The sequence below is a fragment of the Salvelinus alpinus genome, chromosome 8, assembly GCF_045679555.1.
Source record: "Salvelinus alpinus chromosome 8, SLU_Salpinus.1, whole genome shotgun sequence".
Taxonomy (NCBI): Eukaryota; Metazoa; Chordata; class Actinopteri; order Salmoniformes; family Salmonidae; genus Salvelinus; species Salvelinus alpinus.
In genome coordinates, this window is record NC_092093.1 from 38017706 (window position 1) to 38078653 (window position 60948).

The 60948-nt window shown below is 42.7% G+C and overlaps 1 protein-coding gene across 1 annotated transcript; it reads right to left on the minus strand.

Annotated features, from left to right (window-relative positions):
- Positions 1–6896: 6896 nt before the first annotated feature.
- Positions 6897–59994, minus strand: LOC139583076 (meiosis-specific protein MEI4-like). The gene is made up of 5 exons (XM_071413810.1): positions 59767–59994; positions 59189–59440; positions 56463–57022; positions 36485–36616; positions 6897–7843 (listed from the first exon to the last, which is right to left on the minus strand). Exons 1-5 carry the CDS (start codon positions 59792–59794, stop codon positions 7565–7567), a joined length of 1251 nt encoding a protein of 416 aa, XP_071269911.1. The 5' UTR covers positions 59795–59994; the 3' UTR covers positions 6897–7564.
- Between the last annotated feature and the right edge of the window lie 954 nt (positions 59995–60948).

Below are 60948 nucleotides of genomic sequence, written 5' to 3' on the forward strand. Positions count from 1 at the left end.
TTAATATAGTTGGTTCAGAGTTCGTTTTGATATTTCAACCAGCGTGTCCTGATCATGTCTGGTGTGGATGGACAAAATCAACGTGCGCGCGATGACGCACGTCAGCATGTAAGGCTGAGTTTAGACAGGCAGCTCGATTCAGATTTTCTTTCCACTAATTGGTCTTCTTCACATGAGATATATTTCAGAGCTGATCTTATTGGTTAAAAGACCAATTAGTGAGAATAAGATCTGAATTGGGCTGCCTGTCTAAACGCAGCTTTATAGACCCTATTCAGTCTGTCCACAGAGCCATCGCTGCTATGCACTGAAGCGTGGGAATTCCTCTCCCTCCCTACCTAAGCAAATTATGTCAGACTCTAACATCTTTACTAAGAACAATTTGATAAGTGATGCTTTTAATCAGCAATTCATCTCGGCAGACTTTTTATTTGAAAGAAATTGTGCTTTAATTGACCCTGGTCAGTCAATCGACCGCTCTTCCCCCTCACAGCCACTAGTTAGCATGATGGAAAATCTGTCAATTTGTAGTGAATCTTTGTTTTCCTTTCAACAACTTTATACTTGTGATGTGCTACACACTCTGCTTAATAACCCCTTAAACTCGTGGAAATTGGCCTATAAGAATATGGCAAATGTAAATGTTTCTAACAGAAGAACTAGAAAAAGCATATGCATGACCATGGTAGCAATTGAAAGAGAACACTTTGGAAATTATGGGGAAATTATTAGACCAAAGTGAGGACACAACATTTAAACTAACAAAAGAAAACGGTACATTTCAAAGCATTTGCCCAAAACACAATTTTAAAATACTCTGGATACATTCAATAACATAAGAATATTCGTGGACATTTTGGAGTAGGTGCAAGATAAGAAAAAAATATCACAAGGGTTTGAGTGAGAGGTCTAAGTGGGGTCTCCAAGTGGCCACAAACCTCTCCTATTGTGCACAATTCCTAAGTAATTTCAATGCGCTTTTATGACTCAAGCAAAGAGCCTTCAACTATAAGGTGCTATTTTTTTTTTTTTAGCTCTCCTAGCTTTTCCATTGAGGAATTGAAGCAAGCACACTTGTAGTTTTTTGTTTGTAACATCCCTGCATCCCCACCATTAAACAATTACTGTTGTTAACGCAATACTTCCATTATAAATCACAATATGGGTCAGTTGGGCATCATTTGAACGTTTATTATTTTGCCAACATGGCTAGCTAAGTTATAAGCGATCTTATAAGTGTTCAACTTTCAAAAGGACCAGAGATTCTGCGTTCGAGCACAGGCTCTGTCGCAGCCGGCCGCGACTGGGAGGCCCATGGGGCGGCGCACAATTGGCCCAGCGTCGTCCGGTTTAGGGAGGGTTTGGCCGGCAGGGATATCCTTGTCTCATCGCACACTAGCGACTACTGTGGCGGGCCGGGCGCAGTGCACGCTGACCAGGTCGCCAGGTGTACGGTGTTTCCTCCGACACATTGGTGCGGCTGGCTTCCGAGTTGGATGGGCATTGTGTCAAGAAGCAGTGCGGCTTGGTTGGGTTGTGTTTCGGAGGACGCATGGCTATCGACCTTCGCCTTTCCTGAGTCTGTACGGGAGTTGCAGCGATGAGACAAGACTGTAACTACTACCAATTGGATACCACGAAATTGGGGAGAAAAAAAGGGGTAAATAATATTTTTTTTAAATTAAAATAAACTTTCAAAAGGCACTTTAGACAAACATTGTAATTTTGATGCGCATAGAATGGAGTCGTGCGTTTTCTGCAGGTCATTTTAATTCACAATACAACAAACATAGGCTCATTCTGTTCAGGACAACCCAGGGTATAACGCATGTCATCCTTGTAACTGCGAATCATAAAAGTTGATCCTGTAAATTACATGAGTTTCATGATATGGAAATGTGAAGTGCACATTTGAACTCATGGGTGTGCGGTTTGCTTGATGACATCAAAGCGGTATTTATTATAATCCTCAACATCTCCTCTTTCAGAACACATCGACTCCTCTCGATTTCTAGCATTTCCCACACTCAGACAACCAAATATGTGCAAAGGTAGCCCAATTAGCGGGAGGTATGGGGACATCTTCTTGTAACAAAGTTTATAACATCTGTCAGTCAAAGCCAATAGAGTGCTTTATTCAACACTCAGCTTAAATCTTTCTTAACCACAGAATCTATTTGAAATGTGCATCAGTCGGGCTTCAGACCATAGCACCATCTCAGCAGCAACACTGGTTTTAAATGATGTGGTAAATTGTTTGGATAGAAAGAAACAGTGTGCTGCTCTATTCATTGACTTGTCTAAAGCGTTCAACACTGTCGACCACTCTTTACTAATTCAAAGGTTGCCTGAAATTGGCCTGGATCAGGCGTCTTGTAATTGTTTTTAAAACTACCTGACAGATAGGACGCAATGTGTACTTTCTGATGGCGTTAAGTCAAGTTTCCTTTATATTACAAAAGGTGTCCCACAGGGGTTGATTTTAGGTTCTGTACTGTATACTGTCTATATACTGTATATAATATTGGTCTATATGTAACAAAAAAAATCACATACTCCTGTATGTAGATGAAAATGTTGTGTATGCTATTGCACCCAATCAATCAATCAAGATTTATTTTATAAAGACCTTTTTACATACAGCAGTTGTCGCAAAGTGCTTATACAGATATCCTGCCTAAAATCCCAAAGAGCAAGCAATGCAGATGTAGAAACTCAGTGGCTAGGGAAAACTCCCTAGAAAGCTAGGAACCTAGGAAGAAATCTAGAGAGCAACAAGGCTCTGAGGGGTGGATAATAAGAGTACACGGTTGACCAGGCTTTTTTTCGGAGCTGCAATTTGCTTTTTCTGCTTTGCAGAAAGCTTTTGTTGAACTGAGGTTGGTACTTAATACAGATAAAACCAAGTACATGATGTTTTCCAACTTACTTAAAAATGTATCCGATGATTTATGTATATGTATAATGGATAGTGCCCACATTGATCACAGATAATTCAGTCAACTTTCCTGCAAGTGCTAGACTAAGGTAAAACCATTTATATGAATGCAGCTGCCACTACACCGAAACCATCAGATCCAGTTTACCACAGAACACCTTTCTTTATTACGGGCGACAGGTTTAGTACACATTATTACATCCTATATCAGAATGTAGGCTGGCCATCTCAAGTCTCATAGATTGATACACTGCTCTCTTTTTGTTTATAAAGCCCTTTTGCACCAACTTCCGCTATACCTTACTTCCTTGTTAAACTAAAGACTTACCAGACCCCATCACAGGGATGGCTAACTCTAGAGGTCCTGTTGATCTCTACAGAATTAGGTACATCTGTATTCAGTGTTTTTGCGCCCATGTATGGAATTATCTGCAGAGCTCGCTGCACCCTGATCCTCTGTTACCTCTAGGGCAGTTCAAGTTGTTGATGGAGGACCTCCGTGTTGAGGAATGTGATTGCTTTTCTTAAATTGCTTGTAAATAAATATTGTATTTGTGAATGTGTATGAATTGTCTACATGCAGGGATCCCTTGAAAAAGAGGCCCTGCTAAAATAAAGGTTAAATAAATAACTAAATAAAACACTATAGTATGTCAGACTTACGGTACCACTGCTATAGAACAGTACAGTAAGCCAGACTTATTGTATCACTGCTGTAGAACAGGGGTCTTCAACCTTATCTTGCCCAGGGACCACTTCCCAGGCAAACTGGAGACCAAGGGACCCCATCATACGTTTTCACATCTTTTCTTATCATCAGGTGACTGATAATGGAGAGAAGTAATCAACATTTTCAAATTAATAGGTTTGGTAGATCATTTTTTATCCTTTTGACCTCCCCACATTATAATTGGAAGAGGAAGTGTAAACTCTAACATAGGCTATTAGCTAGAAAGGTAGCGCCGAATACATTTTTGCTCAGAGCAGCTGTTTAGATGGTAAAATGCCCAGTGCAGTTTCCTGTGTTTTATATATATATTTCCACACTATGAGGTTGGAATAATACTGTGAAATTGTGAAAATGAGGATAATGCCCTTTTAGTGTAAGAGCTGTTTTTTCAGCCTGTTTTGGTAGGATGGAGTTCTGGCCGTCCATGGTGACCATGCGGTAAATTAGTTAATAAGACAAACAAGAAATGGAGTTCCAAACCTCTCTGCCAATGACAGCCAATTTCCAGTTTTTCCCTCCTCACTCAGACCACTCCCATACAGTCACAGCAGAATTCTTGCTTGAGAAATTGCTCTTTGCTAAGAAGCAATTTTTGTTTATTTTTGACCATTTTCATTGAAAACAACCTCAGTAAGGTACACAGAAATGATTTCACCCAGAAAGTATTTGATATTGAGATAAAAAAAAAACTGCTGCATTGGACCTTTAAACAAAGGTTAGCCACGTGTTGGCAAAAATGTATGTGCAAGTCAAGAAAGCTTACCAGCAGCAACTGGTAGCCTATTCACGGGTGCTTTTTCAAAGCCTATGTCAGATACTCCAGTGACTGTAATTGGCTCCAGGGAGTGGAATTTGCTCAATATTCGGAGTTGAGAAGTTTACATAAGTAGAAAGATATTCTCATCGTTTCTACTATAGGTATGTAATTCAAAATTATTTTATTCTGTTGTTGCTAGCGATATTCATCAAAACATTGAGAAAAAAATCCACTTGCAGTAGGGGCAGCGGAACCCTGGTCGAATACCCCTGCTATCGACTTACAATAGTAAAAACAGTAAGTCAGACTTACTCTAGTGTTACTGATAATTAATGTCACTGACAATCTATACAATCATGTCTTAAAACTCCCTAGAGTTGATGTCTGTGCTCCTGTGGAAATCTAATTAGCATAATAAATAGCAAAATCGGTCTGTTATCAGATTTTTTTGGGCCGCAACTCAACCCACCGCATCCTCCGTTGTCGTCCTTCCGCATCTGCGTTGGAAGGTGGCAGAGCTACAGCGGTGTTTGTCAAACCAGGAGACATCCCAAAAATCGTCTTCTCACAAAAATGTCTGTAGCGTCGTAATGGTTTGGTGTATAAATTAATAACAACCCCTCTACGGAAAGATGACTCTCACGAACATGTGTTTTGCTCTAGGATGCCCAGAAGCCTCACAAGACTTGTCTGAAGGTAGCCCTGTACCAGTTTTTTATTTTTTATTATGGAAGTACAGTGCCTTCAGAATGTATTCACAACCCTTTACTTTTCCAAATGTTGTTGTGTTACAGCCTGACTTTAAAATTGATTAAATTTAGATTTTGTGTCACTGATACCCCATAATCTCAAAGTGAAATTTTGGTTGCTGAAAATTTGGGAAACTTAAAGGTGAAATGTCTTGAGTCAATAAGTATTCAACCCCTTTGTTAAGGCAAGCCTGAAGTTCAGGAGTAAAAATGGACTTAACAAATTGCATTATAAGTTGCATGGACTCATTCAGTGTTAAATAATAGTTGTTAACAAGGTTATGATAATTATGTTTTTTGTTGTCGTTGTACTTTAACTCCTTTTTCTCCCCAATTTTGTGATATCCAAATTAGTAGTTTGTCTTGTCCCATCGCTGCAGCTCCCCTACGGTCTCGGAAGAGTTGTAGGTCGAGAGCCATGCGTCCTCTGAAACACGACCCTACCAAATCGCACTGCTTCTTGACACACACCTCGCTTAACCCGGAAGCCAGCCACACCAATGTGTCGGAGGAAACACCAACCAGTTGGCAACCGGGGTCAGCTTGCAGGCGCCCGGCCTGCCACAAGGAGTCTCTAGAGCGCAATGGGACAAGGAAATCCGGGTTGGCCAAGCCCTCCCATAACTCGGTCGACGCTGGGCCAATTGTGCACCGCCTCATGGGTCTCCCAGTCACAGCCGGCTGTGACACAGCCTGGGATGCAGTGCCTTAGACCGCTGTGTCACTCGGGAGGCCCCTGGTTAACAAACATTTAACGCTTACCCCATCTCTGTACCCCACACATACAATTATCTGTAAGGTCGCTCATTCGAGTAGTACATTTCAAGCACAGATTCAACCACAAAGACCACGGAGGTTTTTCAATGCCTCGCAAAGGACACCAATTGGTAGATGTGTCAAAAAATGTAATAAATAAACAGACGCTTAATATCCCTGAGCATGGTGCATTTCAATTGGCTTGAAAATCTATGGCAAGACTTGAAAATGGCTGTCTAGCAATGATCAACAATCAACTTGGCAGAGCTTGAAGAATTTTTAAAAAGAATAATCGGCAAATATTGTACAATCCTCTTAGAGATTGTAATTGCCACCAAAGTATTGACTCAGGGGTGTCAATAATTATGTAAATTAGGTATTTATGTTTTTAATTTTCAATACATTTGCAAAATATGTCAAACATGTTTTCAATTTGTCATTATGGGGTATTGTGTGTAGATGGGTGAGAGTGAATCTATTTAATATTTTTTATATTCAGGCTGTAACACAACAAAATGTGGAATAAGTCAAGGGGTAAATACTTTTTGAAGGCATATGGAAGTACTTAAGTGGCAAAAAAGGGGTTAAAAATGTGTAAGAAATAGATATACTAATTTCCTGAGCTTTCTTATATATCTCCAATTTAGGACAGACACTTCAAAACAAACTTCTTTTATACATTTTTGGACTATCTGTTTTGCCATGTATGAATGTTATTCAATGCGTTTCTATGGGCTAATAGCAGTAAGGCCAAATTCAGTGTTTCATTAAATTATTCATAAAATATAAATGTAAAAAAAATCAAATAGCCAAATGTTCATTGGTGGTATTACAATCTTAAAACAATTCCATATGTTATCTTAGTAGAATCCAGTCCAGGGCCCTTCTGTTTGAGATTTTAAAATTCTGACAATAGAGCGATGTAAAGTACAAATATTTTGGAGAAGTCAGGTAAGGAGCAGGACGTTGCTTTTAAAATGGCAGATTTATTTTTATTACAACATGTTAAATATACCAGTAAATACTTCCATAAACAGGTCTAATAAATCAAAGTCTAAAAGCCATATATTTACATGGACTGTAATCTGTGAGTAGAAAGGGGAAAATCTAGAATACAAACATTTTTGGCTTTTTTTCTCTTCAAATCCTTTTAGTAAAAATGTTGCATCTTGCTAATAGAATCAACAAATTAAAACGTGGATATCTAAGCACAAACATTCTGTACATTCCTTCCTTACAGTAATATGTTCCTATAAATAGCTGCTCATGCAATGCTCAGCATGTTAATTATACAATTACAGTCTGTAAATAAAAACGAATTAAAAATGTCATGCTTTCCTTTTTTTCTAATGTCATCCACTGTAGTCTTTCTCACATTGCCACACAATAATAATTGGTTTAGCTTACTCTACGTGCCACAACACTATTTTTAGATTCTTCTTCCGAGGAGAATATCAAATGGAGCCACCACCTCCTTCTCCAGTCCTGTCAAGTCCTGTCTTTTGATTCCTGCTATGTTAGTCAAATCCTCCTTGACTAACTGCACCAACTTCTGCAGCCCTTTGAAGTAGAAAGATCTGGAGGTGGAATTACATGCGTGTGGCGGTGCCTCGCTCGTTCCTGGAACGCCAGTCTCAGGTCTGGGTGTTGTTGGTGTCGGAGGGGGCGAGGAGAGCCCCTATCCTCCACATGTAGAGGGAGTACAGAGGGAAATCATCGGACAGGAGCAAGACGCTATGCTCCAGCCGGCCCAGAAGGGCCCTCTGCTCTGGGCTCCAATGGTGCCCAGTTCCCCCTGTTGCCCCTGGGGGTCCTTGTCCGACCTGAAGGAGCTGCTCCAGGAGCCAGAACAGGTAGAAGGAGTTCTCATACAGGGATACGTCAAACTGGCCGGGCCCCTCGCTGCTTTCCCCCTGAAAAACACAAACATCACAGAGGCAATTAAAGTAAACTACCTGGCTGGAATAAATACCAACAGCATCTCACACTTAATATTTGAACTCAACCTGCTCTCAGGTCATTTTACAGGCTTCTAAAAAGATACATGAAAAATAATTATATACACTCAACCGAATTTAGAGAAAAACTGATGACTTGTGTGCAAAAACTGTGCTTTGAAGCCTAATTCCAGTTGACTGGTATCACTGTGTGCGTGTATTTGTGTATGTGTGTGAGTGCCATTTACGCTTGTGCTATTTGTGTGAGTGTGTGTGTATGTGTGTTTGGGTGTGTGGAGTGAAAATGAGTAGAACAGCAGCCAGATGGCTGTCAGGTGCGGCTCCAGGCTGCTGGCTGTCTCCAGAGAGCTGACAGGATGTGAAATAGTCTCTCCTGCCTGACTCACTCGGACCCCATCTGGGTAGATCGCGAACATACACCTCCTCTCCCTGGGGTGCTAATGGTATAGTCTCAATATGGCTGCTGCCATGAAAACTAAAATAAATAAATAAGATGGGTGCAGTGAAATGTGTTGTTTTACAGGGTCAGCCATAGTAGTACGGCATCCCTGGAGCAAATTAGGGTTGAATGCCTTGCTCAAGGGCACAGACACATTTCCCCTCAGAAGTAACTTTCCACTTAGGTCCCATGGTAAATATCCCGCTATTATAATAGAGGAAGCTATTCAATGAGCTGACCAATGCCACCATGGAGAATAGCACCGAACAAGCACAATAAACAGCAGCAGATAATGCCTTCTGCTGGCTAACATTACATGAGTATTGTGTCAACATTGCAAAGACAAAATACGCTGAGAGGGCAAACTAAAGTAGCCTAGTAGTAAACATTTCGAGTAGCTCACAAACCCCCAGAACACCGACGGTCTGCAGATAAGAGTCCTCCTGAAGAAGGAAAACAGCCCAGACACACTGAGTCACTAAAACAACTACCTTTTGGGCACCTTACAGCTTGAACAGATATTGAAGAGATATTCAGAAGGAAAAGAGCCTTAGACGTTTCTCTTTGGAGACCAATGTACTCTAATCTTTGAGTCACTAAAACAACTCTCTGGTTTTTGGGTATCATAACTGATATACAGAGAAGAAAGTAACGGTGTAGAAAACCCGTACAGTTGCTCCTGAACACTTCTCTCAGCCTTCTCTTACCCTATTTCAGAGACACAACTCCAAGACCAAAAAATACAGTCGGCTACACATATTACTCAAATGTAAACGTGCATACTTGCTAAGTCTCGATCGCTACGACACTTGCCCGACAGTTTCCCCCCTTGAAACAAGGTAAACAGAATTGTCTCAATGAGTCAACAGTTTTACAATATAAATGGTAATAGCAGAGCAATGTTTTTCAAACAGCTGAAATGTATAGACTTTTATTTAGAATTTTTTTACCTGAAATTTCAGTAACAGCCTGTTACATTCTGAAATTGTCGCAGTAACTACCGGCTGCACTGAGCCATGTAAAAGTATGGAAGCCTATCCACACCACCAAAAACGTGTAAAATGTAGGTCATACAAATAGGATATGTTTTTTCATTTGTAACAATGCATGGTGATTTCAAAGGTGGCACTACAGGTTCCAGAGTGGTGGGGGGAAATTGTTTTCCTGGGGCCCAGAGTTTTTCCTGATCTGGTACCTAACCAACTGCGGACCCTAGTTGTAGCGTATGATCAGGTCATATGGTAAAAAAAAAAAAACTCTCTTGGAAAAACTCCTAACCCTAGGGAGGATGAAAATGTGAAAACCCTTTACACAGACAGAGACAACTGTGATCGGACAAAAACGAACATGGCTGCGCTGGTTGCATACATGGTTGCATCCTGTAGGCATTTGCATCTGTAATAAAACATATACTCATTCAGTATGTCATCACTATTGTGTTGATTGATTAATTCCAGTCAATGATTTGTGATTAAAAAGGCCTAGGTTGCCTAGCCACCCAAAGTGTAAATATAAACCAAATTTGATCATTCACATTTTCTCAGAACATAAATAAATGGGCCTATTTTAGGCTATAAATACATAGCTTAGGCTATAAAAACATGACGTTATGTTTGCCCAGATGCGTATAGGCTTCTCTAGGTTACCTGCAGCTGTGGTTGTTATCAGTAGGCTACAGTTGGTCAGATTGAAGCACAGACTAATTGTGCACGTTGACTATGGAAGTCTGTTCCCACCACAAAATCAATTTTATTTAATCTGACTTCGAGTTATGAGATAGTAAGTCATAATAATGAGATAGTAAGTAAAAATAATGAGATAGTAAGTGAAAATAATGAGATATCAAGTCATACTTATGAGATAGCAAGTCATACTTATGAGATACAAGTCATACTTATGAGATAGCAAGTCATACTTATGAGATAGCAAGTCATACTTATGAGATAGCAAGTCATACTTATGAGATAGCAAGTCATACTTATGAGATAGCAAGTCATACTTATGAGATAGCAAGTCATACCTATGAGATAGCAAGTCATACCTATGAGATAGCAAGTCATACTTATGAGATAGCAAGTCATACTTATGAGATAGCAAGTCATACCTATGAGATAGTATGTTCAGGCGATCTGTATCACATTAATCCGATGTGCACTTTGCATCAGGCCCTTAACTTTCAAGGACAGCCTTATGTACTGTATATCCTATAGTCAATCACAGTGTGTGTGTGTGTGTGTGTGTGTGTGTGTGTGTGTGTGTGTGTGTGTGTGTGTGTGTGTGTGTGTGTGTGTGTGTGTGTGTGTGTGTGTGTGTGTGTGTGTGAGCGATATGAGTTGGTGCCTGCTTGATGACATCTGGTTCACATCTGATCAGATATGACTAATGAATTAATTCAATTCAATCTGTTAAAGGGGCAATCTGGGTTTGGTACATCCTTTTAAATTATTAATATATAGCCATTGATTCTTGAAGAATGTAACTTAGAAATGCTTCATGAGCAACATTCTTACTTACCCCATCAGAAACCAAAATATAAGCACGTTTAACTCAATTGTTTGTAAACAATATAAATTGTAAACAAACACTGTATAGCTTAAAAACATGGTTAAAACTATAATTTTGATCTCATGGATGGTCAGTCCTTGCATCCCTATGTGAGAGTCCTTGAGACTATGTACATATTTGAGAGTGGTTACATTTCTCCTGCCCCATTCCTCAGCTTTTTAACAAATAAAGCGGGGCCACTTTATTGTTTGAATCACAGATTGCCCCTTTTCAAAGTCCATGATCCAGACTCACTATATCATAATTATGACTTAGTATCTCATAATTATGATTTACTATGTCATAACTCGCAGATTCTTTTTTGGGAGGGGGGGGGGGCTTCCATAGGCTTCCACCGCTTATCATGGTGAATTCACTTATATCCATGTTGTCAGTCGCAATTAGCTTTTACCACACGTAATGATTTGCATGATATTGAGAAGAATGAAGCTGATTTGGAGTAATGTAAGGTAGGCCTACTGTACTTTTATATTGGTATGAGAGGGTTAATCATTCATTTTTGATAGGCTAACGTTACTTGATGAAGACATGCTCTTATAGCAACTCTGTGCTTTGGTCTTGAAGCTAAATGTAATGAGTGTAGTCTACAGACGAGAAAATAAATTGTCTGCACATACATGCTTGTGAATTGTTGCATTATTCAAGTGTAATATGGTTTGGTTGCATTATTCAATAGTGTCATATGTTTTAGAAGAACATGTTCTGTTATTGTTGAATTGTTTGTGTTTACTGGCTAGTGGCTACTGTGATATTTACAGTCAATTTGAGCTGCGGACCAAGAATGTTGTGTTGCCAGCCACAACGAAAGGTGAGGGAGGCAAGGATGTAATGTGAATTGAAAAGTTGAATTATCTTTCGCCACCCCGCTCTACAGACTCGCCTTCATATCTCGTAGTGGGAATAGGACCTTTATTACTCTAGCAGAGAGCAGAGGTACTCAGGGAATCGGCTTTCCATTGTTTACAGGTCTCTCTGCCCCCAAACTATTCACACCTCTTCTGGATCTCTCTCCTGGTGTGGGTCAGCTGACCTTGCCCAGCCAATCAGCGGTCTAACCTGGTGGTGGTAACAGGCCCCCAATTCCTGCTGGTGCTTTAGTTGTTCCCAGGAGGGCAGGTTGAGTGTCTCTGTCCTCCATCACAATTCAGCAACTGGACCTCTCAAATTTCCACATGGACAATCCTCTAATCTGGACTTGCTAACTGTGTGTTAGTGCAGTGGTTCCCAACCGTTTTTGGTTACTGTACCAACAACTGAATTTTGCTCTGCCAGGAGTACCCCTGAAGTACCCCCTCATGTGTATTTTACCAGTACACCTATGGTCTCATGAGTCTTCTCATGTACCCCCAGTGGATAGGCCAAGTACCCCCAGGGGCCCTACTACCTCTGGTTGGGAACCACTGGGTTAGTGCATGGAATGACCATGTAAGTGGACTCCTAGTGGGTTAGGGTTCAACTGCTGCATGTACTGTATCTATTCAAATGTAACATGCTACTGTATTACTGCCTACTATACTACTCCTACATGTTTCATTCAATGTAGTGTGTTAGCAGGCTAATGCATATCAGTGTTATAGTTAATGTTACATAGACCACATCTTCCCTACTGTTCCCCTTAGATCGGTCCGTCAGGAAGTCCAGGACCCAGTTGCATAGGGAGGAGTTCAGTCCCGGGGCTGTGAACTTTGTGGTGAGCATAGAGGGACACTATGGTACTGAAGAACGAGCTGTAGTTGATGAACAGCATCCTCACATATGCATTCCGCTTGTCCAGGTGGGTGAGGGCAGTGTGCAGTGCAATGGTAATTGGGTTGTCCGTGGATCTGTCGGGGCGGTAGGCAAATTGGAGACGGTTCAGTGTCGGGAGGGAGGCAGTGATGTAGTCTGACTAGCCTCTCAAAACACTTCACGATGACGGAAGTGAGTGGTACGGGTCTGTAGTCATTCAGGTCAGTTACTTTTCCATTCTTGGGCACAGGGATGATAGTGAACATCTTGAAGCAGGTGGGGATAACGGAAAACAGGATGTCCAAAAACACAACAGCTAGCTGGTCTGCACTTGCTCGGGGGGTGTGGCTAGGGATGTCATCGGGGCCAGGAACCTTGCGAGGGGTTAACAGGTTTGAATGACTTGCATGCATCCTCCGTGGAGACGTAACCCTCGTTGTCCTCAGAGGCTCTCCTCGGCAGCTCAGAGTCGTTTTGCTTGAACCGTGAGAAAAAGGTGTTTAGCTTGTCCAGTAGGGCGACATTGGTGTCTGCAACGTGACTGGCTTTTTTTTGGTAATACGTGATCGTTAGAAGCCCCTGCCACATACGCCCTTGGGGTAGTTCTGGGTACAGTACAGTAGGGCTGGGCGATATGGCCAAAATATCATATCAAGGTATTTATAAATAAAGAAATACGTATGCCATCCAAGGGTCAGTACATACATTCTAAGTGATTTCCATAGGTCTTTCTCCATTCTGATTGTTTTAAACTGTTCAATTAAACTTTAAGCTAAAACAATCCTCCAGGACTGCGGCGCAGAGGAAAGGCCTGGCCACGCAGAACTTCACTGAGTTCGCCTCATTAGTTTGCACTATATAGAGCAATGCTTTTTCTGTGATAGAATCAACATTATTTCAGACCCCTTTCAATTTAACAAAACAAATCTAACTTTGTAAGATTGAGTCTGATTTTGTTGTAGGCAGAGCCAGAGCGCAAAGGAGTAGAATTCTATTGGCAGGTAGTTAGCACACAAGCGGTCGCCTACATTGTCTAATTCTCTGTCTGACGATAATAATCAATTGTATTTTGTAAAGTGGTTTCTTGCATCATACAACACAATACAATGCAATTTACAGTCACCTATTTGGCCCATGGTGTTATAGACCAAGTAAAAAAATCATGAATTCATGTCAAGCCTTGCATAATGTAAAAACGTCTAATGCAATTTAGGCCTGCATTGAACACCACAAATAGGCTACTGTAGGCTATATCATAGAAATCAAAAGCTATTTACATGTGAAAATGTTATGGGATTTGCTCCATTGGATTTGTTGGTAGGCCACTCTGATAAGCCTACATTATGCTCAAATTGCCATAATAGCCTATTGGCTACTATCTAAAAGTTCACTATAAACACGCGCCGGAAGTTGCACAAAATTCGAACAACGTTCAAGTTTCCACTCAGAAGATCTAAAATTAGCTAAGAAAAGGCAAACTAGCCATTTGCATATGTAAGAAACACAAACTAATAGTGTAATTATAGAACGCTACTGGATTAATATGAAGAAGCAAAGTGAAAACAGCATCGTTGTCATCAATATTGTTGCAAGGGCTGTATTGACAATGCAGACTGAACAAACAAATGCGCCCTTTGAGTGACAGGGGGCGGGGCTAGGTCTGTGTGGGAAGCGGCATGGAGAGAGAGGAGAGAGGATGACTCAAGAAGCGGAGTAAATTATAAAAATGGATGTTACATACGGCGTATCACATTTAGCAAACCAAACATTCAAAAACCGTTATAGAAGGTAAAGTAAAAACCCAAACCGGTCCGTTCATCAATACCGGTATATCGTAAAACACAGTATAATGCCCAACCCTACAGTATAGTATCCAGGCCATTAGGAGTATTTTCTCCACTGTTACTATAGGCCTCAAGATGGCTGCGGTGTTGTTATGCAACCCAAGATGGCTGCCTCCATGGCTTTTCCCTAGCATTGCTAGCCTCTAACTATGCTACGCTACTACATTAGCTGCTGTATTGCATATTGTTATTTATATCATATAGTAGTAGTACACTGCTATTATACAGTTATCTGCTGCTACTGTGTAATACATGCTTTCCTTCTGTCCAATTACAACTTCCACTAGTCCCTTCTCTTTGTAATGCTGTGTGTGTGTGTCTGTTTGGTGTGTGCTAATACATGTGTGAATTTTATGCTTTTGTTTTGGGAGGTTGGGGGCCCCTTGTCAAACATCCTCTCTTAGCCTCATGACATAATATGTAGAATAGCATAATAAAACCGCACCTTTTTCCTACACAAAATCTGTTGATATGCAGGAAGTATCCCAAATGCGGTAGTCCGGCTCTGCCTCAGTGGTGTCAGGGCCTCCTGTACTGGATCTATCTGTCTGTCTGCAGGGATTCTAATCATAATGTGCTGTGACCTTGATTGCAGAGGTTTGAGATAATGAAGTGGACCCTGAACGGAATTCAATTGGCCGTTTTGATTAGACCTGCGACTCGTTAAAGCTAGGAGACTACATACAGTCCCACTCTCTGATTGGAGAGTCAGCCATCACAATCTCAGAGATTGGGAGAGAAAAAGTATAGACAGCATGATAAAGCTGTGCTAAGAGGCCTAAAGGGGTAGTAATATAATGATAGACAGAGATTGATTCGTTGACAGAGCTGAGGCAAAACAGAAAAGCCCACAGTTTGATTCAGACAAGGAGGAAAGATAAGGGAAAATACAATTTCTCCCTTCTCCAGAGCAGAACTGCTCCCCTTCTCAGTGCTCACTAACTCAACAATACTGTGTCCAGACGGCCAGTCAGCGGGCAGGCTCAGTATTAACGCTCATCTAAATGCATAGCCTTGTATCCAAAATGGCACAAAATGTATCCAAAATTCCCTTTATAGTGCACTACTTTTGACCAGGGCCCATAACTATGGTCAAATGGCCTGTGTCTGCTTAGTGGGGGGGGGGGTTCACTTCCAGTTAAATCTCTTCCTCTGCGAACCTGCCCAGTCATGCTCTGCGCCCCTGTCCACTCTGCGCCCCTGCCCAGTCATGTGAAATCGATAGATTAGGGCCTAATGAATTTATTTCAATTGACTGATTTCCTAATATGAACTGTAATTCAGTAAAGTCGTTGAAATTGTTGCATGTTTTATATTTTTGTTCAGTATATATAAAAGAGTAATATTGGTATGCAAACTAAACGTTTTATACATTTCAACTCTATATCTGACATGGTACAGGTGTCTTCTTTTTTTTAAGCCCATAACCATGGGTATGAGGTGTATATTTTTGTTTCAAAGTAGATTTGTGTAAGACTACCAAGAAACACTGTGTGACCCTGATTTAGCCCACTGCAGTAAAAGGTTAAGGCTCCAGTCTTGATTACTGTCTGGTAATATGGTCAAGTGCAGCAAAGAAAGACCTAGCAAAGCTGCAGCTGGCTCAGAACAGACCAGGACACCTTGCCCTTAACTGCACATACAGAACCAACAACATGCATACCAGTCTTTCCTGGTTGAGGGTTGACGAGAGATGAACTGATTTTCTTCTAGTTTTTATGAGATAAATTCCAGACTGTCTGTATAATCAAATAACATTCAGCTCAAACACCCTTACATACCCCAAAAGACATGTCACCAGGGTTCTCTTCACAGTCCCCAAGTCCAAAACGAATTGAGGGCAACGCACAGTATTATACAGAGCCAAGACTCCAGCCACCCAAGTCAAAGACTGTTCTCTCTGCTACACGGCAAGCGGTACAAGGGCGCCAAGTGTGGGACCAAAAGGCTCCTTAACAGCTTCTACCCCCAAGCTATTAGACTGCTGAACAGTTAATCAAATGGCTACCCAGACTATTTGCATTGACCCCCCCCCCCCCTTTTTTTTGCACGGTCCCTCTTACACTGGCTCTATGCACACTCACTGGCCTCTACCCACACACTCACACATACGGCTAGTGGTTAGAGCATTGGGCCAGTAACCGAAAGGTTGCTGGATCGAATCCCCGAGCTGACCAAGTAAAAATCTGTCGTTCTGCACCCACTGTTCCTAGGCCGTCATTGTAAATAAGAATTTGTTCTTAACTGACTTGCCTAGTTAAATAAAGGTTAACTTGAAAAAAACACACACACCACACTTTCACATCTGCTGTTGCTACTCTGTTCATTATCTATCCTGAATTGCCTACTCACTTTTACCCCTACCTACTTGTACATATTACTTCAATTACCCCCTGCACATTGACTCGGTACCAATACTCCTTGTATAAAGCCTCGTTATTGTTATTTTATTGTGTTACTATTTCCTTTTGACATTTTTTGCAAATTAGTTTTACTTTTTAACTCTGCATTGTTGGAAAAGGGCTCGTAAGTAAGCATTGCACGGTAAAGTCTACACCGGTTGAATTCGGCGCATGCAACAAATACAATTAGACTTGATTTGATTGCATGGAACTTCTTTCCATCTACAATTACTTAAGCAAACAGCAAAATTACCTTTAAAAAACGGATTAAACAACATCTCTCATGGAACGGTGGGACTGTGAGGGGACACACACACACAAATACACGCACACACAGACACCCTGGTAGTGTTGTTTGTATATCGTATTTTAAATGTGTATCAATGTTTTGTTACTTGTCATGTTTTTTTGGTATTCTGTGGACTCTAGGAAGAGTAGCTGATGCTTCTGCAAAAGCTAAATGGGGATCCAAATAAACAAATAAATTAAAGGCCTTCAATTGATAGAGAAGGACAGAAAAAGTAATTATTTGGTGGTTAATATGGGTGACGGTAAAACAGCCTCCAATGTTGCCTGAATGGAATTAATATCCACTGTGGGTAGACCACAGATAAGGTTAGTGATGCTAAGATTCTAATATTACAGGTACCTGATCTTTACACAAAACTCAGTATCAAATTCTGTCCATAATTATTGGTATCATTGATAAAGATGAGCAAAAAAGACTGTATAAAATAAATACAAATTCTGAGTTATATTTTATACTAATAAAATTGCTCAGAGAAAGAGATTTGGTTTAACAAGTAATTATGAAAAATACATTATTGGCACCCGTTATCCTCACAAATGTTTAATGAGATTGGAGAACACATTGGGAGGGATCTTAGACTATTCCTCCATACTGAATCTTTCCAGATCATTGATATCCTTTGTCTGTTCTTATGTAGAGTCCTCTTCAATTCAAACCACAGGTTTTCAAAGGGGTTCAAGTCTGGAAACTGAGATGGCCATTGCAAAATGTTGATTTTTGTGGGGAAAAACTCATTCTGATAGGCTGGGCCTGGCTCCTCAGTGGGGAGTGGGCTGTAACTCAGTAAAATATTTGAAATTGTTGCATGTTGCATTTATTTTTTTGCTCAGTATAATTTCCCAGTTTTTGGAGCATACAATATAGTATTTGTATTACTTACTTCGTACAGTCTTATTTGCTCATCTTTATCAATGGTGCCAACAATTATGTACCTGACTGTATGCACAGGTGTCTGTTTGTATTGGAGGTTGGACAATATATCCATGCAGTGTTTGCTCATTTCAGTACAGAGCCAACAACACAAAAGCAAATAGACATTTGCTCATCACTAACACTGTTCACTTTACTTAATAGCCAGATCCTCAAAACACCAACCTTCGCGTCTGTGACAGATTGGCTGTACAAACCAAAATGCTAGAGTTAAAATCAAATGCCAAACAAAACCTGCCTGCAGGCCACACATTTGGAGGGTTGATCTTCCAAACTTGGAAAATGTTATAGTATTTGGAGTCTGAGATATTTGACTACGAGGCCCCTTGGGACTTACCTTGTTTCAGCAGCCAAAAGATGACTAGTACCCACTTCAAATCATTTTTAAAAGGTAACTTTTGAACTCAATTTCAATCCATTTATTTGATGAACATTGTACTGTACTTATTTGCAAATGATGTTATGCAAGTCACTCATAAACACTATAAAGCAAATCAATGATCTGTGCAGGACATGTTATGTGGCGTGAAAAAACAAAACCAAAATCCTGGACCATAAATCAGGATAAGTTTCAATAAATCTCTTTCAGTGGAAACAAAACTGCTGCCGAAAAATGGGTTCTTCCCAGGACTGTTGGTCCGGTATTTGCAATCCCATTCTATGTCATGAGGTCGGTGTGTAAACTGTGGAGAGCAGAGCCGAGCAGATGTGCTTAGTGAATAAAATATTTTCTGATAGCCATCTGACCGAAGCCTATTGTAGCCAGCACTACAAAGGCAGACAATACTAGCCCACACAGCCGTCATCACCTTGGCTCAAGATAAGGAAAACAACTCCCCAGAATTGATTTGTCTTCTGCCTCAGAGAAAGCTACAATGTGTTTCATAGCATCTTGTTCAAGGCGGTGGACTGACAATACACTGATTTCTCCGACAGCTAATCGATCCCATCTCATCCGCGAGGGAATTCTCCGAGTTATATCTGACTGCATTTTGACCGTTTTTAGTGTGAGGACATATACCTTTTGTTACAAGATAAAAGAAACACCAAGTTCTTCAAGCTTGCCTCAAAAGCAACACCATTAAAATCTAGGCTATTCTCTGAGGAAGAAAAGCATTTTGTAGTTCTTCAGAAAACTGTCTCTCGAGGTCTTTCCTCAGTCAGAACCGTTGTGATGTAGTGAGTATACGGACGCTGACTCACTGGCACATTCACTGCCCACTACACTCATGAAGAGACCAAAAGTGACATCAACCTTCAGAGAGATTTATTACTTCACCTGGGTTGAACTGCAATATTCCGTCAATTTCCCCAAGAAATTCGGTTTGACAGACAGAAACCCCACAGGCTACAGCCCCCTCTGTCCGCCCGCTCGCCTTGGGCCTGACACCACAGTATACCTTCTCCCCAGTTACCTCTCTCCCCAGCCTGTCCTTGCCCAGGTGCCTCTCTGCTCTATTTACCAGGGCTGTTTTTTGGGGGGTGTTTTTTTAATCCATTTTTTTGTCCAGAGGGTTTACTTGTACATCAAGATGCCTCACACTACAGACACAGGAGATAGACTACTGCCCTGTGGGGCGTTCTGGCTCAGATAAGGCTTTATTTTCTTCATCTCCAGTACCTCTGTGTGTAGGTCAATGCTGATGGCACAGAGACGCTTGCTGCTGCTACGTGCTAAGCTGAAGGACAAAGAGGGCTGGTCTGCAGAGCATTACCATATCCTCTTCCCTGGTGGCTTCCTAGTTTAGGATCCCCATTAGCTGTTGCACATGCAGCAGCTATTCTTCCTGGAGCCCAAATAAAACATAAAATACATGACAGAGTACAGAACAGTTATAGACAAGAATAACATAAGAATATTATTACAATTTAAATAAAAAGTTATATTGTCAAGGCACCAAAAGACAACTAAAAAGAATACTATTTGTATACTATGTTCCATCTCACAACACAGACGTATGTAGAGCCTCCTGAACAGAACGCAAGATATCACAGAGAAAAACACGTTGTCTACCATGATACAAATTTGTTTGCCATCAGCAGAGTGTGAGAGTCTGTCGAAGGAACTGGAAAAATGAGGTGATTTACCAACGCACTGGTGGCTCCTGGCTTTGTTTCATCATAACATGACTTTGATCAAACAGCTTCATTTCCCCTCTCGGTTAGAGATCTGTGCTGCTTTGAGGGGCCAAGTACGACTTTGATCCTTAGCTATTTAACGGTCCAGCAAAACCTCTGCTGCAGCTCTTAATCTGATCTTCCTTGAAACCGGTCACTGGCCCAGAAGGGAAAGCACCAACCGAGGAGAATAAGGGAGAATAGGAGAGAGCACAAAGAGAGAGGCGGCACTTTGTTACACACACACACACACACACACACACACACACACACACACACACACACACACACACACACACACACACACACACACACACACACACACACACACACACACACACACACACTAGGCAGATGTGTAATGAGAGACATAGCTCAGTCAGAATGGCCAGGGTTTTAATGAGCATCAGTATCATGAAGTGCTGAGAGCCATAAGTCACGTTTCCCTCAGACTCGTAGGCTTGCTGGATACGATATAAGGCGGTTCAGCTCGGGTGCATGTCAGCTGGGGGGACATAAACAATGCTAGAATAAAATGACTTTTATGAGAGAGACTCACTTGGACATGAATGAACACACACACTCTTTTTCTCCTTCTCTACACTCCAGGTTATTCTGTAAAGGATAAATTGGCAAAGGGTGTTGTTTTTCCTCAGGTGCACTGCACATCACCCATTACTAGGCTATAAGAGTTTGACATCCTCATGAAAAGTCTAGTCGTCAGTTTTTCCTTCTACCTTTATCCTTTAAAAAAGGGCAATTCCGCCACTTTCTAACCAGTTATTACACTTTTAGTATAAATGCACTACTGTAAGATTTGATACACATTGATGTTTTGTTTTTGTTAGTCATACCACACCATACTGTTGGCAGTAGGTGCACTTGTTTCAGCTGCCTTGCGCCGGGTAGGCAAAGTGTTCCCATTTTGAACCATTTCATGTGTCTGAAGGTAAACTCTGCCTACTCAGGGTGCCCGGAGAGCAAATCAAATACACCTATAGGCCAACCACTACCCAATCGGATTGCTCAGATCACAGTGCCTGCACTCTGCAGCTTCCTCAAACAAACAGCAAAGTCAGTTGATACTACTGTGATTTTAAATGTCTAAAATGATGAATAGAGAGACTGTCACATGTCAATGAATACAGCTGTTATGAGTGAGTTCATGTTTAAGTCTATAAAGAAAGTACATTATTTCAATTTATGCTCACTCAGCTGTGCCACAAATTATAATCTATTACCAGCGTGATCATAGAACTCAAGTTTTGAAATATAATTTTAAAATGATCTGAAAAGAACAACATCGGCAGGGCAAGCATAGCAGTGATAATGTATTTGGCCTATAGTATACTGCAGAAACTTAAATCGCTACAGAACTGCTTTTAATTGGTCAATGTTGCAAAGGCTTACAGTGTATTCGGAAAGTATTAACACGCCTTGACTTTTCCACATTTTGTTACGCCACAGCCTTATTCTAAAATTGATTAAATTGTTTTTTCCCTCATCAATCTACACACAATACCCCATAATGACGAAGCAAAAACAGGTTTTTAAAAATGTTTGCAAATGTATATAAAAGAAAATGAAATATCACATTTACACAAGTATTCAGACCCTTTACGTAGTACTTTGTTGAATCCTCTCAAGCTGTCAGGTTGATTGGGGAGCATCGCTGCACAGCTATTTTCAGGTCTCTCCAGAGATGTTCGATCGGGTTCATGTCCAGGCTCTGGCTGGGCCACTCAGGACACTCCTGGGTTGTCTTGGCTGTGTGCTGTTGGAAGGCCCCAATCTGATGTCCTGAGCACTCTAGAGTAGGTTTTCATCAAGGATCTCTCTGTACTTTGCTCCGTTCATTTCCCCCCTCGATCCTGACTAGTCTCCTAGTCCCTGCCGCTGGAAGATATCCCCACAGCATGATGCTGCCAGGTTTCCTTCAGATGCTTGGCATTCAGACCAAAGAGCTCAATTTTGGTTTCATCACACCTGGGAATCTTGTTTCTCATGGTCTGAGTCCAATAGATGCCTTTTGGCAAACTCCAAGCGGGCTGTCATGTGCATTTTACTGAGGAGTGGCTTCCGTCTGGTGCTGCAGAGATGGTTGTCCTTCTGGAAGGTTCTCCCATCTCCACAGAGGAACTCTGGAGCTCTGTCAGAGTGATGGAGGCCACTGTGCTTCTACACCTGCATTGCTTGCTGTTTGGGGTTTTAGGCTGGGTTTCTGTGTAGCACTTTGAGATATCAGCTGATGTAAGAAGGGCTTTATAAATAAATTTGATTTGAAATTTGATTTGACTGTGTTCTTGGGGACCTTCAATGCTGCAGAAATTTTTTGGTACCTTTCCCCAGATCTGTACCTCGACACAATCCTGTCTTGGAGCTCTACGGACAATTCCTTCGACCTCATGGCTTGTTTTTTTCTCTGACATGCACTGTCAACTGTGGGAATATATATACAGGTGTGTGCCTTTCCAAATGATGTCCAATCAATTGAATTTACCACAGGTGAACTCCAATCAAGTTGTAGAAAAATCTCACGGATGATCAATGGAAATAGGATGGGTCACTACAGACCCGAGGCGGTGCACAATTGGCCCAGTGTCGTCTGGGTTAGGGGAGGGTTTGGCCGGTCGGGATGTCCTTGTCCCATTGGGCTCTAGCGAACTCCTTGTGGCGGGCCGGGCGCATGCACGCTGACAGTCGCCAGTTGTACGGTGTTTCCTTCAACCCATTGGTGCGGCTGGCTTCCTGGTTAAGCGGGCAGTGTGTCAAGAAGTACGGCTTGGCAGGGCGTGTTTCAGAGGACGCATGGCTCTCGACCTACGCCTCTCCTGAGACCGTAGGGGAGTTGCAGCGATGGGACAAGACTAACTACCAATTGGATATCACAAAATTGGGGAGAAGAAAAATAGTTAAAAGTACAAAAAATTATAATTTGTAAATATGTCTAAAAACCTGTTTTTGGTTTGTCATTATGGAGGACTGTGTGTACGAATAAGGCTGTAATGTAACAGAATGTGGAAAAAGTCAAGGGGTCTGAATACTGTAGATCATTGAAAATGTCTATCCATTTCTTGCATTAGTCATCTCAGAGATCCTCCATGAAAACGTCACAGAACAGCACTTTCCTGTTTTGCTCATCACTAAACAGTCAATAGACATTAAATCATACAATTACACAAAAATTGTGTATGACACCACTAAATACTTTGAGTTATCCTTTAAGCAGTCCACATAGCAGATATAATAACTTGTTCTTACTAGGGAAGGAGGGCTATGCCTGGTCATGTCTTGTGGGACCTAGACAGGAGTTGTGAGATATGTGGTATTGTCATCTACTGAAAATGTAATAGATCGGCCTGTAGATCTCTATGATCCCGCCGAGAGAAGTTCAACAGGCCCGAGATTGCAGTCTGCAGTCTGAGGAGCTATAAATAGTGTGACTGGTACGGAAGCTGTTCATAGACAAAGGTGTCTTTCTCCCGCCGAAGAAAAGCCATCTTCACTGGTCACTTTACCGCTGACTCAGTGAGATGTGAAAAATAAATCTGACTTCAGTGTCATTTTTCAGAGTTTTACAGTGGGTAGAAAAACAACAACGATGACCTCAAATGTTTTAGTACAAAATGACTGTTATTAGTTTCTCTCTGGTAAGAATAATGCACACAGAATAATCCGTTTTCTGTCTTTATAGGGACAACCTTTGTGTGTGTGTGTGTGTGTCACTGCGCATGTGTGTGTGAGAGAGGAATATTTGTCCTGACAAGGCTCTTTGCAGTTAACCCAAGGCAGAAGCAGGGACTGTGTCCCTCAGAGGACGGCTGTACAAATATCCTGATGCACTGAGGGTACAGGATGTCCTAAGCAGGGTCCTGACCTCACTCTACCACTAACTAATGGAGGACGGATGGCGGAGCAGAGCAGGCATGAGTGTGTGAGTGTGTGTTTCTGTGTCACTATGTGTGTGTGGGGCTGGAGTCTGAGCTGCTGACTCTGTCGTGGTAGGGCAGGCAGTGTCCCTCAGCTGAAATCTCTCATGTACATGTCCATTACTACGCCACAAATTCTCCAGTGTTAAACTAACACAATGCTTAGTGTAAAGCGCCATTTGCATATTTCCCCAGAGTGCCTTGCCTTTCGAGTGAATTGTAGAGTTACCACCCATGACTGTATTTGTCAGTGACATGGTTGTTGCAATTATCCATTTTCAGTCCTGTGATGAAATCCTAAGCAAATATGTTATCATTCAAATTATATTCTTTAACAAGCCACATCGGACCCGCAAGTCACTTTCTGCTGGTGTGTAAAGTGATGAACAAGTCTTATTGGAATCCAGCCAGAGTGGGGATATCCAACATTTTGAATTTTAATTCACCCGCAACATGCATTCCGAATGACTGCCGGGTTGGGAAGACTAAGATATGAGACTACCTAAAGCATCTAAACTGGAACAACCATTTCAGTAACGGGTGCAATAAGTTGAAGTAACAGATTGGATTAGTAGAAACATTTGTTATTTATATTTGAGATGCATAAGATTAATTAATCAATGTACATGCAAACAAATAGCATGAAACAAACCATTCTAAAAATCAACCTGCAACAGAGCATGCAGGGAAATATGATAGGCGTGGTCTTGGTTTAACAATGGTTATTAACACCAACACTAGGGTTATTTTACACCAATTAGTGTTAATTTAACACTTGAATCAACACTACATGTAACCGAATGATTGCTGGATCGAATCCCCGAGCTGACAAGGTAAAAATCGGTCGTTCTGCCCCTGAGCAAGGCAGTTAACCCACTGTTCCCCGGGAGCCGAAGATGTCGATTATGGCAGCCCCCCGCACCTCTCTGATTCAGAGGGGTTGGGTTAAATGCGGAAGACACATTTCAGTTGAAGGCATTCAGTTGTACAACTGACTAGATATACCCCTTTCCCTTACATGTTACACTGAAAATCAACACTAGGTAATACCGGCCAATTTGCAGTGTAGACATAGGTCTTCAGGCTGCCATGGCGACATACAGGATGTTATGATGACGAGAAGGTGCTTTGCATCAGAAACTAGTTATTGATAAATTATAAATGGTGAAGTGGGATGCTATGAAATTTCTTTAAAAAGTCTCTAAATAACACATCTCAAACTGACAATGATCACATATAATTACGCTCTCAACTTTCAGTGTGCATCCTTCCCAACTCAGGAAAGATTAGCATACTCTCTCCAGAAATGAAAGGGAAAGCTGATTCTACTGAAAGCTTTGGCTAAAAATGTACAGATACAGATATCTCACTCGTGACATTTAGGGATGAAAAGTAAGTGGTCTGCTTACTGTAGATGGACAGCGTAATCCGGAGTGAAAATGTTCCCCCGAGCATTACACTGCAGTTTTCTGAGGCTAAACAGAACAGTTTTAGCTGCCATTGCCCTTTACAAGCCTCAGCTCTGACACTCATTTCCTCTGGCTCTAGCTGACATGATAACTGACCGAGCTCTGCACATCTGATAACTTTCATTCATCATCCTGGAGCCAAACTTCATATTATTAAAAGGTAGTCATCCCTGACAATCCCTTCCCTCCCCAGACTTAAGACTGGGCTAGCTAGCACACTCTAATTAGACAATAAAAAACAGGTTTGCTGCTTGGACACCGAGTCTGATAGATCATATTCAGGCTATGGGTTTGTCCTTGGAGTACCCCTGTGTAAGATGAAAAAGACAACCATCAGTAAATAGCAGAGCCATATATCTAAATATATGGCTCAGGTAAAGTGTTTTACTAATTACAAAATGGCAGGGCCAGGGTGATAAATTGCTTCAACAATAGCCACAGAACAACCATGATTTAAACTTGACATAAAGCACATTCAGAAAAACAGTCCAGATTGTCATTTTTACTGCCCAGTGTTATAGTGTTATTGGAGAAGTGAGTGAGTGTTTGTACCGTTTGTCCTATGGGCTGTGTGGGTAGTCTGTCTGTCTGGGTTGGGTTGGGTGCTATGTGCTGTGACTGTCATGCCCTGTCACAGTGCAACACGGGGCCCAGATGGCTGGGCTTCTCTGAATGGTCCAAGGGCAGTGGCAACCCGCCTGCCCACCACCAGAGCCTGCAAACCTGCTGCCTGGCTGGGCTAAACTCTGCTTATGGAATAGTCACTAGGGTTGGGAGATGTCTGGAATGACACATCGTCCTATCGACCTGTTCAAACCTCGTGCAAAAAGTGTTCGGTCTGAATGTGTTTTCAGTGGGTCTACATACAGCATGCCACTCCAGAGTCTATTAAAGCCAGAAAAGGTGAACATGCTTGTGTTCCTTGCCAGTAACCTTTAGGTAGGTTAATAAATAATGAAAAGAAAAATAGTCAAATGGTTCTTCATTGCATTATTTGTTTAATTTTCAAAGCCTGTATTCACAGATGTGTCTTATTCAAAATAAATGTAGCCTAGGCTAGAATATTCTGTTGTGTGCTTTAAAACGTATTTGCACTTTCATTTATTTGGTTAATTTCATACTTATTTTGTTTACTTGATTCATTTTGTAATTTGTAGCCACTCTTATTATAGGCAACATATATTTTTTGTTTGCGCTTATCAAAAGCGCTGCTGCGGGTGGTTATGTAATGCCCGTAGCGCAATTCAAGCATATGAATAAACACTAATACAAATATCTGTTTAAACTTGTACTAGTAACGTTAACTGCTCATTTTATTGACAGTAGCCTAGTGTAGGGCTATATTATTGGCTGTTTAGTTTGCAAGGAATTTCCGGCGGCACACTTTGTTTTTCCTAAAGCTTTGGTCAGTTGGAGTCCAAAAACGTTTAAGGTTTGTTTAACCTCCCATTCAATTATTCCATCTTGCAATTTTTGGTTATTCCTCTCTCATTATTACCATATCATGTTTTTATTTAGGATATTCACAAACATAACTGAGATAGAACTCGGTTACTGGCCTCCTGGTTTCATTTCAATGTTGATCGTGAAATATATGCTTAGACTAACTAGTCACATGCAAATAAAAAATGGGGAATGGGACAAAAAGGGAAATGAAGATTTCAGAACAAGCCACACAACGGAGTGTCTGCTGCAAAAGGCCCATGATCATCCGACATTGGAGAGGTGAGCGAGAGAAATGTTATCTGACGTTTTGCGCAGCTTTTGGCGCTCTCCGCTCCGTCGACATTGCAGGCCTACTCGTGCGTTATGTTAATAGTAGCCTAAGTGTACCTACATAATTCATGAAAAAGGCTACGGCAAATAGAAATAGGTGGGTCATTTGGCGTGTCGCCCGGCTGTGAGCTGCACTGTTGTGCGCTGGCCGACTTCTGCTGTGCCAGTCATGTTCAAATAGGTTAAACTATCGTCTGTAAAAAAAATGTAAACATATAAAAACTATCGTCTGTCACATCATGATGTCGTTGCCATCAACGATGTCTGTCAAACGTTGTTGATTTCCGATTGTGTCGTAATCTCGCCCAACCCTAATAGTCACTACTCCCTTTTTAACTCTGCCGATTAAATAATAATTGCTTAAAGAAAATACTACTGAAGTAATCATTCTTTAATTGATTGTCATCACTAGAGACTTGAGGCAACACCACTCTTTGGTTCAGTATTAGGCTATATGCAGCCTACAGCATGTCTGTAGAAAAACCAATTAGAAATGCAATCATTCTCATAATAATCATGATTACAATGTCCATCAGGCAACAAACCAATTATCCAACAATTTGATCCTAAATTACTTCTCAGAATACAACCAGATCCAATAGAGCTCTGACTGACTCATCATTAAAACAATTTGGCATAATTGAGCATCCTCTCCATGTTGTCCTTAGAACTGTCTTGTTATTAGGTGTTACCAGACCGCTACATTAACAGAGAAGCAACTAGTGACATGGTTGAGAAATTACATTTTAGGCCAAAACACAGATCCTGTCCCTTATACAACCATTACCAAGTCCTGACTTTTTTTTTTTTTACCATGGGAAGGGTCTAGCAAACAGATGGGGATGCCTATCTCACCTCTAGTGGCCAAGGTAGTGTGTGTTTATGTTGCGGCAGTGTGTGTGTGTGTCGGTGGACTGAACTGATCATCCCTACCTCCATCCCAGAGGAGCAGCCCCCACAGCGTTACTCCTTGCTGAGTGCATGAAGCTACAGAGGCAGGAGGAAACCATGTGGCTCTGTCACTCTGTGTAAAGGGTTAACGGAATCTTAATGCTCACATAAATCACCCTAGAAATACACCTCACCTGACAGGTCTGCCTTTATCATAGTCCCACTGCAGATCTGGGGGAAAGACAGGGGTAACACGCACGGACACAGGGGAGGCTCAAACGCACAGGGATTCTATCAGTCTGAGGATGCTCCCTGCATACAGTACCGTGCATTACCAAGCCACGAGTACGGAACAGAAGAGACTGATAAATTAGTACAGTTTTTTTTATTTCACAAGAGCTTCAAGCCACGGCTAGACTAGAGTGTGACAAGCAGGGCCTAAAATTAACACCCGCCACCTGCCAAATGAGAGTTTTGGCATTGGTGGGTAAGAATGTCTGATTTACCAGCCACGTTAGCGCGTGGTAACACTCCGGGTTCTACAGTGTGAGCAATTGGAAAAAAATTGTTAATCATGGCCACAAGTGCGAGTTGTGATTTATAGCAAAATAAATGCTGCTGTAGCTGTTTTCAAAGTATTTCTGCCATTTTGTTTCATATCTGGTAAGGCACAAAGAAATCTGAATCCTAACGTTGTAGCTATCCCACCTCATGCAGCAACACTGCCTGTATGGGGGGCTGTGAGTGCCCGAAAGATTTGTTTTTAGAAGCATTGTGCACAGGCATATAAATTGGTCTAATTTACTCAAGTTTTCCTTGCATTTCTTGGCTATTTACATTGTTTTGTTCACAAGCTCGGTTGCTTTTCAATGTTTGGGTTTGCTCCCACTGCTAGCAAAAATCATAGGTCACAGAATATTAAATCAAGCAATGTACCACATTACTTCTTACTAGTAATACATTTACGGCTTAGAATCATTAAGCACGCGCATCCGTTTTTTTGTGTGTTTCTTTGTGTAATTATGGCCCCAAAAATATTTTGGCTGGTAAGAGAATCAGTATGGCTGGTAGATTTTATTATCTACAGTACCTGCCACAGTGGCTGGTATACAAAAAAAGTTAGTTTTAGGCCCTGCTGGCAAGTCTTCAAACATTATTTCCCAGGACTCAACCACAGCTCTCGAAAATCATACAGTATTAACACAAACTGCCCCACTGCATTGCGAGGCAAGATGCAGTAACGGAGGCTTGATGCGTTATACAATTCCCTCGCTGTTTTGATGGGCAAATCAGGCAACCCTACCGATCCTTGACTTTGGCGATGTAATTTACAAAATAGCCTCCAACACTCTTCTCAGGAAACTGGATGTAGTCTATCACAGTGCCATCCGTTTTCTCACCAATGCCCCATATACTACCCACCACTGCGACCTGTATGCTCTCGTTGGCTGACCCTCGCTACATATTCGTCCCCAAACCCACTGGATCCAGGTCATCTAAAAGTCTTTGCTAGGTAAAGCCCCGACTTATCTCAGCTCACTGGTCACTATAGCAACACCCACCAGTAGCACGCGCTCCAGCAGGTATATTTCACTGGTCATCCCCAAAGCCAACACCTACTTTGGCCGCCTTTCCTTCCAGTTCTCTGCTGCCAATGACTGGAACGAATTGCAAAAATAACTGAAGCTGGAGACTTATATCTCCTTCTCTAACTTTAAGCATCAGCTGTCAGAGCAGCTTACCGATCACTGTACCTGTACACAGCCAATCTGTTAATAGCACTTCCAACTACTTCATCCCCATATTGTTATTTTTGTTTTCGCTCTTTTGCACCCCAGTATCTCTACTTGCACATCATCATCTGCACATCTATCACTCCAGTGTTAATGCTGAAATGTAATTATTTCGCCTCTATGGCCTATTTATTGCCTTACCTCCCTAATATTCTACATTTGCACACACTGTACATAGATTTTTCTATTGTGTTATTGTGTCAGAAGGTGAGTCTAGCTGGTGCATGAAGTTAGGCGCAGGAGAGCAAAATGAGTGAGCAACGTACTTTACTAAAAAATAAAGGCACAAGGTAACAAATACACTTGAACAAATACAAACGGTAAATATTACGCACGGTTGAAAACAGCACCCGTCGAAAAACCAGCCATCATGAACCGAAATGAACATAGAAACAATCACGCACAAAAACATGGGGGAAACAGAGGGTTAAATACATGAACATGTAATTGGGGAATGAAAACCAGGTGTGTAAAAAAAAAAAAAGACAAAATCAATGACAAAATCAATGGAAAATGAAAGGTGGATCAGCGATGACTAGAAGGCCCGGTGACGTCGACCGCCGCCCGAACAAGGAGAGGGACCGACTTCGGCGGAAGTTGTGACATATTGACTGTACGTTTGTTGATGTGTAACTCTGTGTTATTGTTTTTGGTCGCACTGCTTTGCTTTATCTTGGCCAGGTCGCAGTTGTAAATGAGAACTTGTTCTCAACTGGCCAACCTGGTTAAATAAAGGTGAAATATATATTTTTTACAAAAGCCCAGCCTACAGCTCTCAATGCACTGGCCTCTTCTCCACAATTGCATTCATGTATTATTGTATAGAGTGCATATTCCAAGACTCTAAATCAACAAAAAGAAGCCTGTTATGTCTCAATTTTCATGCAAATGTTCAACAGCACAGGCAAGCTTGTAGAGCAAATGAAGCCTGTTGTAATAATGTACCAAATCAAATCAAATTCTATTTGTCACATACACATGGTTAGCAGATGTTAATGCGAGTGTAGCGAAATGCTTGTGCTTCTAGTTCTGACAATGCAGTAATAACCAACGAGTAATCTTACCTAACAATTCCACAACAACTACCTTATACACACAAGTGTAAAGGGATAACGAATATGTACATAAAGATTTATGAATAAGTGATGGTACAGAACGGCATAGGCAAGATGCAGTAGATGGTATCGAGTACAGTATATACATATGAGATGAGTAATGTAGGGTATGTAAACATAAAAGTGCCATAGTTTAAAGTGGATAGTGATACATGTATTACATAAAGATGGCAAGATGCAGTAGATGATATAGAGTACAGTATATACAGTGGGGAGAACAAGTATTTGATACACTGCCGATTTTGCAGGTTTTCCTACTTACAAAGCATGTAGAGGTCTGTAATTTGTTTCATAGGTACACTTCAACTGTGAGAGACGGAATCTAAAACAAAAATCCAGAAAATCACATTGTATGATTTTTAAGTAATTAATTTGCATTTTATTGCATGACATAAGTATTTGATCACCTACCAACCAGTAAAAATTCCGGCTCTCACAGACTTGTTAGTTTTTCTTTAAGAAGCCCTCCTGTTCTCCATTCATTACCTGTATTAACTGCACCTGTTTGAACTCGTTACCTGTATAAAAGACACCTGTCCACACTCAATCAAACAGACTCCAACCTCTCCACAATGGCCAAGACCAGAGAGCTGTGTAAGGACATCAGGGATAAAATTGTAGACCTGCACAAGGCTGGGATGGGCTACAGGACAATAGGCAAGCAGCTTGGTGAGAAGGTAACAACTGTTGGCGCAATTATTAGAAAATGGAAGAAGTTCAAGATGACGGTCAATCACCCTCGGTCTGGGGCTCCATGCAAGATCTCACCTTGTGGGGCATCAATGATCATGAGGAAGGTGAGGGATCAGCCCAGAACTACACGGCAGGACCTGGTCAATGACCTGAAGAGAGCTGGGATCACAGTCTCAAAGAAAACCATTAGTAACACACTACGCCGTCATGGATTAAAATCCTGTAGCGCACGCAAGGTCCCCCTGCTCAAGCCAGCGTATGTCCAGGCCCGTCTGAAGTTTGCCAATGACCATCTGGATGATCCAGAGGAGGAATGGGAGAAGGTCATGTGGTCTGATGAGACAAAAATAGAGCTTTTTGGTCTAAACTCCACTCGCCGTGTTTGGAGGAAGAAGAAGGATGAGTACAACCCTAAGAACACCATCCCAACCGTGAAGCATGGAGGTGGAAACATCATTCTTTGGGGATGCTTTTCTGCAAAGGGGACAGGACGACTGCACCGTATTGAGGGGAGGATGGATGGGGCCATGTATCGCGAGATCTTGGCCAACAACCTCCTCCCCTCAGTAAGAGCATTGAAGATGGGTCGTGGCTGGGTCTTCCAGCATGACAACGACCCAAAACACACAGCCAGGGCAACTAAGGAGTGGCGCCGTAAGAAGCATCTCAAGGTCCTGGAGTGGCCTAGCCAGTCTCCAGACCTGAACCAAATAGAAAATCTTTGGAGGGAGCTGAAAGTCCGTATTGCCCAGCGACAGCCACGAAACCTGAAGGATCTGGAGAAGGTCTGTATGGAGGAGTGGGCCAAAATCCCTGCTGCAGTGTGTGCAAACCTGGTCAAGAACTACAGGAAACGTATGATCTCTGTAATTGCAAACAAAGGTTTCTGTACCAAATATTACGTTCTGCTTTTCTGATGTATCAAATACTTATGTCATGCAAAGTGGCTAGTGATACATTTTTGAACAATTCCCATCAATTTCTATCATTAAAGTGAGCTGGAGTTGAGTCAGTATGTTGGCAGCAGCCACTCAATGTTAGTGGTGGCTGTTTAACAGTCTGATAGCCTTGAGATAGAAGCTGTTTTTCAGTCTCTCGGTCCCTGCTTTGATGCACCTGTACTGACCTCGCCTTCTGGATGATAGCGGGGTGAACAGGCAGTGGCTCGGGTGGTTGTTGTCCTTGATGCTCTTTATGGCCTTCCTGTGACATCGGGTGGTGTAGGTGTCCTGGAGGGCAGGTAGTTTGCCCCAGTGATGCGTTGTGCAGACCTCACTACCCTCTGGAGAACCTTCCTGGTTGTGGGCGGAGCAGTTGCCGTACCAGGCGGTGATACAGCCCGACAGGATGCTCTCGATTGTGCATCTGTAGAAGTTTGTGAGTGCTTTTGGTGACAAGCCAAATTTCTTCAGCCTCCTGAGGTTGAAGAGGCGCAGCTTCACAACGCTTTCTGTGTGGGTGGACCAATTCATGATGTGTACGCCGAGGAATTTAAAAAACTTACTACCCTCTCCACTACTGTCCCGTCGATGTGGATAGGGGGGTGCTCCCTCTGCTGTTTCCTGAAGTCCACAATCATCTCCTTTGTTTTGTTGATGTTGAGTGTAAGGTTATTTTCCTGACACCACACTCCGAGGGCCCTCACCTCCTCCCTGTAGGCCGTCTCATTGTTGTTGGTAATCAAGCCTACCACTGTAGTGTCGTCTGCAAACTTGATGATTGAGTTGGAAGCGTGCATGGCCACGCAGTCGTGAGTGAACAGGGAGTACAGGAGAGGGCTCAGAAGGCACCCTTGTGGGGCCCCAGTGTTGAGGATCAGCGGGGTGGAGATGTTGTTACCTACCCTCACCACCTGGGGGCGGCCCGTCAGGAAGTCCAGTACCCAGTTGCACAGGGCGTGGTCGAAACCCAGGGTCTCGAGCTTGATGACGAGTTTGGAGGGTACTATGGTGTTAAATGCTGAGCTGTAGTCGATGAACAGCATTCTCACATAGGTATTCCTCTTGTCCAGATGGGTTAGGGCAGTGTGCCTGCAGTGTGCACCACAGTGCGACTGCAAGCCAGCAGCCCATTCAAAGTTCTGTTAAGTGCACCTCAATCCTTTCAACCGCATCATTGGGCATGCATTCCAAATGGCACCCTATTCCCTATATAGTGCACTACTTTTAACCAGAGCCCTATTGGCCCTAGTCAAAAGTGGTGTCTTATAAAAGGGAAAAGGGTGCCATTTGGGACACAGACAGGGACTTCCATTCTCTGAGGGCTGAGGTACTATGCCTAGTAGAGCCCGACTGATGTGTTTTTGGGGTCCGATACCGATTCCAATATTTTGTAGGGTACAAAACTTACCGATACATCTGCCGATATACTGTTTTACGTGTAATTCTTCCATACAAGTTCTCATAAATTGCCATCCAAAAGACCAATTGTCCAAGAAATATGCTTCAAATGTTGATTTCTTACATTGTGACAATAATGATATATTGCCATCCAAGTGTTCGGATAAGCATGAGATTCCCCTTTTTCATCCTATTTATTGAATTTAGGATATCGGTGGAATTATCGGCCGATACCGATGTTTGTAAAAGGCCAATATCAGCCGATATCGGTGAACCAATATATCGGTCGGGCTGTACTAATTAGCTAAGTCTTCAAACGGTAGAGGTCTTTACAAGCAATTTATCCGACACTTTTTCTACATTGACAGCAGAGGGGTCAAGTGCAAGAGCATAATGGCTTTGAAGTGGCACAAGTGTCAAGTGTCAAGACCTCAATGTTAGAGGGGTAGAAGGCAAGTCAACAGTCCCAAAAATTAAGTGAGCAATTACAGGTCATCTGAATACATTATAACCAAATGACAGTGGTCTACAGTAGCAGCCACATTGTACTTAAATAACTCAACATCAATGGTCTCAGCAAAGAAAAGGTCCTATAGTATTTAATAAACCAATGTCTAGGACTTTGCTTCCAGACAAAATGATGTGACAGAAATTCTCTTTTCTCATTCACTTGGTACAGCAGCAATGTGTTCCGCTTTTTGCTCAGGGCTGCTTCAATAAGGGCTTTTCTCAATAGGATGAAGGAAAAACACACAAACTGTCTCTCTACAGTGGGAGTTGAGCGCCACGAGAAGGGAGAATAATCTGCTTTCAATTCCCTATTCACACATTTCTATTTTTCATGAGCGCTGGCGGCTGGGCTGTGTGTATACACTGGCTTTCAGAGGAGACGTGCCAGTCAAACATCATCACCCACCACACCTTGTAGGCTACCTGAGACCAATGTTGTGACATGTAGGCTTGTGCGATATGCCCTGCGTGAGAAAGTTACAGACACTCAAATATTATACCACCAAGACATGCTAACCTCTCACTATTACAATAAGAGTGGAGGTTAGCATTTTGGGGGGGGGGGGGTGATAGTTGTGCGTCTAACTTTCTCACTCATCATTATTCACGATTCATTCAGGATCCGTAATCATGGTGGCATCCACATGAATGAAGTGTTTAGAAACATATTCTATTCTTATTTACAATAAAAGTGACTCCAAGATGACACAATACATTATATACCATTAATTTCTATTGGGCACAAAATAATCTGAAACACAACCAAAACAAACAAGCAAATGCTTCCAACAAATGTGTAGTCAAGCTTTTTTATTTTATTTTATTTTTTTATTTTACCGTTATTTTACCAGGTAAGTTGACTGAGAACACGTTCTCATTTGCAGCAACGACCTGGGGAATAGTTACAGGGGAGAGGAGGGGGATGAATGAGCCAATTGTAAACTGGGGATTATTAGGTGACCGTGATGGTTGAGGGCCAGATTGGGAATTTAGCCAGGACACCGGGGTTAACACCCCTACTCTTACGATAAGTGCCATGGGATCTTTAATGACCTCAGAGAGTCAGGACACCCGTTTAACGTCCCATCCGAAAGACGGCACCCTACACAGAGCAGTGTCCCCAATCACTGCCCTGGGGCATTGGGATCTTTGTTTAGACCAGAGGAAAGAGTGCCTCCTACTGGCCCTCCAACACCACTTCCAGCAGCACCTGGTCTCCCATCCAGGGACTGACCAGGACCAACCCTGCTTAGCTTCAGAAGCAAGCCAGCAGTGGTATGCAGGGTGGTATGCTGCTGGCAAGCTTGATGTAGTCATTGCGTGCAATGAATATGGGACGAAATACTTAACGTTTTACTACTTGAAGTACATTTGTGCCAATGCTTTTGGTCCCCTAAAATGGCGGGACTTTGTCTAAAAAGTAATGTAATCCTTAAAGGTTCACCCGATATGGATGAAAATACCCTAAAATTAATGCTGACAGTCTGCACTTTAACCTCATAGTCATTGTATCATTTCATATCCAAAGTGCTGGAGTACAGTGGCAAAACAACAAAATACATGTCACTGTCCCAATACTGGCTCACTACATATGCATAATAAACAGTACTATAAACAGCATTAAATTCAATGATTTGACTCATCCTATATAAACCTGTAACATCCTCCCTTCCCCCACGCCAGGTCTGTGTGGAGAGCGCTGGCCATCAAGAGGTGTGTGTGTGTGTGCGTGTCCTGGTCCTTACCTGGCAGGTGATCCAGAGGTGTTCTGACAGCCGGTTGATCTCAGACAGCACATGACGGATGAGCAGGGACCTAAGCAAGTTGCTCCCTCCCAGCAGGATCAAACACTCCGTCAGCCTCTCCTGAACCTGGAACTGATGCAGACCAGAGGGAAACACATCAAAACACGGCACGGTAATACCACCAACCCCCAAATTCTTTCACTTAACTAGGGCTGTCCCTGACCCCCAAAAAATCTTGGTCAACCGAAAGTCTTGTTCCTTCGACCAATCAATTGGTGTATTTTTGCATATATCAACACACCCTATGTGTTTTAATAAAATCAACTATATATATTGAGCTTGTCTGATGCTTTAAGCCGGTAATAGACTATACTAGGAGTCGGTAACCTTTCCCATGCGGAATGCCAATACATCTTATTATTTATACCGATCTGCGTGCCAGTTATGGTTTTCATATGCACATTTTCGTGGAACATTTTCATTTAATTTAAAACATCGTTTTCATATCTCCAAATCATTGTCATGTGGTTAATTAGAATTCTATCCTAATCTAAATGAAAATGATACAAACCTAAAAAGTAACTTCTATTGCCATTGTCAACTATGTAAAAATAGCCTACATAAAGGCAACACATAAAAACATTGCAACCTGCAGGTAGAAAATATCCTGATAAAGAAAAAATATTCTAAAAATCACATTTGCTATACATGGCCTGTCTGCAACGAACTTGAAACATTGTATCAGTTATTAACTTGGGTTCAGCCAGAAGCTTGAACTAGCGAACTTGCTATATAAAATATTCTGGGCCCTCAGTTTCCCATGCCAGTGAGTTCGAGACAGACACAGCTGTAGGCTATTTGCGCAAGGGATAAGAAGCAGTGCTTGACTTGGGCAGGAGCTCACCGGAGCTGAGCACTGGCACCTCAAATGTTCTACTCCTGTTCCCCTTATAGAATATTATCTCAAAAGTATTGTGGAGCTTCTGCACCTAAATATAAACAGTACCAGCACCCAAAATGATTACTGGAACCTACTTCAGTCCAAGTCAAGCTCTGATAAGAAGTTATCAGGTAGGCCTATTTTATGACATTTCCACTGGATCAGAGCATTACTTTTTATCCCTTTCACGCTGAGTGGTTATCGAAAGGGAGAGAGCTGGAAAGATTTTTTAAAATAGCCTACATTGAGGAAGTATTTTCATTGTCAATGGATGTAAAAACAGACTTTGTTTGCTTGCTGTTTGAGGTGAAGAAAACATTACTTTGAGAAGCTCCACAGCTCATTAGTGGTGGTGCGTTAAGCCAATCAGAAATACTTTCAGATCCCTAAATGGGCACATTTATATGCCTACATTTGCGTGCAGGCCAGGTAGCCTCTAGGCCTATATACTTCTACGCGTAATCAGGTGCGCGTCCTTACTCAACATTGTCTTTTGTTTGGAGCGCTTGTGCGCTATGCAAACAATGTGTCTACTCGGACAATGAGAACCTTAAAACTGGAATAATAATAAATTGAATACATTAACAGAAATGACCATAACCAAACAAACATTGTAGATTAGAAATTATAGGAATTAACGGTAAATGTACGACTGGTGATATACAGTGGGGAGAACAAGTATTTGATACACTGCCGATTTTGCAGGTTTTCCTACTTACAAAGCATGTAGAGGTCTGTCATTTTTATCATAGGTACACTTCAACTGTGAGAGACGGAATCTAAAACAAAAATCCAGAAAATCACATTGTATGATTTTTAAATAATTAATTTGCATTTTATTGCATGACATAAGTATTTGATCACCTACCAACCAGTAAGAATTCCGGCTCTCACAGACCTGTTAGTTTTTCTTTAAGAAGCCCTCCTGTTCTCCACTCATTACCTGTATTAACTGCACCTGTTTGAACTCGTTACCTGTATAAAAGACACCTGTCCACACACTCAATCAAACAGATTCCAACCTCTCCACAATGGCCAAGACCAGAGAGCTGTGTAAGGACATCAGGGATAAAATTGTAGACCTGCACAAGGCTGGGATGGGCTACAGGACAATAGGCAAGCAGCTTGGTGAGAAGGAAACAACTGTTGGCGCAATTATTAGAAAATGGAAGAAGTTCAAGATGACGGTCAATCACCCTCGGTCTGGGGCTCCATGCAAGATTTCACCTCGTGGGGCATCAATGATCATGAGGAAGGTGAGGGATCAGCCCAGAACTACACGGCAGGACCTGGTCAATGACCTGAAGAGAGCTGGGACCACAGTCTCAAAGAAAACCATTAGTAACACACTACGCCGTCATGGATTAAAATCCTGCAGCGCACGCAAGGTCCCCCTGCTTAAGCCAGTGCATGTCCAGGCCCGTCTGAAGTTTGCCAATGACCATCTGGATGATCCAGAGGAGGAATGGGAGAAGGTCATGTGGTCTGATGAGACAAAAATAGAGCTTTTTGGTCCAACTCCACTCGCCGTGTTTGGAGGAAGAAGAAGTATGAGTACAACCCCAAGAACACCATCCCAACCGTGAAGCATGGAGGTGGAAACATCATTCTTTGGGGATGCTTTTCTGCAAAGGGGACAGGACGACTGCACCGTATTGAGGGGAGGATGGATGGGGCCATGTATCGCGAGATCTTGGCCAACAACCTCCTTCCCTCAGTAAGAGCATTGAAGATGGGTCGTGGCTGGGTCTTCCAGCATGACAACGACACGAAGCACACAGCCATGGCAACTAAGGAGTGGCTCCGTAAGAAGCATCTCAAGGTCCTGGAGTGGCCTAGCCAGTCTCCAGACCTGAACCCAATAGAAAATCTTTGGAGGGAGCTGAAAGTCCGTATTGCCCAGCGACAGCCCCGAAACCTGAAGGATCTGGAGAAGATCTGTAGGGAGGAGTGGGCCAAAATCCCTGCTGCAGTGTGTGCAAACCTAGTCAAGAACTACAGGAAACGTATGATCTCTGTAATTGCAAACAAAGGTTTCTGTACCAAATATTAAGTTCTGCTTTTCTGATGTATCAAATACTTATGTCATGCAATAAAATGCAAATGAATTACTTAAAAATCATACAATGTGATTTTCTGGAAACTCCACTATGGCCAAGACCAAAGAGCTGTCAAAGGACACCAGAAACAAAATTGTAGACCTGCACCAGGCTGGGAAGACTGAATCTGCAATAGGTAAGCAGCTTGGTTTGAACAAATCAACTGTGGGAGCAATTATTAGGAAATGGAAGACATACAAGACCACTGATAATCTCCCTCGATCTGGGGCTCCACGCAAGATCTTACCCCGTGGGGTCAAAATGATCACAAGAACGGTGAGCAAAAATCCCAGAACCACACGGGGGGACCTAGTGAATGACCTGCAGAGAGCTGGGACCAAAGTAACAAAGCCTACCATCAATAACACACTACGCCGCCAGGGACTCAAATCCTGCAGTGCCAGACGTGTCCCCCTGCTTAAGCCAGTACATGTCCAGGCCCGTCTGAAGTTTGCTAGAGAGCATTTGGATGATCCAGAAGAAGATTGGGAGAATGTCAGATGAAACCAAAATATAACTTTTTGGTAAAAACTCAACTCGTCGTGTTTGGAGGACAAAGAATGCTGAGTTGCATCCAAAGAACACCATACCTACTGTGAAGCATGGGGGTGGAAACATCATGCTTTGGGGCTGTTTTTCTGCAAAGGGACCAGGACGACTGATCCGTGTAAAGGAAAGAATGAATGGGGCCATGTATCGTGAGATTTTGAGTGAAAACCTCCTTCCATCAGCAAGGGCATTGAAGATGAAACGTGGCTGGGTCTTTCAGCATGACAATGATCCCAAACACACCGCCCGGGCAACGAAGGAGTGGCTTCGTAAGAAGCATTTCAAGGTCCTGGAGTGGCCTAGCCAGTCTCCAGATCTCAACCCCATAGAAAATCTTTGGAGGGAGTTGAAAGTCCGTGTTGCCCAGCAACAGCCCCAAAACATCACTGCTCTAGAGGAGATCTGCATGGAGGAATGGGCCAAAATACCAGCAACAGTGTGTGAAAACCTTGTGAAGACTTACAGAAAACGTTTGACCTCTGTCATTGCCAACAAAGGGTATATAACAAAGTATTGAGATAAACTTTTGTTATTGACCAAATTCTTATTTTCCACCATAATTTGCAAATAAATTCATTAAAAATCCTACAATGTGATTTTCTGGAATTTTTTTTCTCATGTTGTCTGTCATAGTTGAAGTGTACCTATGATGAAAATTACAGGCCTCTCATCTTTTTAAGTGGGAGAACTTGCACAATTGGTGGCTGACTAAATACTTTTTTGCCCCACTGTATATATATACATACACACACACACACACACACACACACAGTTTTTATTTTATGTACAATTGAAGTTGGAAGTTTACATACACCTTAGCCAAATACATTTAAACTCAGTTTTTCACAATTCCCGATATTTAATCCTAGTAAAAATTACCTGTCTTATGTCAGTTAGGATCACCACTTTATTTTAAGAATGTGAAACGTCAGAATAATAGTTGAGAGAATTATTTATTTGAGCTTTTATTTCTTTCATCACATTCCCAGTGAGTCAGAAGTTTACATACACTCAATTAGTATTTGGTTGCATTGCCTTTAAATTGATTAACTTGGGTCAAACATTTCGGGTAGCCTTCCACAAGCTTCCCACAATAAGTTGGGTGAATTTTGGCCCATTCCTCCTGACAGAGCTGGTGTAACTGAGTCAGGTTTGTAGGTCTCCTTGCTCGCACACGCTTTTTCAGTTCTGCCCACAAATGTTCTATAGGATTGAGGTCAGGGCTTTGTGATGGCCACTCCAATATCTGGACTTTGTTGTCCTTAAGCCATTTAGCCACAACTTTGGTACTATGCTTGGGGTCATTGTCCATTTGGAAGACCCATTTGCGACCAAGCTTTAACTTCCTGGCTGATGTCTTGAGATGTTGCTTCAATATATCCACATAATTGTTCTACCTCATGATGCCATCTATTTTGTATAGTGCACCAGTCCCTCCTGCAGCAAAGCACCCACACAACATGATGCTGCAACCCCTTGTGCTTCACGGTTGGGATGGTGTTCTTCGGCTTGCAAGCATCCCCCTTTTTCCTCCAAACATAACGATGGTCATTATGGCCAAACAGTTCTATTGTTGTTTCATCAGACCAGAGGACATTTCTCCAAAAAGTACGATCTTTGTCCCCATGTGCAGTTGCAAACTGTAGTCTGGCTTTTCTATGGCGGTTTTGGAGCAGTGGCTTCGTCCTTGCTGAGAGGCCTTTCAAGTTATGTCGATATAGGACTTGTTTGACTGTGGATATAGATACTTTTGTACCTGTTTCCTCCAGCATCTTCACAAGGTCCTTTGCTGTTGTTCTGGGATTGATTTGCACTTTTCGCACCAAGGTACGTTCATCTCTAGGAGACAGAACGCGTCGTCTTCCTGAGCAGTGTGACGGCTGCATGGTCCCATGGTGTTTATACTTGCGTACGATTGTTTGTACACGGTTTAACGTCAGGCATTTAGAAATTGCTCCCAAGGATGAACCAGACTTGCGGAGGTCTACAATTTTTCTTGGCTGATTTCTTTTGATTTCCCCATGATGTCAAGCAAAGAGGCACTGAGTTTGAAGGTAGGCCTTGAAATACATCCACAGGTACACCTCCAATTGACTCAAATTATGTCAATTAGCCTATCAGAAGATTCTAAAGCCATGACATCATTTTCTGGAATTTTCCAAGCAGGTTTAAAGGCACAGTCAACTTAATGTATGTAAACTTCTGACCCACTGGAATTGTGTAAACAATTGTTGGATAAATTACTTGTGTCATGCACAAAGTAGATGTCCTAACCGACTTGCCAAAACTATAGTTTGCTTACAAGAAATTTGTGGAGTAGTTGAAAAAGAAGTTTTAATGACTCCAACATAAGTGTATGTAAACTTCCGACTTCAACTGTATGTATGTATATATATTCTACATTGTAGAATAATAGTGAAGACATCAACTATGAAATAACACACGCAATCATGTAATAACCAAAAGTGTTAAACAAATCAAAATACATTTTAGATTCTTCAAAGTAGCCACCCTTTGCCTTGATGACAGCTTTGCACACTCTTGGCATTCTCTCAACCAGCTTCATGAGGAATGATTTTCCAACAGCCTTGAAAGAGTTCCCACATATGTTGAGCACTTGTTGGCTGCTTTTCCTTCACTCTGCAGTCCAACTCATTCCAAACCATTGGGTTGAGGTCAGGTGATTGTGGAGGCCAGGTCATCTGATGCAGCACTCCATCACTCTCCTTCTTGGTCAAATAGCCCTTACACAGCCTGGAGGTGTGTTGGGTCATTGTCCTGTTGAAAAACAAATGATAGTCCCACTAAGCCCAAACCAGATGGGATGGCGTATTGCAGCAGAAAAAAATCTCAAATTTGGACTCAGACCAAAGGACAGATTTCCACCGGTCTAATGTCCATTGCTTGTGTTTCTTGGCCCAAGCAAGTCTCTTCTTATTGGTGTCCTTTAGTAGTGGTTTTATTGCAGCAATTCGACCATGAAGGCGTGATTTGCGCAGTCTCCTCAACCATTGATGTTGATGTGTCTGTTACTTGAACTCTGTGAAGCATTTATTTGCACTGCAATTTCTGAGGCTGGTAACTCTAATGAACGTATCTTCTGCAGCAGAGGTATCTCTGGGTCTTCCTTTCCTGTGGCGGTCCTCATGAGAGCCAGTTTCATCATAGCGCTTGATGGTTTTTGCGACTGCACTTGAAGAAACTTTCAAAGTTCTTGACATTTTCCGGATTGTCTTAAAGTAATGATGGACTGTCGTTTCTCTTTGCTTATTTGAGCTTTTTTTTGCCATAATATGGACATGGTCTTTTACCAAATAGGGCTATCTTCTGTATACCATCACTACCTTGTCACAACACAACTGATTGGCTCAAACACATTACGAAGGAAAGATATTCCACAAATTAACAAGGCACACCTGTTAATTGAAATGCATTCCAGGTGACTACCCCATGAAGCTGGTTGAGAGAATGCCAAGAGTGTGCAAAGCTGTCATCAAGGCAAAGGGTGGCTAACTTAGAATCTCAAATTTAAAATATATTTTGATTTGTTTAACAGTTTTTTGATTACTACATGATTCCATATGTGTTATTTCATAGTTTTGATGTCTTCCCTATTATTCTACAATGTATAAATAGCACAAATAAAGAAAAACCCTTGAATGAGTAGGTGTGTCCAAACTTTTGACTGGTACTGTATATACATGCTGTAACGGTTTTCTTCCATAGTTGAAGGAGAGGACCAAAGTGCAGCGCGGCTAGTGTTCAACATGTTTAATAAGTGAAACACTACAAACATACAAAATAACAAAATGTGCAAAAACCGAGACAGACCTATCTGGTACAGACAACCACAGAGACAGGAAACAAACACCCACAATATCCCAACACCAAACAAGCCTCCTATATATGATTCTCAATCAGGGACAACGATTACCATCTGCCTCTGATTGAGAACCATATTAGGCTGGACATAGAAACAGACAAACTAGACACACAACATAGAATTCCCACCCAGCTCACGTCCTGACCAACACTAAACAAGCAAAACACATAATAACTCTGGTCAGGACGTTACAGTACCCCCCTCCTGAGGTGCGGACTCCGAACGCACCCCTACAACTCAAGAGGAGGGTCTGGGTGGGCATCTGTCCGCGGTGGCGGCTCCGGCGTTGGACGAGGACACCACTCCACCACTGTCTTTGACCCCCTCCTTAGCGTCCTTTGAGTGGCGACCCTCGCCCACGACCTTAGCCTAAGAATCCTCCCCAAGGCCCCCACATGATTTTGGAGGTAGCTCAGGACAGAGAGGTAGCTCAGGACAGAGTGGCAGCTCCGGACTGAGTGGCAGCTCCGGACTGAGTGGCAGCTCCGGACTGAGTGGCAGCTCCGGACTGAGTGGCAGCACCGGACTGTAGGGCAGCTCATGACTGTAGGGCAGCTCATGACTGTAGGGCAGCTCATGACTGTAGGGCAGCTCATGACTGTAGGGCAGCTCATGACTGTAGGGCAGCTCATGACTGTAGGACAGCTCATGACTGTAGGGCAGCTCATGACCGTAGGGCAGCTCATGACCGTAGGGCAGCTCATGACCGTAGGGCAGCTCATGACTGACTGACGGCTCCGGCAGATCCTGTCTGGTTGGCGGCTCTGGCAGATCCTGTCTGGTTGGCGGCTCTGGCAGATCCTGTCTGGTTGTCGGCCCTGGCAGATCCTGTCTGGTTGGCGGCCCTGGCAGATCCTGTCTGACGAATGGCTCTAGCGGCTCCTGACTGACGAACGGCTCTAACGGCTCGGGACAGACGGATGGCTCTAACGGCGCTGGGGAGACGGATGGCTCAGATGGCGCTGGGGAGACGGATGGCTCAGATGGCGCTGGGGAGACGGATGGCTCAGATGGCGCTGGGGAGACGGATGGCTCAGATGGCGCTGGGGAGACGGATGGCTCAGATGGCGCTGGGGAGACGGATGGCGCTTGGCAGACGGCCAGCTCTGACGGCGTTGGGCAGACGGACAGTTCAGACGGCGTTGGGCAGACGGGCAGTTCAGGCACCGCTGGGCAGACGGGCAGTTCAGGCACCGCTGGGCAGACGGCAGACTCTGGCCGGCTGAGACGCACTATAGGCCTGATGCGTGGTGCCGGAACTGGAGGTACCGGGCTGAGGGCACGCACCTCAGGGCGAGTGCGGGGAGGAGGAACAGGGCTCTGGAGATGCACTGGAAGCCTGGTGCGTGGTGTAGGCACTGGTGGTACTGGGCTGGGGCGGGAAGGTGGCGCCGGATATACCGGACCGTGAAGGAGGACACGCGCTCTTGAGCACCGAGCCTCTCCAACCTTACCAGGTTGAATGGTCCCCGTAGCCCTGCCAGTGCGGCGAGGTGGAATAGCCCGCACTGGGCTATGCAGGCGAACCGGGGACACCACCTGTAAGGCTGGTGGCACCCGGCTCGATGGCACCCGGCTCGATGCCCAACCTAGCCCTCCCAGTGCGGCATGGTGGAATAGCCCGCACTGGGCTAAGCACGCGTACTGGGGACACCGTGCGCTCCACCGCATAACACGGTGTCTGACCAGTACGACGCCCTCTCACTCCACGGTAAGCCCGGGGAGTTGGCTCAGGTAACCAACCCGGCTTCGCCACACTCCCCTTTAGCCCCCCCCCCCAAGAAATTTTTGGGTGAGCCTCTCGGGCTTCCAGCCTCTCTTACGTGCTGCCTCCTCAATCCACCGCTCCTGGGCTGTGGCTGCCTCCTTCTCCTCCCGAGAGCGGCGATTCTCTCCAACCTTTGCCCAGGGTCCTTTTCCGTTCATGATTTCCTCCCATGACCATTCCTCCTGGTACCGCTGCTGCTGTTGCTGCTGCCCGTTGCCACGCTGCTTGGTCCGGGTTTGGTGGGTGTTTCTGTAACGGTTTTCTTCCATAGTTGAAGGAGAGGACCAAAGTGCAGCGCGGCTAGTGTTCAACATGTTTAATAAAAGAACAAGTGAAACACTACAAACAACATACAAAATAACAAAATGTGCAAAAACCGAGACAGACCTATCTGGTGCAGACAACCACAGAGACAGGAAACAAACACCCACAAAATCCCAACACCAAACAAGCCTCCTATATATGATTCTCAATCAGGGACAACGATTACCATCTGCCTCTGATTGAGAACCATATTAGGCTGGACATAGAAACAGACAAACTAGACACACAACATAGAATTCCCACCCAGCTCACGTCCTGAACAACACTAAACAAGCAAAACACATAATAACTCTGGTCAGGACGTTACACATGCCACTGCTCGAAAAAAAGAAAAAAAAATCTTGGTCGACCAACAGCCTATCGACCAAACAATCGACCAGTCAACTAATTGGGGTCAACCCTACACTCGACATTGGGCTTTATAGACCTATAGTGATGGGAGGCAAAAGGAGACGTTAACACAGGATACAGTAACCTGATCCATAATAAACATCTAAACTAATGGGGGCCAGAGGGTCACAGGACACACTAACATGCATACCACCACCCCCCATACTGTAACACTAACACTCAACCTGACCACTGTGCTGAACCACACAGGGTTATAGACACCTGTCCTGAAATGATGGTGGCCAGAGAGACACACGTTAACACAGGACACAGCAACAATGTCACGCATACTCTTTCACTCACCCTGACCACTGTGCTGAATGATGGGGTTATAAAGACCTTAACGCCTGTGGGTTGGGTGGATATACTTGTGTCAGTCGGCTACATGTAACAGTTTGAGTCAGAGTACAGTTAGACAGGAGGGCGGGTTATGGATAGGGGTGGGGTTATGGATGGGGTTTTGGTTATGGATTAGATGTTTTGAAAGACATGGTGTAGCATAAGGCTAGCTCAGAGAATAAACAAGATTGCAGGGTTCACCACAGCCAGTTGCATCATCACTGCTAGCTAGCTCTATATTAGTACGTAAGATCAAGGCGGGAGGCTGTGGGAATGATGGCAGGAATATGAGGAATGGGCTAAATTAGACAAGACAACAAAGCACTGAAATTGTCAAATGGACCCGTTTGTTCGGCCTCTCATTTGTTTGTACATTTGTCTTTTATGTCCGATCAATGCTGGCCTTCAACTGTCGGATAATATGAGAAGATGCCTAAATGTAACATCATCTGCCCAGACTAAGGATGGGGAAAATATGGCACTGGCCCTGGATGCACAGAAGGCCTTTGATTGGGTATCATTGCCTTATCTGTTTAAAATGCTGCATGAATTTGTATTTGGTCCCAAGTTCATTAGATTGGTCCAAATCCGTTATTCAACCCCCCACGCTAGAGTCAGATTAAATGGACATTTATCTGCACCTTTTATCATTAAAAAAAGAGCCCCGTCTGGCTCAGTTGGTAGAGCATGGCGCTTGCAATGCCAGGGTTGTGGGTTTGATTCCCACGGGGGACCAGTACGTTTTTTTTATTTAATTATGTATGCACTCTAAAAGGGGGGATACCTAGTCAGTTGTACAACTGAATGCTGCATCAACTGAAATGTGTCTTCTGCATTTAACCCAACCCCTCTGAATCAGAGAGATACGGGGGGCTGCCTTAAATCAAATTCCACATCTTCAGCTCCCGGGGAATAGTGGGTTAACTGGCTTGCTCAGGGGCAGAACCACAGACTTTTACCTTGTCAGCTCGGGGAGTTGATCCAGCAACCTTTCGGTTACTGGCCCAACGCTCTAACCTCTAGGCTAACCTAGTTGTCAATTTGTTGAGGTAATCTGAAGAGATTTCACCCCATGCTTCCTGAAGCACCTCCCACAAGTTGAATTGGCTTGATGGGCACTTCTTACGTACCATACGGTCAAGCTGCTCCCACAACAGCTCAATAGGGCTGAGATCCGGTGACTGCTGGCCACTCCATTATAGACAGAATACCAGCTGACTGCTTCTTCCCTAAATAGTTATTGTATAGTTTGGAGCTGTGCTTTGGGTCATTGTCCTGTGTGTTGGAGGAAATTGCCTCCAATTAAGCGCTGTCCACAGGGTATGGCATGGCGTTGCAAAATGGAGTGACAGCCTTCCTTCTTCAAGATCCCTTTTACCCTGTACAAATCTCCCACTTTACCACCACCGAAGGCATCCCTAGCCAATCACATTGCTTCCACCATGCTTGACAGGTGGCGTCAAGCACTCCTCCAGCATCTTTTCATTTTTTTCTGCATCTCACTAATGTTCTTCTTGTGATCCGAACACCTCAAACTTAGATTCGTCTGTCCATAACACTTTCCCCCAATCTTCCTCTTTCCAGTGTCTGTGTTCGTTTGCCCATCTTAATCTTTTATTTTTATTGGCCAGTCTGAGATATGGCTTTTTCTTTGCAACTCTGCCTAGAAGGCCAGCATCCCGGAGTCGCCTCTTCACTGTTGACGTTGAGACTGATGTTTTGCGGGTACTATTTAATGAAGCTGCCAGCTGAGGACTTGTGAGGCATCTGTTTCTCAAACTAGACACAAATGTACTTGTCCTCTTGCTCAGTTGTGCACCAGGGCCTCCCACTCTTTCTATTCTGGTTAGAGCCAGTTTGCGCTGTTCTGTGAAAGGAGTAGTACACAGTGTTGTACAATCTTTTCAGTTTCTTGGCAATTTTTTCGCATGGAATAGCTTTCATTTCTCAGAACAAGAATAGACTGACGAGTTTCAGAGGAAAGTTCTTTGTTTCTAGCCATTTTGAGCCTGTAATCGAACCCACAAATGCTGATGCTCCAGATACTCAACTAGTCTAAAGAAGGCCAGTTTTATTGCTTCTTTAATCAGAACAACAGTTTTCAGCTGTGCTAACATAATTGCAAAATGGTTTTCTAATGATCAATTACACTTTTAAAATGATAAACTTGGATTAGCTAACACAACATGCCATTGGAACACAGGAGTGATGGTTGCTGATAATGGGCCTCTACGCCTATGTAGATATTCCATTAAAAATCTGCCGTTTCCAGCTACAATAGTCATTTACAACATTAACAATGTCTACACTGTATTTCTGATCCATTTGAAGTTATTTTAATGGACAAAAAATTTGCATTTTAATTTTTTTCTTTATTTTAGTTGTTTAGTTGTATATTTTTTTGGTTTGTTGTATATTTGTTTGTATCTCAGAAGAGCAGAACCTTAATAATAACCATCATATTTGCTTCACAAACACTAATTATACTAGTTGACTGCACATAGCAGACATATAGTGCTGACACTCACTCCGCAGTGGTGGGAAAGGGTATGGGGGCTGGACATGCAGCTACCCAGACCATGCTGCTGTCACACATACTGACTCAATGTAGTTGGGGAATGGATAGGGGAGCTGGACAACAATAATGATGATGATGATGCAGATAATGTTTCCACTACCTCTATGAAGAATTGCTGTACTGTAAACCTATGCTTAAATATTAAGTAAGTAAAGTACATTTAAAAAAATGAATCTGATCAATGGACTACAAGGTCTCGAAAGTGTTCCACAGGGATGCTGGGCCATGTTGACTCCAATGCTTCCCACAGTTGTGTCAAGTTGGCTGGATGTCCTTTGGGTGGTGGGTGGATATTCTTTATTCACACAGGAAACTGTTGAGCATGAAAAACCCAGCAGCGTTGCAGTTCTTGACACACTCAAATCGGTGTACATGGCACCTACTACTATATCCCATTCAAAGGTACTTAAATATTTTGTCTTGCCCATTTACCCTCTGAATGGCACACATATACTACCGGTCAAAAGTTTTAGAACACCTACTCATTCCAGGGTTTTTCTTTATTTTTACTATTTTCTACATTGTAGAATAATAGGGAAGACATCAAAACTATGAAATAACACATATGGAATCATGTAGTAACCAAAAAACTCTTAAACAAATCAAAATATATTTTATATTTGAGATTCTTCAAATAGCCACCCTTTGCCTAGATGACAACTATGCACACTCTTGGCATTCCCTCAACCAGCTTCATGGGGTAGTCACCTGGAATGCATTTCAATTAACAGGTGTGCCTTAAAAGTAAATTTGTGGAATTTCTTCCCTTCGTAATGCGTTTGAGTCAGTCAGTTGTGTTGTGACAAGGTAGGGGGTATACAGAAGATAGCCCTCTTTGGTAAAAGACCAAGTCCATATTATGGCAAGAACAGCTCAAATAAGCAAAGAGAAATGACAGTCCATTATTAGTTTAAGACATGAAAGGCTGTCAATACGGAAAATTTCAAGAACTTTGAAAGTTTCTTCAAGTGCAGTCGCAAAAACCATCAAGTGATATGATGAAACTGGCGCTCATGAGGACCGCCACAGGAAAGGAAGAACCAGAGTTACCTCTGCTGCAGAGGATAAGTTCATTAGTTACCAGCCTCAGAAATTGCAGCCCAAATAAATGCTTCAGAGTTCAAGTAACAGACACACCTCAACGTCAACTGTTCCGGGGAGACTGTGTGAATCAGGCCTTCATGGTTGAATTGCTGCAAGAAACCACAACTAAAGTACACCAATAAGAAGAAGAGACTTGCTTGGGACAAGAAATATGAGCAATGGACATTAGACCGGTGGAAATGTGTCCTTTGGTCTGGAGTCCAAATTGGCGATATTTGGTTCCAACCGCCGTGTCTGTGAGAAGCGGTGTGGGTGAACGGGTGATCACCGCTTGTATATTTCCCACCGTAAAGCATGGAGGAGGAGGTGTTATGGTGTGGGGGTGCTTTGCTGGTGACACGGTCTGTGATGTATTTAGAATTCAAGGCACACTTAACCAGCATAGCTACCACAGTATTCTGCAGCGATACGCAATACATCTGGTTTGGGCTTAGTGAGACTATCATTTGTTTTTAAACAGGACAATGACCCAACACACCTCCAGGCGGCTGTGTAAGGGCTATTTGACCAAGAAGGAGAGTGATGGAGGGCTGCATCAGATGACCTAGCCTCTACAATCCCCGGACCTCAACCAAACTGAGATGGTTTGGGATGAGTCGGACCGCAGAGTGAAGGAAAAGAAGCCAATAAGTGCTCAGCATATGTGGGAACTACTTCAAGACTGTTGAATGTTGAAAAAGCATTCCAGGTGAAGCTGGTTGAGAGAATTCTAAGAGTGTGCAAAGCTATCAAGACAAAGGGTGGCTATTTGAAGAATCTCAAATATAAAATATTTGATTTGTTTAACCCTTTTTTTGATTACTACATAATTCCATATGTGTTATTTCATAGTTTTGATGTCTTCACTATTATTCTACAATGTAGAAAATAGTAAAAATAAAGAAAAAGCCTTGAATGAGTAGGTGTTCTAAATCTTTTGACCGGTAGTGTACACAATCCATGTCTCAATTATAATAAAAATCCTTCCTTAACCGGTCTCCTCCCCTTCATCTACGCCGATTGAAGTGGACTTAACAGGTGACATAAATAAGGAATCATAGTTTTCACCTGGATTCACCTGGTCAGTCTATGTCATGGAATACACACAGTGTATAGCTAGGCTACTGGCAATTTGTTTTGAACAGCGTACGAGAACGGTTGTACTATAATATCATCTCTGCACAGTATGCAGGGCTATGCTATGCAATAGGCTACCGTGAACACAAGATGTATTCAGATTTCAGACTATAGGCCTAAGGTTTTTCGATATCGCAAAGCCTTCACATAAGATACAGGTAATAACTGAGCACCCTAAGAGAAAAGGGAGCCATGATAATAAGTGAGACTACTATGTGACCAGACAGAAAACTAAACTTTGTGCTATTCTCAGTTGAAATAAAATACTGTCATGAAATAATATCACCTTATAGTCTTGAGCCTTTTACGCTATGAGAGTGACATTTGACTGGTGCCTCTGGGGAGTCACGATATTCCATTTCATCTAGGCGCGTCACCTTCATGACTAGAGTAGACTGGTCCCTAGACAGCTGTGAAGCCATTACAGACAGACAGGGCCAGGTAAAGATTCAGACATAAGGGCCTCAGCATTAACCATAGAATCTCAATCTAGTCCTGTCTTCTATGGCATTACCATCATCACCAAGGTTGAGGGCTGCAGTCGGTGTAAATGATATCGCCTACCTATTTCACGTCTCCAGATGAAATACCCAGTCCAAATTATTTGACAGTATGTCAGCTATTGAGAGAGGCCTCTATAGCGTATTTCATCATCATCATCTTGATGGTAACAGTTCATCTCTTTTCACATTGCTAGGGAATGAAGCGTGCATTTGAAGTCAAGATAGAGATTTAAGCCTAATAGAAAATTGCAGGCAGATTCCCAGGAGGCCTAAAGAAGCACAGTTTAGAACAGGAATAAAAATACAACATATTTTTCAATTAAGGATTTCCTCCTTGAGGATGCTGATAACCATTCATGCTTTTGTTAGTTGTTATAAACCAAACCACCAATTCATAACATAGTAAACACATTAACACACTTCCACATGTGTGAAATAGGAAGAAAAAAATTACACCCACATTTAGTTACTCAGCAGAATTAACTAACACAGCTCGAGCCAGCAATAGGATGGGATCTAATTTAATTTACAGTTTCTTTTTAATTGAAATTAATCAACTTGAATGAAATGAGGGTTAAAAATATAAAGTCACATCACTGATGGATCCTATTTCCACAACTGCAAATGACATCAATAAGCTCCAGTAGCATCACCGTCATCCCAAAGCAGAGGAGACAGCTCCTATTACGCTAATTACAGGATGGAGCTGGAAATCATTTAAACTCCTTCGGTATCTCCGATGCCTCCATCTCAAAAAAAGAATACTCTGCGGCAGTGATACTCCTCCTGCTGAAACGGCATACAGCCTACTCTTCCTCAGTCACTCAAGCTGTGTCAGTGATCTGCCTTCTGAGCAGTGAGCAGCCTTCATTTGCATGGAAATGACCCAAAGTCCGACTGCTGTTTGGCTTGATACAGGCAGCCGGAGTAAAAATTACCTGGCTAATGACTTTATTCACCGGCAATATCCGTCAGGCATGAGGTGAATAGAATTGTTTTTCTTTACAAACACAATCAAGGATGTCTGGAGTGATGTGAGTCACAAAAGGCACCCTAAGGACACTGGTCAAAAGTAGTGCATTCTATAGGGCAGTTCTTAATCCTGGTCCTGGGGAATCAGCAACAGAATGACAGAAACTGCATCCCAAATAGAACCATATTCCCTATAGCAGTGTTTCTTAATCCTGGTCTTGAGGACCCAATGGGGTGCACATTTCTGTGTTTGCCTTAGCACTACACACCTGATTCAAATCATCAAAGCTTGATGAGGAGTTAATCGTTTGAATCAGCGTTGTAGTGCTAGTGCAAAAACAAAAATGTGCACCGCTTTGGGTCCTCAAGACCAGGATTAAGAAACACTGCTATAGGGAACACGGTGCCATTTGGGATGTAGCCTCTGTTATTCTGCTGCTGATTCCACAGTCCTACAGACAGAACAGGGCTGAGGAGCTTAGTCCCTGTCACAGCAGTAGAGGACATTGCATCATGCCCTCCTGTCCCAAAGCTACAGTCCAATTTCAGCAGTCTGTGATTCATACACACAGAGGCACAGAGTGCTGCAGGTTCGTCCTGGTCCGGATCATTCACTGTCCTGTAAATGGCCATGTGAAAAGAGAGTTACAGCGTTATTGTGTGGTGCTCTCCACCGAACAAGCCACTTTAGTTCGGACTTTCTTATTGTTGTATTTAACACCAGAAACTATTGGACCAAAGGAGTGAGGACACCCGCTTGGAGTGAGTTTGAGAGCCTCCTAAAATTGGTTCCCTGCGGGCACTTGTTTGTCCTGTTTTCATTATAAGTGACTTAACAATCAATGTATTACGCAGTCCTAAATTGCAGGTCCACTCAACCATGCTGCACCACTTCACGCCAACATGTTGGCTTGTTGCTGATGCCCATGGGCACCCGACAAGTTTAAAATATTTCAGAATTGTGATAGTTTAACACAGCCAATTGATCTCTATATTAAGATAAATCAAAGTTAGCTTTCCTCCCTTGTCTTTTTATGAACATGAGATTTTAATAGTCATGGCATAATGGCAAACATTTTACAGCAAACATTGATCCTATTTGTCAAAGCATTACACTTTGCCAACACTCAACCAAACACCAGCTTAGTGCACAATGGAAAGGAAACTCTTCTCAGAGACTTTGTGAGGAGGGTTTTCCACAAACAAACAAATCCCTATCCAAACGTTCAGACTTTGATTTGATTAACAGAGACAAATTGACTGATTTATTTTTTAAAGGAATTATATATATATTATATTCATAAGGAAACTTGATGTCAATTAATTTGATATCATAACTTCTCTAACTTTTCAACAACGGTCATTATTGAGTAGTTTGCACTTGAGAATAAACTGTCCCAGACTGCCTCAAACTGTGTGAATACTGGTGATGCAGAAACCATTGCAATGATTTAGGCTATTCCACTCTGAAATACTGGCAGCAGGTGGCAGGTGCAGGCAACATGGCTGTGAGGGTTTTGTACACACTGTATTACAATTGGGAAAACATGATGTACTCTCTAGACTAGAGCAGCCGTGACTGTTCCTCCTTGACTGACATTAAGCTGACTTCTAGCTTATATGTTTCCCTCTTGACTGACTGGTCATCAATCTACCGTCCCTCTAAATAACAGTAACCTTGAGGACATGCTAAAGAGGCAGAGACCAAAGCGTGCTAGGTGTCACAAATGCTACTCTATTTCCTATACAGTGCACTACTTTTGATCGTGGACACTGGTCAAAAGTAGTGCACTAAAAAAGGAGTAGGGTGGCACTTGGGATACAGCGTTTGCAAATATCTAACGGAACTTTAGCCAGACATGTTTGAGAGCTCCCAATGGAAATCAATCTATACATTATTTACACTCATCACAATGACCGAGCCCTGGGATGGGCAACTTTTGATCGCCCTCGGATCAATCCCCCCCCCAAAATGTATACAAGATATCTTAGTTTTTTTTACTCAGTTCGGGTCTCAATTTACTGTTGCGAGTTAGAGTAGTAGAATACACAAGGTGCAATTTCGAAATTTGTGCATCAGCAGTTTTTATCTTGTTATGTCAATTACTGAGAGTCACTCAACTAGCCCATATCAGCTAAAAGTTTTAGATTGTTAGTATAGCGGCCATATATCTAAACTTATAGTAATCACGGTCAGGGCGTGTTGGCAGCACAACTGCAGCCCCTCGTGATGAATTCAGATTAATTGTGGCCCCCACCCCCATCAAAGTTGCCCATCCCTGACCTAGCCTATACGGACAACATACAGTCTATTTGGGGATAATGTAAATGTTATGACACATTAGTCTCTGGTGACAGATTTGTTTCTGGGTTCCAGCCGAGATTAACATGCAAATTTCTGGCCATTCATATAATCTGGTCACCAAAATAACTATGATTCAGCAGCCTCTCAACCAATGGTCTAACTACTGGAAGTTGTTTGGTATAACATAATCACCATAATGCTTTAGCGCCAGGTAAGAATCTTTCAAGCAGTTTTTCAAGAAATCCAGTGACTTGTGGCTAGATTTGTAATAACAATTGGCCTAAAAGCAACATATAACCTCCCACCTATTAATCTTCATTCGGAAAGGGACAACACGCCCTTCACAACTCAACTGTGACAGCCTTTATTCAAGCCTGCTGACACTAAGGTGATTGTCTGTCCCCTCAGAAGCTAATAAGTATTGGTGCTGCCAGTCATATCTTATGATTAGTCATAACAGTGGGTGTGGTGGCGTTCCCCATTTTATCTCACTTGTGTCTCCATGCTCTCATTTCCTTCCTCCTACAGTCTCAAGTGTATATTAATGTTACTGTGCATTAAAACAGAAAATTGTCTGTCTTCAATTTACACTGAACAAAAATATAGATGCGACATGCAACAATTTCAAAGATTTTACTGAGTTACAGTTCATGTAAGAAAATCAGTCAATTGAAATAATTTAATTAGGCTCTAATCTATGGATTTCACATGGCTGGGAATACAGATATGCATCTGTTGGTCACAGATACCTTAAAGGTAGGGGCGTGAATCAGAAAACCAGTCAGCTGGTGATATGATCATCTATAAACCTCAATGCCACTTTGATGACTGTCATTTCTTTCTGAGGGTAATGAAACATACAGGCTGTTATTCTGGACTGCATACTAAGAACCACTGAACTCATCAATCTTCGGTCAATTTGATATTACATTTAGCCATGCAATGATCATCCAAAATGTAAGTGAGACTAGGACTGAGAACCTCTCACTTTGGAATTTAATGTCTGGTGTTACCTACTAAAGGAAGTATGTATTAAACACCTACACAAATATAATACTGTAAAACATATTGTCATTAATACACTACGATATGCATTATGTTCTCTTACCCTGTTGAGCTGGCCGTTGCGTAATAGAACATCAGTGAGCTCTTTCAGGGAATCTTCCATGCCTGTCACAAATAGCTGGGAGGGCTGTCTGTGGGAGAGCCAGTGATCCACTGCCTGGGCCGCCACCCTGGACGCCTGCAGGAGCAGTGAGCGTGGAGGCAGGGGTCTGTCATCCCTACTAGCAGACACCACACAGGACAGCAGCTGGCACACCGAGTCTGCCACCACGGACCTGTCCTTGTCCCTGTCTAGGCTAAACCCTCCAGCCTCCGCACCCATTGCCTCCCACTCCACCCTGTTCAGCCCACACAAGCTCTGGAGAAACTGCATGTGGAGCAGCATGGCCTTCCCACGAGGGTCTGCCTCACATAGGCTGGAGAATGGGATCTGGGGGGGTGTGGTGGTGACAGGTGGGAAGGCTGGCTGGGCACTGGGTTCTGCAGAGTCTTGAGTGGGCAGAAGTGTCTCTGTGTTGTTCTCCATCCCACAGCCGGAGTCCATGTCTGAGTTGAGCGGATCTTTCACCAAGTCCTGAGAGAGCAGGTCCATGAAGCCATCTCCTGCAGGTTGCACCAAGTAGGACATGAGCTTCATCACTATGCACATCTCATTGTCAGCTTCATTATACTCTGTGTCACTGAATTAAGCATTAGGCCCTATAATTAAAACAACCTCAGTTTTCACACAATTAGCTTCGTCATTAAACTCCATTCAATTATGTCTCTGTCGCCTTTTAAGTAATTCACCACCACCTTGTGTAATTTCATATAGGTCTAATTCTTACTTGTTTTGCACATCAATGGGCCTTGTTTCCAAAACAACCTTGTGTGTCCATGATGCTCAACTTCATTAATGAGCAAGACGCTCATTGGCCACAATGGCCTTCAGTTCAATAATACAGTCGTGGCCAAAAGTTTTGAGAATGACACAAATATTAACTTTCACAAAGTCTGCTGCCTCAGTTTGTATGATGGCAATTTGCATATACTCCAGAATGTTATGAAGAGTGATCAGATAATTGCAATTAATTGCAAAGTCCCTCTTTGCCATGCAAATGAACTGAATCTCCAAAAAACATTTCCACTGCATTTCAGCCTTGCCACAAAAGGACCAGCTGACATCATGTCAGTGATTATCTCATTAACACAGGTGTGAGTGTTGACGAGGACAAAGCTGGAGATCACTCTGTCATGCTGATTGAGTTTGAATAACAGACTGGAAGCTTCAAAAGGAGGGTGGTGCTTGGAATCATTGTTCTTCCTCTGTCAACCATGGTTACCTGCAAAGAAACACGTGCCATCATCATTGCTTTGCACAAAAAGGGCTTCACAGGCAAGGATATTGCTGCCAGTAAGATTGCACCTAAATCAACCATTTATCGGATCATCAAGAACTTCAAGGAGAGCGGTTCAATTGTTGTGAAGAAGGCTTCAGGGCGCCCAAGAAAGTCCAGCAAGAGCCAGGACCGTTTCCTAAAGTTGATTCTGCTGTGGGATCGGGGCACCACCAGTACAGAGCTTGCTCAGGAATGGCAGCAGGCAGGTGTGAGTGCATCTGCACGAACAGTGAGGCGAAGACTTTTGGAGGATGGCCTGGTGTCAAGAAGGGCAGCAAAGAAGCCACTTCTCTCCAGGAAAAACATCAGGGACAGACTGATATTCTGCAAAAGGTACAGGGATTGGACTGCTGAGGACTGGGCTAAAGTCATTTTCTCTGATGAATCCCCTTTCCGATTGTTTGGGGCATCCGGAAAAAAGCTTGTCCGGAGAAGACAAGGTGAGTGCTGTGTCATGCCAACAGTAAAGCATCCTGAGACCATTCATGTGTGGGGTTGCTTCTCAGCCAAGGGAGTTGGCTCACTCACAATTTTGCCTAAGAACACAGCCATGAATAAAGAATGGTACCAACACATCCTCCGAGAGCAACTTCTCCCAACCATCCAAGAACAGTTTGGTGATGAACAATGCCTTTTCCAGCATGATGGAGCACCTTGCCATAAGGCAAAAGTGATAACTAAGTGGCTCGGGGAACAAAACATTGATATTTTGGGTCCATTAATTGACAGCATGCCAGGGTGGACTGCAGAGGTCTTGAAAAAGAAGGGTCAACACTGCAAATATTGACTCTTTGCATCAACTTCATGTAATTGTTAATAAAAGCCTTTGACACTTATGAAATGCTTGTAATTATACTTCAGTATTCCATAGTAACATCTGACAAAAAGATCTAAAGACACTGAAGCAGCAAACTTTGTGGAAATTAATATTTGTGTCATTCTCAAAATGTTTGGCCACGACTACACCCGGCTGATAGCTAAGGTATGAAAACTAGACTCCACTCCTCATGTAGACATTGTAATCCAATTACAATCCATGCTGAGCAGTCCTTTACTAACTGAAAATATGCTACATTTAAATGAGCATGAATCCTGCTGTTAATCAATTGAAAAAAATAATAAAACTGGGAGGCTATTTACTGACAGTACACTGCTGTAGCCCTATCCAGAGGCACAGATATATCTAATTCTAAATGCATTGCTCTGGTCCTATCCAGCAGACCTAAAGTACAATGGACCTACTGAGTATACTGTATTCACATGTGATTGACCAATAGAATACACATTTTTATTAAATTAAATGTCTAGCATAGGGTATATGCTATTAGTCACACTTTAAAGGACTGAGGCTTAGCTAGTTACAAACTAGCAGAGGATGAATGAGACCCACCACCAGCTGCTGTTCCACTGGTGTTCTTTGGCTTTGAGAGCATCTGGGAGAGAAGGAGCTTTTGACGCATTCTGAGCACTTCCTCCTGCAGCCTCTGGGCTTTGGTCTTCCAGGCCTCAGTCTGGCTATTCAGCTTGTTGGCCAAATGTTCCGCATGCTTCCGACCACTTATCCCGGGAGGTTTACTCTTTATTATGGCAACGGCCACGACAAGTTTAGCTTTTCTAAGACCCCATTCCGCGGTGTCTGTCCCTGAAAGCAAGGGAAAACAATCATATTGTTGTGTTCATTTAGCTAGCTAACGTTAGCTATGCATCTTCTAGTCTCGTTCGACACCAGACACTCCCGCCTATGCGCAATTAGCCATCTTCCTCGACAATATTGGCGCTAACGTTAGCAGCTAACCGTCTGCCCAATGTTTGCAAGAAGTAGTTTAACTAGCTAGCCCATCAATGTCACGATAATTGGCTGCCTAACATTGGAGAATGGTAAACACACCTTGCGTTAAAACGAACAAGCAGGCAAACACAACATCACACTAACAAGCTAGCTAGCCAAAGTTAGCTACGCAATTTTACCATTGGTAGCAGGACTTCGCTCCATCATTCAAGCCGAGTTCATAAAAACCTGAGGCGGATTACCCCAAGGTATTGGTATTTTTACTAACTTCATATAGTTAGCTAACTTGGCTAGTAACCCTAGTTACTCTTGTTCTCGTTATGTTGTGAAAATATCAGATATGATGCCTTCCTGAACGAGCACTTTCGGTGGCTAACTAGGCCATTGTTACCAGTAGGTAGCCTCTCGCGCATGATGATCGCTGTCAATCATATGAAAGCGCGTGTGCATGAGACTGACCAAACCTGCGATATGTTTTACTGAACATATCCAGTACTTTCAATTTATTAATTGAAGTGTGACTATGTGTCCTGGGTTTTGCGGGACAGTCCTGCATTTTGGCCCTTTGTCCCGCAACCGAACAATCAAACGCCACTAATTTAGACAAAATTCGATATAATTTGTCCCGTATTTCAGTCAGACATTCAGACCCCTCTTGCAGTCGCGTTGCGGGTATTAAAAGATATACCATAAGGATGTGGTAACGTAAGCTTACTGGTGATGTTAAACGCATCTCCAATCATTGTTGAGATCTGATATGCTGTGCAGCGCAAGACGAGACGTAGGGTAACGTCATAGGCCTATCGTCAACCAATCACAGTTAGGCCTAACTAGCGTGCTTTTGGTGAAGAGCTACAAAAGTAAGTAAATAGCCGTATTAAACTGAAAGATATAAGGTAAATTAGTCAAACATGTGAGGCTCTCCATGCTTATTAGATGCTCATTCAACATATTTGCTGCTACTTCACTCAATCCCGTTTTAAAAGTCTCCTTTCTTCCTAACTGTTTTAAGACCAACCAGAAATGTTTCCTTGGCCAAATATTCCCAGATTTTCATAAAACAGGTGGACCACACAGGTGGTCTCTCGTTTTTTCGTCACCAAATTTTGTCTAAGGCAAAAGAGTAGGCTATGGGCGCTTCAATTGCTTGTTCGGTATAGTGCTACCATAGCACCCCGCCACTTCTCACAATGGTGCTCGTTTAGTAAAGTTAGATCAAAGCTGAATCAATGTCTCGGATGATCACATAATGATTCATTGGTATTCTACATAACCAAACATAAAGGTATAACGTTACTGTTACACATAACCAAATATAAAGGTATAACGTTACTGTTACACCAAAAACACCACCTTATTCT

Bases quoted from the DNA above. Each gene is read 5' to 3' on its own strand.
- LOC139583076 (XM_071413810.1), bottom strand. From the start codon at position 59,794: ATGATGGAGCGAAGTCCTGCTACCAATG. The intron at 36,617-56,462 runs GTAAGAGAACAT...GGTCTGCATCAG, and splicing joins GCAACGGCCAGCTCAACAGG to TTCCAGGTTCAGGAGAGGCT. The intron at 7,844-36,484 runs GTAAGGACCAGG...TGTGTTTTTCAG, and splicing joins ACCTCTGGATCACCTGCCAG to GGGGAAAGCAGCGAGGGGCC.